Source organism: Canis lupus, chromosome 37 (assembly GCF_011100685.1).
Source record: "Canis lupus familiaris isolate Mischka breed German Shepherd chromosome 37, alternate assembly UU_Cfam_GSD_1.0, whole genome shotgun sequence".
Lineage (NCBI taxonomy): Eukaryota > Metazoa > Chordata > Mammalia > Carnivora > Canidae > Canis > Canis lupus.
The window spans coordinates 21711179-21783267 of NC_049258.1; the positions used below are offsets into that span (position 1 = coordinate 21711179).

The 72089-nt window shown below is 37.5% G+C and overlaps 1 long non-coding RNA gene across 1 annotated transcript; it reads right to left on the minus strand.

The window, feature by feature from the left end:
- Nucleotides 1-3409: 3409 nt before the first annotated feature.
- LOC119867954 lies at nucleotides 3410-33641 on the minus strand. Its single transcript, XR_005385366.1, has 3 exons — nucleotides 33630-33641; nucleotides 25200-25297; nucleotides 3410-3511 (listed from the first exon to the last, which is right to left on the minus strand). It is a non-coding gene; the product is annotated as an uncharacterized LOC119867954 (long non-coding RNA).
- Nucleotides 33642-72089: the final 38448 nt, after the last annotated feature.

Below are 72089 nucleotides of genomic sequence, written 5' to 3' on the forward strand. Positions count from 1 at the left end.
GCTACATTCAATTAGATTTAAGCATCAGCTGTAGCATTTGCCTGCGTACACTTTCATTTTTCATAACGTAAGGCTGGGCTGACTTGAGGATCAGACAGGAAGCTTAAAAAAAAACAAAAAAAAAACCAGCAGTGAGAGTGTGATAGGAAAAAATATTTTCCTGACCCTGCATCCATACACAATACTAATGACAATCTATAATTATTGAGTGCCTGGCTCTGTTGGCTGGCCCTGAGCTGGGCACCAAACCCATAGTATCCTGTTCAAGCCACACAGCAAAGCCTGCCAAGGAGGGGTTCTTATTCTGGCTGCTTTGCTAATGAGGAAACCAGAACACAGAGAGGTTAAGTGATTGGCCCAAAGTCATAGGTTAGCTAAGTGGCAACACAAGGATTTTGTATTATAAATATATGCAAATATACGTGAAAATCAGGAAATCATATGTAAAAAAAAAATCAATAGTCCATTTGCACACTGCCCAGACTCAACAGTTTTCAAGATTTTGCATAATCCTTCAACCATTTTTTTTCTTCCCCTGAGTATCTCAAAAATTTTATGTATTTTAGAGAGAGAGAGTATGAGCAAGGGGAGGGGCAGAGGAAGGGGGGTGCAGAGAGAGAGAGAGAGAGAGAGAGAATCTCAAGCTGAGTGTGGAGCCCCATTCAGAGCTCTATCTCATGACCCTGAGATAATGACCTGAGCTGAAATCAAGAGTCAGATGCTTAGCCAACTAAGCCACCCAGGCTTCCCTTGAGTATTTTAAACCCAAACATCAAGCATCATATCACTCCAGCTCTATATCTCCTTAAAAAAGAGGAATAGTTTCTTACCAACCATGCTATATTACCAAAGCCTAATAAAATTAAGAATTCCTTAGCACCATCTAATATTCATCTTAAAATTTCTCAGATTTTCTAAGATATGAGGGATGGGGGTATTTGCATGATCCAAATCACCCATAACCTTGCATTTAGATGTTATGCCCCCTAAGTTCAAAATGGGGCTCTAACCCTGCCAACTGACAGCTGTGAACTCTGACAGAGTCGCGAGTTTGTCATTAGAGGGTTTGTGCTGGGAAAAATTACGCTTTTAAAGCAAGTAAAACTCCCTCCCGACACTGAGCAGGGTGAGCAGTGGGCAAGAGGTTTTCTACCAAATGACCTCAGAGGGGCAATAAAGAGCCTCAGAGCAAGAACTGTTGTGCACACCAGCTCTCAGAGGACACCACCTTTTATATGTGTGTAAGCTTTCTTTGGAGAGTGAGAGCAAACTGTGATTTTTCTTCCCCTTGAGACAATCATGCTGCCTAACACAGTAAAACTGAACAATATTTTATAAATTGTCATCATCTGCATTGTTGAAGGAAGGAATAGTCAACCACTAAGAAAAGGTCAGCATGGAGTCCCCACATATACATATACGCATCCCCACTCCGCCAACCTTTTCTTAAAACAAGATCAGATTTTTCTTGCTTTCCAGTTTCCTGTGTGTCCAGTTTTCTTCTCCCTGTGTCCTTCCCAAAGGGTTGTTTACAGTTCATTTCCGGTTCAAGTTTCATGGGAGGGTACTTCAAAGCATAACAGAGAAAGCTACGAACGGTGATTGGAGGCCTGGGTTTGCTGTTGTTTGAGGACTTCCCACGTTGAGACTTTTACTCTTTTGAAGAAAGGAACCCTCATGATTTTGAAAGACCAGTGCTGTGTCTGAGCCAGCAACCTCACTTATACCTTCTTAGCACATTTGTAATGGGGTTTATACCTTGAATTGGAGTGACAGTCTTATCAGAGAGCCGCAAATTGTGTGTGTGATGTGAATACCTGATTCTTCTTGACCAAACTTAACCCATCCAGAAGGCACATTGTTCTTTTAATGAACAGTGATATCATGCCCCTTGTAGAGTAAGAATTAAGTGAGTTGAGTTAAAGCAATTCCTGTTAAGTGCTCAAAATTTGTTTTACGCTTCAAATATCCTCAGTTGTGGCCAGGATTTGATGGCTTTCTTTTTAAGTTTTGACAGCCTTGAACTCAGGTTCTTTGAAGCCCAAACCTCAACTTAATCCTAATACTTGCATTACAGCTTGGCTTTGAGTAGGAGCACTTTTAGAAAGCTATATTTTAAGAATTGAGTTGTAAATCTTTCCAAATGAATAAATTCTTCTTAGGGGAGAATTTGGATAGAAAGTTTAGCTACCATTTCTTGAGCCCTTTCTGTTGTCAGATACCTGTATTGGCTACTTGACATGAGACGATGATTTACGTTCATTCATTCAATGATCCCTATTAACCACCACGAAATTATATACTGGTATTTCCATTTTCCAGACTGGAATGCTGAGATTCAGAGATGTTTTATGATTTTTTTTTCTCCAGTTCATATAATTAGAAACCAGGTATTGTAAGAATTGAATAGAATACTACCCATAAAAAAGCTTAGAAAAGAAGACGGCACATAACAAGAGCCTATTTTGGTTAGTTATCCTTACCAGGACTGGTGGTAACATAAGAGAGACTTCATGAATAAAGTAACCTGGATTTAGATCTTGTAGCTTGAGCAGCAGTTAGGCAAACATTTAGGGGACGATACTGCAGCATAGAAAAAATGACCAGCCTATTTGGACTGTGACAAGCAGTCAGATGTAATGTGACCATGAGGCTGGAGATAGAAGGATACAGTGAAAGATGTGTCCAGGAAGGAAACCCAATTGTTAGGCCCTCGAAGATCACGCTACGAAAATTGGATTTGGTTTTTCTTGATACTGTGGATTTCTTTACATCAAAAAAGAAGATGAGATAGCCATCTTCGTGTCTTAGAGTAACAATTCTTAGGATGGATTATGGTGTGGAGAGAAAGGGGCAAGGAACTAATGAGAGGCAATTACAAGCGTCCAGGAAGGAATAATGAGGATTTGATCCTGTAGTGGTGGAAATCAAACAGATCCTTTGGGCAAAAGGACTTCATGGAGGGTCCAGTGGAGATTCAAGAATTAAAATAGTCCATGTTTCTCATTCAGGTGATTAGAAGGATATTGATGCTAAATAACAACTGCCAAAAATGTGGAATTTACACGTTCCTTGGAGGTGTTAGCACATAATCTCATTTTAGGAGATGTCAGCCATCAGAAGGTACTGGTAATAGCAGGCATTTAGGATCAACCTCAGATATGCTTATCTCTAGGACAGCTCATTTTCTGCTTTGCCAGTGCTGCTCTCATCTAGGTTTGAGTAACTGCCATTAGAATAGCCAAAGTTCTCCACTGGTCTTATATGTCCCATCACAGTTTTCTTATCACAGTTTTCTTAAAATGAAAGTGAAAGGTTAGAATGGCAAGAGTCACAGAATCATTCTCCAGTTTGTGACAAATACTACTCCTATCATAGTCCATAGTGAAGCAATTTATTTTCATATTGTGGTACAAATTGTTTAAAACTTTCTAACACCTCTCTCCACACATGCCCCTTCAGAATATGAAGACGGTGGTTTCATTTTCATATTGAATTTCATCAGGAGATTCTGGAAATTCAAAACAAGGGATGAATTTAGCCCTCCACCGTGGCCTTCTCTGCTTGTTTACACACACACACACACACACACACACACAGAGGACGTAGAACTAAATGACAAGTTAGGTCCTCGGAAAGACTTTTGATTGGAGATTTCCAAGGATGTCCACCCTGCTCCCATTACAGTTTTCTTTGCCTTTGTTTGTTTTTTGGTTTCATGCCCTTTTTAATTAATCACAACATTGGGTCAGCCAGACCCATTAACTGCATTTCTCATTTAGACCTTTCAGAGATGCAGTTGCAGATGCAATTTAATTTGTTGACCCATGATCGATAGCAATTAATAGCATCTCCTTAATCTTGTTGAAAAGTTGGTCTCTGGCTTCCAGTAGCTACCATCTCAAGGGAAAGGTATCCACACATGCAGGTGATTTAGTTCCTAGGTGATAGTTGCCCTCAACCACCTACTTTTCTTGTGACTTAGGAGGCATTTCAGAAGGCTCCACTCTCTAGGGCATTTTTTCAATTATCATAAGAAAGTTCATCTGGGCTCTAAGATGCCTCTGTTGCAAGTTCATCATGCAAAAGTTATGGACCAGGAACTCTGACAAAAACACTATATGGCACTGTTTAAATTCAGAAGAGATTTGACTTTTTAAAGTGTATTATGTTAATAAGGTAGGTTTATCAAGTTTCCTGGGACTCCTCCATGCTGTCTTGTGGCTAACTCAATCACTGCAATTCAGTCGTTTCCTTTTATCAATTATAGTAATTAAAGAGTCTGTTCATTTGTTCAATAAGCAATGTTTCAACTAGGGAACTAGACACTGGTTAAAACTAAAGGCTTTTTTTTTCCCCAGCTTTAAGAGCTCATGGTCTGATGAGGCAAAGAACAAGGCAATTCCATAGTAACAGAGAGGAATGTGCTATGCTCTAGGTATGAATAGGTACACTGGGAATATTGGCAAAAGGCCAATATTCATCAGGGGCCTGTGGGAAGGCTTCCTGGGAGATGGAGCTTGTAACATGAGTTTTAAAAGAGGAATAGACTAGATGAAGAATGAGGGGGGAATCCCTGAGTGGGTCAGTGGTTTGGTGCCTGCCTTCAGCCTAGGGCGTGATCAGCCCAGTCCTGGGGTCAAGACCCCTGTGGGGCTCCCTGCATGGAGCCTGCTTCTCCCTCTGCCTGTGTCTCTGCCTGTGTGTGTGTGTGTGTGTGTGTGTGTGTGTGTGTGTCTCATGAATAAATAAATAAAATCTTAAAAAAAAAAAAAAAAAGAATGAGGGAAGGAGCCAATACGCTCTTGGATTATATAACATGAAGTTTCTACTGACAACTTCAACCACGTAACTGTCCCATTTTGTTGATGAGGAAATCCATCCAAATCGTAAATACGTGCCTGGTGCCAAATCAAGAGTTTTGCACAAATAAAAAAGGCGACAATGGGCCACCTTCATATCATGAAGGAATCACTTATTTGTCCCGATGTCATCATCCCTCTTTCTCTATAGTCAATTTGCTGGCCAGTGGAATTCCCTCTCCTCTATCCAATTTTGGGTACCCAGTACACTGCAGTTTATCAAAACTCATTCTTCCATCTTAGCAGGAATTTGGGTAATGCCATCCTTCAATGATGTTTGTATCTTTAGCCTCATTTGTTGACTTTTCTTCCTTGGTGCCAGTTTCAACTGTGGCAACGGAAGCCTATGGCCCCAGGGAAAGCATCAGGAAACAAGCAAGGGATGTATTTTTGAGCAAGAATCCCTTTCCAAATATTTAGAAATGACAACAGGAGGATGGACACGTGCTCTGTAAACTATAAGACTAGACTTGAAACCAAGGGTCAAAAAGTGTCCCGTGTTACAATCTTATAAACTGATAATGAAAAGATGTTAGGCATCATCTTGCAGAGAAGAGTTAAGGTTAATGGGTATATAAATATAAGGCATAGGATTTGTAAATTGCAAGTATAAAATGTCTAAGGTGCATATGCGTGTATATGTGTGTGTACGTGTAAATAGCCACAGGTCTATGTATCTATAGAAGTGCAAAGGCTAGAGGCGTTACGCTGGACTGATGGCCGTGTCACAGAGGTCACATACTTGCTACGCCTCCATAGAGCTAGGACACTCTGCTCCCACTTTTGTACCTAACAAATGCAGGCTTGTTTAGCTTAGAGTAATTCTTACCCCACCTTTGCCTTACTGTGAAACATTTCATTAGTTCTGCTTGTTCATAGATTTAATTTTCCATCCCTAATCATTTGTGGCTCATGTGGTCCATCGATTTCAGAGAAAAGCTGAACATGAGCGAAGGAGAGCTGCAGGGGGGAATGAAAATAAGCTGTCATGGAGCCTAAGATCATTGCAGTGGCCATGAGATATATATAGGTACAAAACAAGAAAACAGGATTTCTTATTAAATGTGCAAAATATTAACATAACATATGGTTGGGGGTTTTGTTTGCTTTTGTTTGGGGGTTTTTCCCCCCTTTTTTTACAAATAGATAATCATTTCTGTTTAAGAGGCCTCATCTTCCAGTTATCTGCTCTGTTTACTAATCTGATGTGGCCCTGCAGGGCACCACTCCTATAAGCTGAACAGAGAAGGACTGCCCTGGACATCCAGGCATCCCTGAGGATACTTGCATGCAGCTAGAGGAGAATGTTCTCTGAGCCACTTCACTTGTTTACATAAGACACGGTCTTATCCCTCAGGTTGGGCTTGTTACCTTCTGTTCTTGAGAGAACCCAGCAATGTTCTGAGTTTCTTACCACTCAACTGCCTGTTTCTCAGCCTGTCAAGTACTCTGCTCTCAGGAATGTTAACTTTAATTGCTTGAGTTCGCTTCAGAAACCCACTTGTATCTTCCAATTCATGAGCTATTGAACAGCTCTATAAGACATACTTTGGCTATAAATAGTAGTAAGAGAGGCCCAGAACCACTCATGAGTGAGAGCAGAGACAACCAGTGTTCCATTTCCCACCTCCTTCTACCCAGCAGAGTGCTTTTCAGCAGCAGCCAGGCCAGTGTCTACCAAGACTCCAGAGTCAGCATCCTATAATAGCTTCATTGGAACACTAGGACTGGGGCTTTTTGTTTTTGTTTTTTTAACGACCTTCAGCTATCCTCCAATAAGCAGGGAAACCAGGGTCACAGCGGCAAAACTGTGAAATGATACATTTGAAAAGCATAAAGTAACTTAAGAAATAGGAGAGGTACACAGAATTATGATATTTCACAATACCAATGTAGCGTGCAATGATCCATTTCCCTTCTTTGCACTTGCCAAAGTAAAACCAGAACATACATCTGTAATCACATATTCCAGCCCATTGATTTGCTCTCATAGAAAATGGAAGGCTAGTCATCAAACTCACATGCCTATTGAAATGATGTCAACTCCGAAAAATATTCTTTGTTTACCATAAAATCTACATTTCAGTACATATAAATCCACTGTATGTAGCCTGGGTATAGAGCACCATACAGTTTTCTTCAGCTGTCTCCTGGAGAATAAAAGGGCATATTGGAAATGCATCATGCATGCAATGAAATACAACCTAGAAACATGTTCTCTAACCCTCTGCACCGGCACAAAGTGAGATACAGATTTTTTTTTTAATTTATTTATGATAGTCACACAGAGAGAGAGAGGCAGAGACATAGACAGAGAGAGAAGCAGGGTCCATGCACCAGGAGCCCGACGTGGGACTTGATCCCGGGTCTCCAGGATCACACCCTGGGCCAAAGGCAGGCACCAAACTGCTGCGCCACCCAGGGATCCCGAGATACAGATTTTTAAAACTGCTTGGTTAGCTTGAGCAATTGCATACTTAGCATAATCAGACCTAAGGTTGAACTAAATAAACTGGTCCAAAGTAATTTTCTTGGGATACCTGATTTATGGCTACTGAGCCGAATCAAAGAAACTGGATCATTGTAAAGGCCCATTTCTTAATGGCTCTGTAGATATTGCCAGAGTCACGATTACAAGGGCGAATGCTTGCTTTCTTTACTCGTTGTTAAGTGAACAAAAACAAAAACCTTTTATTGACTTACATTGAATATAAATAAAAGCATACACATCATAACACTTATAACACGGGATGTATAGCGTGTGTCACTGGCACTCCAGAAGCCTTCCTGTGACACTTTCTAGTCTATACGCCCTCATCACCATCAAACATAACACCACCAACAATATTCTCAAACAGCAAAATTCACTTTTGCTGGTTCTGAAGCTGTGTTTATCAAATCATAAACTATCTTTTGGGCCTGGTATCTTTCATTCAACATTTTGTTTGTGGAATTCATCCAATTTGTTGCATCTATTTATCTTATGAAAAGATTTTGATTTTATGGATCGAACTACACCCTTAGGAGAACTTTATTTCCTAGGAGACACATAATTATTCAGATTAAAAATCTAAAATCTCACCCAAAGATCAGAGATGAGAAAGAAACGGAAAAATCTATATAAACTTGTGATTTTTTTTTCCTATTATAGTGATCTAATAATATACATTACTTTAGGAATTTACTGGACCCCTACACTGGGAACTGCTTCTATGTAGAGGGAAATGTTAAAGAGCTCCAGCAGTGACACTAAGTTTCTATTTTTGAAGAAGAGGGCTTGTCCTTTACTGTAGTGTTTCATCACTTCTAGCGGAATTTGTCATTTATCACCTTCTGCCTTCACTCTTCAGTAAAGCCTTACACTAGCCTAGAAAGAGAAGCAAGCCTCCCTGACAGGTGAGCTCAGAAAGGTCAGATTTGAAATTGAGAAGGAAAAAGCATTATGACATCCAGGGCGGGGTCACTGGAGAATAGGAATGTTAACACATTTCCTGAGGAGGACAGCTCATCCTAGCAGGAACTGTGAGCTCTGTAACCTCTGCCTGGGAAAACTGGACCAATACACCATTCTCTACTCCCTCCTCTGGCTACCTCTTTTCCGCCCCTCACTTCTCAGCCTACATGCCATTCTTAGGGAACACCAACTTCACACTCTGAGTTAGGTCCCTTAAGATGTTCTCTTTTTTGGAAAATCCATGACTATAAGTTAATTATTCTTTGGTTGTTCCTTCTACCAGACTATATATTGATAAGACACTTACAGTGTACCTGGTGCTTAGCAGATGTTCATTGAATATTTCTTGAATGAGTGGATTAATAAAAGGACAAAATTAAATATTGCAGGAATTCACAAAATACAAAATCAATTTTACTACTAAAGCTTTGAATTTGTTTCCTCCTTTTTGGTGTTCTTATTTCAGGAGGGATATGTAAGTCTCTCTAAAAAAAAAAAAAAAAATCTTGAGGGTCACTATAAATCCATTTTTTTCTGAACACAAAGTCTTTTCCTCATTCCTAGGAATATATGCATTATAGATTTTTTAAATAAGAGGCCCAACAGCTCAATTTTGGCACCAAACCCACCAAATAAATGGAAGTTCAATATAACAAACATATTTGCTTAGAAATAAGCATATTACCCCATCTCAGACAAGTGGATCAATGTAGATGATCAAAATGGCATTTTTAAAGACTTGTAACATGCATACCCTTCTGCTCACATCTAGCTGATTTATTTAAGATGTAATTTGGGAGAGAGAAGAGATAGTTAAAGTGTTGTATTTTTATGTTTCTTATGTCAACCTCCTGTGTTGTTTTGTTTTTTCCAGAGAAATTAGATGCTTGGCTTTTTCTCTACTTCCAAGATTCTTAGACTGTGAGGAAATATACTAAAATGACCAACAGAACATGTTAATACCCCTCTATTAATATTCTCATGTGGAAAAAAATGTTTGGGCTTTCTTCAAAAGTAATACAGATGGCCACATGATGGGTCCAATCTTTGCAGTTATAGATGATTGATTTAAAATGGATTTTTACTAGATGTTATTACATATGATAGCAATAGTCCTATAATCCTGGCAGTGCAATGGGTTTCTAGAAACTTTTAGCTAATGTCTTAAAAAGTTTAAGCTGAAACCTTGTGTGTATCCTTTAGGACTTAAAAAAAGAAAACCTCTTAAAATCTGTTTTCAAACTATAAGTGATACAGAAAATATCTTAATTAAGAATTCTTCTGAGATTTTTTTTTTCAACAGACTACCCAATTCTCCAAAGCTCTCGGCCAAAGGAAAGGAAATTCTGCTTAAAATGTATTAATTTAACTCAAAGACAATTTAAGAAACATTTTTAATCATTTACCAAGTGGAAGGTATTTGGCTTCATGTTGAAGGCACTAAGATGAAAACAAAGTAGTCTTTTTATTAAAACTTTATAGCCGAGTGAGGTAGAGACATGTGCAAAACTGTCAATAAAATTTTAATATGTAGAGGTTTGCAGAGGGTGTGATGGAGCATAAAAGAGGATTAATTACTTCAAATTGGATTTCAGAAAAGGCTTTCTGGAGAAAGGATGCTGCACCCGAGTCTTGAAAGAGGAACCAGGGCTGAATGGGGGTAGAGATAAGAGCAGGCTGTTGCCTCCTGAGGAAAGACCATGAATAAAGACACTGCAAGTATGGAGGGCAAATCCTAGTACAGTCAGAATTAGAAGGAAAGCTAATAAGGCAGGGGTAGGCCAAGTCAGGAAAGGATCTGTGCTCCCTGTTAAGTTAAACTTCAGTCTGTAGATGTTAAGAAACTAAGAGATTAAAGAGTGGGAGCTACATGGACCAATGTGCATGGTAGAGAGAGGATTCCGGCTCTGGCTACCCCATGAAAATGCATCTGGGAAAAGTGATTCTATACCGGACTAGGTGAGAGCTGCCCTCAAAAGAAGACAGTGAGAGTCTTTACCAGAACACTGCTTATAGGAATAAAAGAAGTGGGCTATGTGAGCTCAGTTTAGGCAATAAAATAATGAGGACTTAATTGAATATGGGAGCTGAGAGGATGGAGCAGTATAGCCCAAGCGAGACCTAAAACACAAGGCTCCCTTGTAGAGGTTGAGTGTGTGGCACCACAAGTTAAACTTTTAGACATGTTGAGTTGTGGGTGACAGGACAATTTCTAAGGAACTTTTTCCCAGCAGTCCATTGGATATAGAAGTTTGAAACTCAAGGCCAAACCTAAGATAGTGATATAGGCCAGAGAGTTTAAAGAATATAGAGGATAGTTAAAATCAGGAAGCAGGTAAGACTGTACAAGGGAAAACTGTAGAGATGGGAAAATACCCATTACAATGCAGAGAAACAAGCCAAATGAAGACACATGGGGACAATGATCAGGAGCAGAGAAATCTGTATAGGCGTACATTTTTCTGTATTGTATTCATGCTAAGGCCCTCACTCTGTGTTTCCAATGGTCCAAGTATACATTAAATCTTGTCCACTTACATTTTAGAGAAACAAGGCCAAGGGCCAATGATGGATTAATGTTGAGCAAACTTTAAGTGGCCTGAATGAAAATTGATTCTCTGTTATCTCAGAGAGATTCAACAGAATGCTTTGGTGTTACCTAGCCATGTAGATAAATACATATAGTGCTGGATAGAGGGCATGTGAGTAATCTATTCTCATATAAATAATTCTTACCTATACGTGCTGAAATGCTCATTTCTCAGTCCATTAGGTTCAATTTAATGCATACAGAACATGTCTAGGATCGATAGGACTTTGATGGTTTCATTTTTAATTTCACTCAGATGAAAAATTCTGAGTACTGCTCGCTAGTTCTAGCACTTACGCGGCATCGGCTACAGCCCCACAGGAAGCATGAGGCCAAGGTTAAAGCTCTTCTAAGTCAAGGTGCTACGATACCCAAAGAACCAATTTTCATTGTATTGCATGTCTTCTGGTATTTTATTGGCATGCCCAGAATCTGAGAGCAGAAGGGGTGCACTGGGACTAATTTCGGTTGCAGATGTATAACTCTTGGCATTAAATTTTCCTTAACTTTCACAAAATACAAGGTTACTGCTTTAGCTTATTAGTCTTTAGCTAATTTTGTATCATGTACAAAAAAACAAAGGTAAGAATGCTGTTTTCCTCAAAATACAAAAGACAACAGTGTAATGAGAGAGTGTGGGTCCTGGTTTTCTACTGAATTAGCAAGTATGTGCTAAAGGAAAAATAACTCTAACCACCTTTTCTTATGACTAAAGTAGTGGTTGCTTGTGGACAAAGGTGATGCCCCTCTGGCCAAGTGGTATTCCCTTAAACTGTTTGTTCCTAAAGAGGAGTTTGCATATCCCCAGCCATGTTCATATCCTCATTTATAAAATGGCAGATGAGGATCAGGACAAGGGCTGGGGTAACCAAGGGTATAGTATATGAGCCCTCATCCTGGCAGCAGCCCAACTATAATCCAGAAAATATCTTCCTGGCAAAAACTCTCCTATATCATTCTATTAGCCTGCGTGCCTTAAACCCACCCTTTGCTGACACATCATCCCTGGTGATCCCTGCATTGGCCTGGCCCGGTAACTTGCTGAAAGATACTTCATCTTAATTTTGTATTTGTGTAGTACTTTGTATTTTCAATGTATTTTCAAATATGCTATTTTAGGTCCTCAGCAAACACTGTAATGCCAGAGCAGCTGCCACTGTTGCATACTGCAGAAACTGAAGCACCAGCAAGTGGAACGGCTTGCACAGAATTACAGAATTAATAAGTGGTGGAACTGGTCTAGAAGCCGAGGTTTCAGATTTCTGGGCAAGCTTTATCTTCACTCTACCCCAGTCATCCGGTAAAAATAAATAAAATGAAATCACTGAGGTCTGACTCAGGCGAGGAATAGTGCCTAGTGTCATAGAATCCAAGGATTTTTCTTCATGCTTCTTAACTGGCTGGAACAGACAATGGCACAAAATAAACTTTGTCTTTGACATTCCTACTCCTTTTCCCAGGCCTTTGTTTCTCTCACCTTCTAGATCTGGGTTTTGGGGAAGAATCCTGACAAGAATCATTCCCATCTCTTCCTACCACACAAATCCCCCCCTCTAGTCCCTCACAAGATAGAAAAATGTGGCCTCCTCTCTGAAGATTTTCCTTATCTCCCCTGGAATCATTGATTATTCCCTCCTCCAAGCTACCAGAGTATAACTTTGTTAATACAAATGTCACTCCTTACATTACTGTCACTCATTGCATTAGGTCTTAATATTTCATTCTACCCATTTTTTCCACTGGGCTGTGAGTTCCCAAATGACAACTACCTATAGGTCATCTTTGTGTCTTCCACAAAATACCGCCAAGAGTCTCTGGCATGTAAAAGATGTTCAGACAGTGTTGGGTCCGTGGACCTGAGAACTGTTAGCTTAAAGTGTTGGTGATCATGTTCCTGCTCCCCTCACAGTAACAGATGAATATGAATGTAAAGAGATATTTTCAAAGAGAGGCCAATTCTTACTACAAAGTAATGAATCTCTCATGATGTAATAATCAGACACTACGTCTGGAGGGGAGGAATTTAGGGACAGCAGAGTCTTCCTACTGTTTCTTAAGTCATATCACATAGGTAACTTCTATGACCAATTCAAATTACTTCCAATCAACAAATACTTAAAGTCGACATCTGACATTCATCAGGAATACTTCCAGACTCCTCTACATATTCTTGAATTCCCGATTTCAGAGCATTTTGCTAAAGTTCTTTATTTTCTCCTGAACTATTCTATTGAAGATCATCTGTTCCCTTTATACGTCCAAGCCAGAAGTTTACCACTTTTTAAATTTTTATTAGATCATGTCTCTTAGTTCACCTCTCTTCTACACATAAAAAAAAAATTAGTTGTGAGCACTTGATGATGGTATACAATAAAGGTCACTTGATAAAGAACAGAGAACCACAAAGTCACCATGAGATGTGCATGCTGGGAGCAGCAAAATTTCAGGGCCCTCTGGAGGTCACTTGGGAAAATTCAAAACCACAAATGTTAAATCTGCAAATGCCAGGGGCTTAATGGATAATGAGTACCTATTACATGCAAAACATTGTGGTGAGCGCTACAGAGAATTCAATATGCATAATTGCTCCTGTCCTAACCATTCTACTAATTAATCCAGTACCTCTATCTCTGTTGTGTTACCATTTGAGCTTATGTTTTTATTTAATAGAAGTTCCTAAAGAAATCGCCTAAAGGCTTCCAATCAAGATGGTGCCTTGAATTAAAGCTTCAACCTTATCCGTGACACACAGAGTACTGAGACACACAGAGTACTTTTTAAAATTTCTTTAAAAAAATATTTAAAACATCGACATCTTTAAAAATATGTAAATATACAAAAGAGCTGGACAGAGAACAGAAACAGCAGTAAGTAGGGGCTATAAGCACTAGATCAACCAGATTCTGAACTATTTACAGTACATATCATAGCTGCTATAATAAAATACTACAATCTGGGTAGCTTCAACTATAGGAATTTATTTCTCAGTCTGGGAAGTTTAAGATCAAGATGCCAATAGATTCAGTTCCTGGTGAAGGCCCACTTCCTGGCTTGCATATGGCCAGCTTCTTGCATGCACCTATGCATGCTCATAAGGCCTTTCCTCAGTGCATGCCCTACCCTCATGACTACATCTGAGCCTCATTACCTCTCAAAGGCCCCATTTACAAACATGATCAAACTGAGAGTCAGGGTGTCAACATATTTGGGGGAAAGAGGAGAAAAGAACCCACAATAACACTTTTTTTTTTTAATGGAGAGTTTAAGCTGGAAAAAGCAGTTGAGATTTTGATTCATATAGGATGTGGAAAATTGCCAGACTAATTGCATTAAATAAAAGATCTGACCTAAGATATGAAAAAACATTTAAAAAGAAACTGAAAAAGCCACGCAAATTCCCAGGACATTGGTTTATGTGAAGCAATATACTTAGATTGGGGGGGAGGAGGGTATGACGAAGAAGCAGAAACAGCCAAGCCGGTAGGACTTCAGTTAAAGTAACCCAAAGATCACAGTTGAGTTGTACAGATTTTTCTCCAATATTACCACGGGACATCAGAATGAAAACTGGCTTTAGATAAGGAGAAGCCACAGTCTGTGTAGAGCTCTGTACAAAAGCACAGACAGGACAGAATGAGCACAGAGAACATGAAAAGGGATTGTCACTCAAGATAAAATTACAAACTAAAATTTCAAGTAATAACAGAGTCAAGGGACAAAAATCCAGTTTTAGGATTGTCAAAAATGACTTTAAAGTAGGTATATTTTAAATCTTCAAAGAAATGAAGAAAGGAATAATTTTCACAAAATAGCAACACAAATTATAAAACTAAAGCAGTCCGAGATGAAGCAAGACTGAATAGATAAGAAAAAAGAACAATTATAATTTTCAGAAATAAAAAAATAGCTAAAAACTTGCTAAAATAAAAATTACAATATAGGTTATAAATGATTCCCTTGATACAGATAAAGTGAGAAGTAATTAATTTGAAGGCAGTATAAAAAGTGTTCAGTCAGAATGAAGCACAGAGAAATAAAGAAATAAAATATAAAACAAAAGCTAAGGTATCATAATGATGACAGTGATAATGATGTTGTTAAACTGCTTAGCAAAAATATATAAAATAAAAACTGGAATCAAAAACCAAGCTTTCAAAGTAGCAGGGGGAAAAAAAGAAGGTGGGAAATAAATATCAATGCACATCACGACAATAAGAGCCATAAATAAGGTGGGGAAAAGAAAAAGCAAAAACAACATGGTAACAGAAAACAACAGAGATAAAGTTCAAATAAACCAGCAATAGCAATAACTATAAATGGATTAAAATCATCCAATAAAAGACCATCAAATCCGATACTTTTCATTTCAGCATTAATGTATTTTTGAGAGAAACATCTAATATAGAATACTGAAAGGTTAAAGGAATAAGGTATATAAAATCAAAATTCTATTTATTTATAATAATATTAAGATGTTATCTGCCACTTTCGTTGTATTGAAATGTATGCTAATATTACAGTAATACTAGTGGGTAAACTGCTAAAACAAAAGCATTGATACTAAACTGTATGAGTTGGCATTTTCTGTTTTAATATCATCCACTTGCAGAAAACAACCTTCCCAGAAAGCCAATGTTGCTCCATGAAGGGGTGGCATTAATTTTATTAAATCTCAACCAATGTATATGTACCCTTTTAGTATTCAGTGTGATAAAATGAGAAGTGTATATAAAGCACTTTCTGCTGCAGACTGAGAAACTCAAGTTATTTTGAGGAAATTAATATTTTTTTGAATTCTAAAATAAATTACCACTTTTTTTCATAGAACACCAGTTTTACTTGAAAAAATGAGTAATAGACAAATTATGGCTATCAACGTTTGGTTTTGGCACACATTTTTTTCAAAACATGAGGTAATAAATCTGTCACTTTAAGGAAAACTGACAATTAACATTTATTGCCAGTTGATAAAATTTAAGCTTTCAAGTGAAAATGAGAATTTTGGAAAACTTATAACCGTGACCATGAGTTTGATAGTGTCCCAATATTTATAGACTGTCCCAGTGAGACAGGTGGCTATATTAAGGAGTGTGTAGTTTTCCTTTTGATGGTGTTTAATGAAATTTGTCATGTGGAATATCTATATGACTCAGTAAACCAATATTTTCCAAATATAATGTATACTGATTTAAAAAATCAAGTTAAAAGATCTACGCAGAACGCAAAATAATCTAATGGATATTAGCATAACAGAGCAAAAATAGTTTATCGATAGGATTTCAGATTTCGCCCCACCACTGTTAGTTTTGGTGTACGACCAAAGAAAAATGTCAATAATTACCATCTACCATTCCTACCGCTCAACATTCCATTAGATTTCCCAGTCAATTAAAAGATAATTTTAAAAGGACATGATTTGTACAAAGGCATAATTGTCATCATTTGCAGGTGATATAATTATCTACACTAGAAAATTCAAGAAGATACCAACTGCAAAAAAGTAATAGAGTTTTGCAACAGGAACAATAGGCAAAAATTAACCGCATCCCTATCTACACTTACACTCAAGTAGGAAATGTAATCGACAATGTACACTCACAATCAAAAGCTATAGGATACCTAAGCATAACACTAACATGTCTTGCATGCCATTGACCAAGGACTTAAAAAAAACTTAAAAACATATACCATGTTCATAAAGCGAATATAATAAAAAGAAAACATCCTCCCAACTATCCACAACTTCAATAAAGTAATTATCAAAATCTCATAAACATTTTATGAAATGTAAGTGGATTCTCAAACTCATATCAAAGAAAAAGTCTAAAATTTTAAGGTACAATTTATAGCAATGGCAAAGGAAAAAAAGGTATACAAGGAGAGATATAGCAACCAATCTACGTGAATATTATGAGGGAAATCTTAAAATTTTTTTAAAAAAAGAAGACTTAAATATACAAAGAAATATGCTATTTACTCAAAAAGGAAAACTCAATATATAAAGATGTCAGTTGTTCTCCATATTAACATGTCAATTCAGTGAAATTCCGATGAAAATCCTGGCAGAAGATTTTGGGAGACCTGATAAACTGACGCTAGATATGTTTATGCAATAATAGCAAATATATAATAGCCTTTTCTATGAGTCGGGCACTTTTCTAAAAACTTCACACAAAATTCTTTAATGTCCATAATAACCATATCTACAAGGTAGAGACTACTTCATCCCTATTTTACAGATGAGAAAGCTGAAACACAAAGAGATTAAAATCTTATACAAGGTCAGACAAATAGAAGAAAGATTCCTGTCCAGCTGGTCTCCTGGCTCTTAAGCACTATCCCATGAGGCTAAGGTTGCCGAAATAACTTTGTGGGAGAACAAGATGGAATACGGGGAGGTATCTTTATCACTCTAGCTTGGCATAGGATGGTACTTATGTATAAATATGGAAGTAGATCAATGAAACAAACTGAAGAAACTATAAACAGCCTACACATATGATCTATGAGAAAGAAGACAATTTGGACCAATGAAAAATGAAAGCCAAATCAAACATATTATCAGAGCAAATGAAATAAAACCCCTACTTCGGTCCATAAACAATCAATTCCAAGAGGATTAAATGTTAAAATAGAAGCGAAAACCTTAACAGGTTTAAAATAAAATGTTATAAACTTGAGGTAGGAAATCATTTTAAACACACAGAGCAAAAACCACAAATTAAGAATCATAAACTCCATTAAACTTAACTTCTATGCAATGATATACACTATTAAAACAAGGGAAAAGACAGGGCAAGTTGGGAGAAAATACTTGTCATTCAAAACCAACAAATAATTAGCATCTAAAATATATAATAAACTCTTACTGATGAATCACTGATCTCTACCTCTGAAACTAATAATATATTAATTGGATTTAAATTTAAAATTAATAATTAATAAGGGGCTCCTGAGTGGTTCAGTTGGTTAATCAACTTCCTTCAGCTCAGGTCATAATCCCAAAATCCTGGGATTGAGCCTAGAGTCGGGCTCCTAGTCAGCGAGGAGTCTGTTTCTCCCTCTCCCTCTGCTGCTCCACCTGCTTGTGTTCCCTCACACTCTCTCTCTCAAATAAATAAAATCTTTAAAAAATAATAAAATAAAATAAATAATATAAAATATATAAGCCCTTATAAATAAAAAATAAATAGCCTAAGAGAAAAGTAGTCAGAAGCACAGCAGGAATTTCATATGATAAGAAACACAAATGGTGAAAAAACAGAGAAAGATGCTCATTCTAACTGGTAATCAGAGAAATCTAAATATGACCAGCGGTGTGCGGAAGGAAACCAGTTTGACCCATCATGCCAGAGCTAATTTTATCCATCCCTCCCCAGGTCCACATTGTCAACATTCAGTAAGGTCATGTTAGTAACTTGAAGCTGGCTATGGTGGCAATATCCATGCTAAGCAAATGGACAAATACTGCAAATTAGAACTTTTTTGTCTATTGCCAATTTACCAGCATACAGACTTATTATTTTAAACCTATCAGATGAACAAGTTTAAAATATAACAATACCAAGTGTTCTTAACAAGGAAGTAAAGTAATGGGAATTCTCCTACTCTGCTGATAGATTTGCAAAGTAATTTAACTACTTGAGAGAACAATTAGGCAGTATTTGTAAAATTGAAAGCATATTTATCTTATGACCCAGCAATTCCATTCCTAGTTGAATAGAGAAACTCTTACATTTTTGTGCAAGGAGACATGCATAAGTATGTTCACAGCAATATTGATCGCCATGGCCAGAAAAATCAGATGGATATCTTCAATATCCATCAAAAGGGGAATACATAAATAAACCACGATGTATTTATACAATAGCATACTATGTATCAGTGAAAATGAGTGAACTAGAAAAGCTAAATCTCACAAATGTATTAAGTGCAAAAAGCAAATTGTAGAATACATAAAGTATAATAGATTTCACGAATATTTTTTTAAATACAGAAACAATGCTATATATTCCCTATGGCTATATATGTATATGTATACATGCATAGTATTTTTATATACACATATATGACATTTTTAATTACATCAGATTGTTGGGGCACCTGAATGGCTCAGTCAGTTAAACATCTGACTCTCAATTTGGGCTCAGGTCATGATCTCAGGGTCGTGAGAGCAAGCCCCACAGCAGGCTCCAAGCACAGTGTGCAGTCTGTTTGAGATTCTCTCTCACCCTCTCCCTCTACCCCTCCTACTGCTCACACACGAAAGAAAGAGAAAGAAAGAGAGAAAAAGAAAGAAAGAAAGAAAGAAAGAAAGAAAGAAAGAAAGAAAGAAAGAAAGAAAGAAAGAAAGAAAGAAAGAAAGAAAGAAAGAAAGAAAAAGAAAGAAAGAAAAAAGAAAATCTTTTAAAAATTTTATCAGATTGCTAAAAACTTAAAATATGATAATACCAAAGATATGGGGAAACACTAATTTTCATATGCTGTGAGAGTATGATTTGGTATCACTCACTTAGAGGTCAGTTTGACAATATTTAGTGAAAATAGAGAAGTGCCTATCCTGAACCTATAAATTTGGTTTTTAGGTGTATTAATTGAAAGAAAACTCTTACAAACACATGTACAAAAAAATACTCAATGACGTCCATTGCAACATTACTCTGTGCAAAATTATTTTTACTAGATAATACAGTGAAAATATGGCTTGAATATAAGCCAAATTAATGGCTGTGTTTGCCTTGGAGGAGGAGTTAGAGAATGACCAAAAATGGGATATAAGAGAAATATCTGTAATGACTTATTTCTTGAAGAAAAAAATCTGAAGGAAATGTAACAACATGTGTTAAATTTGGATGGCAGCTAAATGGGTGTTCTATAAGCATTTTTGTTTGTGCCCTTTTAAAATTTATATGTAAATATTTTTTCATTTCTAAGAGAAGTGATATATTTATCCCTTAGCTTCCTAAAGTTGTTTTTTTGGAAGAGGAAAACCCACGAAACTTGGAATCAAACACCCAGATTATAAGCTATGCTCTTCTACTAGATAACTATATGTTCATGGACAAGTCTTCCAAGTTTTACATCGAAATGTGATAACTTCCTCACCGAGGATGGTTAAATATTACATCCTGAGCTACCGGGCCCTGGATACTGGCCAACTGTGCATATTAGTTTGCTAGGACTGCCGTAGTACCACCAACCACATGGCTTCAGCAACAAATGCATTGTCTTGTAGCTCTGGGGACTACAAGCCCAAGCTCAAGGAGTCGAGGATTTGCTCCTTCTAAGGGCTGTGAGGGAAAGATCTGGGCCAGACCTCTCTTCTTGGTTTGTGAACGGCTGTTCTGTCCCTACATCTCTTCGCTGTCTTACCCCTGTGCATGTCTATTCCAATCTACACCTTCTTTAAAAAAAAAAAAAAAAAAAAGATTTTATTTATTTATTCATGAGAGACACGGAGAGAGAGAGGCAGAGACACAGGCAGAGGGAGAAGCAGGCCCCATGCAGGGAGCCCGACATGAGACTCGATCCCAGGACTCCAGGATCATGACCTGGGCTGAGGCAGGCGCTTAACTGCTGAGCCACCCAGGGATCCCCCTACACCTTCTTTTTTAAGATTTTATTTATTTGAGAGAGAGCATGAGCGGGGGTGGGAGGGGAGAAGGAGAAGCATACTCCCCACTGATCGTGGAGCCCAAAGCCAGGCTTGATCCCACAACCCTGGGATCATGACATCATGACCTGAGCCAAAGGCAGATGCTGACTGAGCTACCTAGGTGCTCCCAGTCTACCCCTTCTTATAAGCACACCAGTCATACTGGATTCAGACTCACCCTAATCACCTCACTTTAACTTGATTACCTCTGTAAAGACTCAATTTCCAAGTAAGGTCACGTTGTGAGGTGCTGGGCAGTAGGACTTCATATGAATTTTGGGAGGACACAATTCATCCCATAACATCTCTCACATAGTTGAGTCTTAAAACACATATAAAGAAGGAAAATGTTTTAAGAATATAAAGCTCATCCCCAACTAAAAGTGACTTAATTTATTGATATTAATTCTCTGGTCAAATATTAGGAGGTAGGACTGATGAGTGGCAGAATGAGGTTTTTCATTTCAGCTCCTTCCTTTTCAGATGCAAAGGACACCTGTGCTGGTGAGCTCTGTGGCCAAACAAAATGCTGGACCTGCCAGCTTCTCATGTGTCATGCACACCAGTGTGCTGGCAGGGGGAGGAGGCACAGAGGATAATGCTAGTAATGCCAAGATCCGACGTTTGATTCCCATCAGAGCTAATTAGTTTCACTCATCCCTGCACGTAGCTGGCCACTTTGCTGCTGCCTGCTGACCCACAGAACAACTGAGGCCAATCAAAAACAGGGCACTGGCTGTTCAAAAAGCCTTGACGTCTATTCTGAGTCCCAGAATTTGTAACCTAAGAGCAGAAAAAAGGCAATGGGAGGCTACCTTTATTCCAGTTCAAATGACACTTCTCATGTAATTTTAGACCTTGGTGACCAGATGATTAACACTGTGCAAAAAAAAAAAAAAATTCACAGAATGGAACGGTTTATACAAATCAATCAATGGGAATGGCAAACTCAGATAAAATGACCTCAAGATGCCATCACCTGGGTTAACAACACTCTTCTTGTGTGACCACTTCTCTACCTAAGTAAAATAGTATCATATTAAAATAATTACAAATAAATTTAAACTGAATAATCTTCGCTTACAAATATTTTATTTCCATTTATCAACCATTACAGCTTTTTCCTCTGTAAAAGACTGTGCATTCTACAGAATAAGCTACTGTAAACTTTACCTCCAAAAAAGCCTATTATATCTCTCTTGCTTATTTGTTTAGGTCAAATCTTGATTGTAAATTAAAACAAGGGCCTTCACATTCAGACAAGACACCAATAAAGTTCCCAGTTTCTCATGGAAGTGGAAGCATTCCAAAATTCGACATTTTTCTTCTTTACAGTGAGAAAGTCTTATCTTCCTCCTGCCTCAGGTACTCTAAGCCTTAGAAATGATGTGGGTTATAATATAGAGAAATCAGATAGGAACACAATACACTGGCTTCTTCAATACATAGGTACAGTTTGAGAGGACATTATTTGTATTTGTCCCCTTGTTGATATCCTCAGAATGAAGACCACAGAGCATGTGTATGAGAGTACTCCTTTGATTGCAAGTAACAGAAACCCACTCCAATCCAACAAAACCTGGGATTTTTGACCCCTTGTAATCTCAAAGTCTACTTCAAGCACAACTGGACCCAAGTGCTCAAACTTCAGGCATCTGTTCCTTTTCATTTCTCAGGTCGATTTTCTTAAGATAGGTTCTCCTCAAATAATGACACAAAGCTCTAATAGGAGCTCTCAGATCACATCCAACCATTTAGTAACACCAGAAACAAAAGATAGGACTTCTTTTTTCCAAAATTTCCAGCAGGAATCCCAAGTTGCATTATTATCTGCCTATCCCTGAAGCAATCAGGGTATCTAAGCAGATGCTGAGCTCTCATCTGTGTGTCTGATCCATGTACCCACCCCCAGAGCTAGGAGAGGGATCCAACTCCAGCCCAATCGTACAGATAGAAGTGGGGGAGGACTGGTACCCCTAAAGGAAAATTGGTTACCAGAGGGGAAATGGCAAGCAAAACCAATAGATACCCATTGTTGAAGTCTTAAGTTGTTATTTCAGAAAAAAATGCTTAGTCAAAAAGAGGGTGGCGTCAAAGCATGCCAAGCTCAATTCAAACTCATCATCATAACTGGAAAAATTAATTACAAATCCATTTCCTACTGCTAGAGGGTCAACACTACATTGTCATATGGACACATAATTATGATAAGTCATAGTGATTTATCATTTGAAAGCAGCTCAGTTGATATGAGAAAACAGCAAATGAAGAGGGACACTGAAAGGCTATTAAATTCATTCCCCAGCCACTAATAAAAATCATACCTAAGCCTTCAATTTTTGAAGACCCACAGAAACAAGGTGCTATCATAATCATTCCATTAGTTAAATTATTTAGAAAAATGATACAGGTTTCCTCTCTAGCCCTCTCCATGCAAGGGAATACCTCCATCTGCACATGTCATTAATTAATTTTTTGTAACAATTAGTTTCAACGCTCCTGTGAGGAATGCTAATCTTTCGCCAGGGTAAAATGAGGCACTCGGATAAAAATGACGCTACTGGGAGGCATGAATTTCCAGCCCTGATAACGAGTTTTGGATCAAAAATGTTCCCTCACCCCAAGGTCTATTCACATGGAGTTCAAAAGGCTATAAAAGAGAAGAGGACCTCACTAGGTGGGCTCTTGCAGCTGCCAATTAGGACAACTCTCGTGTTTTAAACATGGTCCCTTGGATTATCTGTTTAGTGGTAGAGTCAGCCACAAGAACCAGGCATTTTTTACTCCTGTTGTAATACTCTATCAAAATTAATGACAGTGTCACACTGTACTTAATGTAAATTAATTCTATGTTTGTCCAAACAACCCAATACGATTTGTTTAAGTTTCCTGGGTAGCCAGGTTTTTGAATGCATTATCTGGAAGATGGAAAAGATGTTCCTCCACAGAGGGTTTTCAGGTTTTTTAAAATCAGAAATTAAATAAATAAAGGGCTCACCATATGTGCAGCCTGGGACATTGCTTGCAGCATTTAGCAGGGTCAGATTATCAAGTTTCATTATTTGATACATTTTTCAGGCTTGCAACAGAGTCGCAAAGAATTGATGGGAACAGCAAATTCATTTTAAAATGGGTTTATCGCTTCATCAGGTATTCATTTAAGCAGAATCCACAGCATAACTGGATCTCTTTGGCCCTATGTGACATGTTTTTCCAAATGGAATGATAATAAGTATAGAGATATAATATGTAGTTAAAGACTTCCCATCTCCATGAGGCACCCAGATATTCAAAGAAAGAAATTACTTTCATTCTCAAGCCACTGCTCACTAGAGGATCCATGGCCAGCTTTTTTAGAGCCCTGCTAAAGACAAATCTAGAGACGCCACAATCCTTTTGGTTTGAGGCTAATAGCTATGTTATAGAGAAACCATCATAAGGGATTTAGTTTCTGGTGAGAAAAAAATAAACTGAGCATTAAATATTATAATACATTTTCTTAGAGCTACTAAACCAGATAAAATAGGAAAAGAACATGAAATTAGTTGAGAAAATAAAATTAGGATACCAAAAAAATGTCTTTAAGAAACTTCAAGCTATTTTAGATTTCTAGAGCATCATAAATTATGCAGGCAAGATGCACACCAATCCAAAGTCTACAAAATCCAACTTTTAGTCTCAGCTAGAGATCGTTAATTTGCTGAGTTCTTGTAGAACGTCTCCCATTTAATGAACTCCATCATGTTCCCCACCCCAAAATTCACTTCAATATATTGTTGATTTTCCAAATACATATTGACATTATATTTTGAAAATATAAAAAGCTACAGGTGATGTAGTGGTATGCAAAATTGTTTTATATCACAAAGGCTTCTTAGTTAATAGACTTCATGTTATCATCTGGAATACCATGCACACAATAATGTGTAAAAGGTCACCTTTTTTTTTTTTTTTTTTTTTTTTTTTTTTTAAGATTTTACTTATTGAGAGACACATGAGAGACACAGAGAGAAAGAGAGGCAGAGACACGGGCAGAGGGAGAAGCAGGCTCCATGCAGGAGGCCTGATGCGGGACTCGATCCCGGGACTCCAGCATCACGCCCTGGGCGAAAGGCAGGCGCTAAACCGCTGAGCCACCTAGGGATCCCCAAAGGTCACCCTTATTACTGATAATGCTATTTTGTAGATCTGCTTAGATCTACTACTTAAGTTTACTAAGAATCCTGCCCCACAGTCTAGACTCCTGGTTGTCAACCTTGACTGCACGTTAGATTCACCTCGAGAACTTATAAAACACACCATGACCAGGCCAATTAAATCAGAAGATTCACTAAGGATTGGCCCCAGGTATCGGTATTTTTAAAAATTACCTACGTGCTTCCAGTGTGCAGCCAAAGAGCCAATGGTTTAGAGCAGTGGTTCTCTAAGTAGGGTGCCTGATGCAGTCTCAGCATCACCTGGGATTTTGTCAGAAATGCAAATCAGGTCCCAATCCAGATCTACTGAATCAGAAAACCTGTGGGAACTAGCAGTGGAGCAGATGGTCCAGGAGACACTGATGAATGCTGAACCACTGATCTAAAATTTGAAACAGCTCATCCAGAGAAAAATTTGGATCCGCAGAGCAAACACACTTACGGAGGACGGCCACCTCTGATTGGTCCATAGTGGAAAGTGCAGAAAGCCAGGGGTGGATCCAGGTTTCGAAGAGTGTGAAGTCAATACAATTTCAAGACCTTTTTCAAGAAACACAAGAAACACAAAATTAGGTACAAAGTAAATATCCATTTAGAATCAGAGAAATCACAATTTTTTTAAATTCATGCAAATGAGTATCACATACTATAACACAATGCTTTGGTTAATTTATTTCCTGAGATTCACCTTTAACATTCTTTTCCGACATTTCACATAATTTTCTTTCATTGCCTTTTCATAACAAAAATTGTATAATATTTCCTACAGGAGTAAAAATAATGATTCATTCTTTCCTCTAGCATGAGGATTTCTTTTTCCTTTCCTTTTTTTTCTTTTTTTCTTCTTGAGCTTAGAAAAGATATCTTAGAGGTGGTGGTTGTTGAATCTGGGAAGACCTCTATCAAAGAAAACCTCTATTTGAGGGCATTGTAGGTATTTCATCACAGCAACTAACCTTAAATACTCTTTGAAGAGTCTCTAACCAAAGTCCTAGAAGTAGTCTCTGTGGATGAGGAGAGTAATGCTTTATTCACTTATGCTAAATCTACCTTGTACAGACTTTTGATAAATTAACTTCCTCAAGCAACCCACCACCTAGGTAACTCATTCTATTTCTGCAAGGAAGAAGAGGAGAAGGTACAGAGAGCTAGGAGCGTTTAGGAAAAATTCCTCCTGATGAAAACATAATGAAGAGAATCTTTGTTCCCTGAAAGAGAAGGGCAGGTTTTAGGGTTATCTACACATGGAGAAATATGTGCAGTCAAGTGAGGTCACATGACCAGATTTCTCTTCTATTTCTCTAAAAAGTGTGATGCTTTAGCTTCTGAAACTGGGAAGTCCCAGCAGGGTCTAGTCTAATTTTATAGATATCAAAGTAAAGCCAAGATGTATACTGATGGTGTTGATGCCAAAGGCTGCTCATTACCTTTGTGAGGTTTGTTCAAAAATACAGTACTGAAGACCTTAACCAGACATATCTTGGGTGAGAATTATTTGGACATAGTTCAAAATGGGCATTTAATTTGGTTTGTTCTCAAGTCACCAAATAAGCAGAACATGGGAAGTATGAAGGACAAAGATGCAAACACTGATACAAAGTAATAAATAGCATGGTCTCCCTCGCCTCCTCCTTGGGGTGCAGCTGAGGAGAACAAACCATCACCCAAGAGGAGCTCGAGTTGTGGGATTGCTGCCTTTTATACCCCCAGCCACTTCAACACTCAGACACACCTGGTTTAATATATAAAAACAATAATTCTGGGATCCCTGGGTGGCGCAGCGGTTTGGCGCTTGCCTTTGGCCCAGGGCGCGATCCTGGAGACCCGGGATCGAATCCCACATCGGGCTCCTGGTGCATGGAGCCTGCTTCTCCCTCTGCCTGTGTCTCTGCCTCTCTTTCTCTCTGTGTGACTATCATAAATAAATAAAAACTTAAAAAAAAAAAAAAACAATAATTCTGCCCCTAAGGGAATACATGTCCAGGTTTTAGTTCTTAACATTCCAACCAGGCTAGCACAAAGACAATCTCTCATTACATGCACCTACTTTATGGACTCAGGAGCTTTCCATATTAATCCACATGTGGGCTGAGGGCTGTGGACACAGCAAGTGTCCAACAAATATTTGTAAGATGAACGAATAGATAAGCTTAATGCTTGCATGATGATAGGATAGAATGGGATAAGTACATACATGAGAAATTTAAAAAGTGTACCTGATACAGTGTTTTCTTTTAATCTGATGGTTTAATAAATAGCTGCCTAAATGAACACCTGTTTACAAGGAGTCTTTTATCAGTATTTGTCTGCTTTTAGGGAAAAAAAAAAACTAAAAAACGAAAGAACTAACTCATTGGGGAACTCAAGAATGGCTTAATGAAGTAGGTGGTATTTTGGATGGGTCTTAAAAGATGGAATTTGACAGATGACATGTTTTAGAAAGCTATTCCAGATGGAGGCAGCCTCATTAACAAAAGATACAAAAGTAAGAAAGCATGTGGCATGTCTGGAGAAGAGCAGTAATACAGTTTAACTGAAATGCAGGATGCCTGAAGGGGAGAAAACTGCACTGAAAGTTTGGGTCTGGAGTGTCAATCTGAAGAGCTGGGATTTCTACCACAGAGAGTTTTTTAATGTTGATGAAAGTTAAAAGTGACATATCAGAACTGTCCTTTAAGAAGATGTATCTGCCATGTGAAGATGTAGCAAGAACTAAAGAGCATGACTACAGATCCATAAGATCAGCTAGGATGTTAAAGTAACAATCCAAGTACGAAGGCATGAATCTTAACTAGGATCCTAGCTCTGGAAATAGAAAGGAGGAGATGAATGTGCAGAACAAGATAGGGGAAGCTTCTGCCCAACGTCTCAAGTGGAAGAATTAGTAAGTAGGGGTAAATGGGACAACAGAATATGGAGAAGGGGTCATCTAAGGAAGCTCTGAAGTTTAAAACCTAGAATTGTCATAGTAAATTTGCTGGGAAAATACTATGTAATTTCCAAGGGCTGATCCTGGAGACAGGCCAAGAGACTGGATGACCAGGTCTGGACCTTAGAAGTCACCTCCAGACCTAAGCCTAAACTCCACGAAGACAGGAACTATGTTTTCATCATCATTAAATACTCGGCACATAATCTGGTACCTAGGATGAGTATTTATTTAAGAAATATTTGCTTCATAAAAGAATGAAGATTATCGTGAGAATCAACGATAGATTATATGAACAAAGATTATAGTATAGAATCAACAGAAAAGCCCATGAATGTGTAAATTAGGGAAAAGATTCAAATACAGAATCTTAAATAATAAATTATAGTTTGCAAGAGGAAGAAAACCACCTTGGGCCAGCAGCAGTCCTAGACAGTGTTGAGATATAGCAATAATAATTCCCAACACTAAGATGGAGTAGGGTATAACTCACATGCTTAGAGTTCACTGGAAGAGAGGAAAGAATTTGTACCTAGGATATTCATGGACCCTGGAGCAAAATTTGCAATATTAGAAGTTGCTACTGTTTTTTAAAGAGTTATGATCAAAAAGGTATGGGGAAAGTTGAGTCTCCCACGGTACTTATTCTGAGTGATCACACGTTCTGGATAATCTGGAGGTAGGAGAGGTTAGGATATGTTAACATCTTGATGCCAGAATGACCTTTTTATAAGACTATTAAGCCCCAGTTTAAAACCTTCCAATGGTTTCCCATTTACTTGGGAAAAATCCAAACTCCCTAACATCATCCACATAGCCCTACAATATCTGTTCTCTGTCCCTCTCTCATTTTGTGCCTCCATGTCCTATAGCCTACCATCTTCAGTCACCCAAATAGGCTCTGCTCCCTCCAATTTTTCGGACTGGAACACCATCCTTTCAACCACCACCTCTTTCCCCTAACCGTTTGCTTTATGTAGTTAGTATTTACTCATTCTTCAATCTCAGTTCAAACATCATTTCTGTGGGGAAGACTTTCTCATCTCCTTGAGTTCAGGTTCTCATATATATATTAAGTATTTTTGCTAAATCTCAGATATTGTTCTAAGTGTTTACATGAGTTGAAGGCAATGGAATGTGATATAAAAAGCATGGACTTGGGGACTGACAACCCGTGTTCAAACCTCAACTTTACCATTTAGTAAATGTGTAGACTGGAATAAATCAATGAATTCCGGTACCCAAGCTTCCCCATCAATAAAATAGAAAAAACAGAGTTGTATGATGATTTATTAATGGAGAACCAGAGAGAATGATTAACCTGACCAAGGTCTGAAAGCTATAAGTAACAGGCCTGGGAACCAAACCCAGCAATCTGAATCTGCTATTAACTACCAAATAAGAGAATAATTGTATACAGTTGACCCTAGGTCAATGTGGGAGTTAGGATTCTGACCCCACACACAAATTTTGACTCCCCAAAAATGTAGCTACTAATAGCTTACTATTGACCAGAAGCCTCAATGATAACATAGTTGATTAATGTATATTTTGTGTGTTTTATATATATTATGTACTCTATTCTTATCATAAAGCTAGAGAAAATAGTACTACATTCCTCCTCACATCCTACCCTGCTCTTACCTTTCCTCAAAGTGATAAGTAGGCCATTAGACCTGGACCCATGAGAAAATATCCCAAGAAGTAAAATCAGGCCAAGATTTTCTTTTTTCACTAATGCCAGAGTCAAAACTAGAAGAGTACGAGCAACAAGTGGATTGGAGTGAACTGGTGACAGATACTGCTGCACTTGTGCCTTTAGTGGAATGCCACTTCACTAACCAATTTCAAATGTCACTCCTTCGCACGTACATACCAATATGCTTTAATATTTATCACTTAATAAACATGTGAAAGATGGCACAAAATCTGTGTCCAATGATCCTTGATGACAAAGCATTAGTGACCTAATCCTTTTCCAGACATAATGGTATTTTGCTCCAGTAGCATAGTGCTGTATCTCATATGAAACAAATAAGGCACTCATGCATAAAATTAATACAGCAAGCTTTCTAGGCAGTGATAAATTTGGAAGCAGGCCCACAGAATCATTTCATCCCTCTCGAAGGCAGATTTCCTATAAAACCTTGAGTCACCTACATCTTGACTTGTAAGTCTCTTCTGAAAATTATGTCATCATCTCTCATGAAACCCAATAGGGCGTGTGCAGTCAAGGTAGAAATAAAGGGGACAATGAAGCTGTTGAGGAGATGCTTAGAAATATGACCACTTCATTTTATGTGGAAAGGCAATTGATCTCTAAGCATTGAGAGTTTTCAACTTGCCCTTTGCTATTAAGTTATCCTCACCACACTGCTTTTTTCGGTTCACTTGTGTATAAATGGGTCTTGAATTCTCTTGTTTTATGTAGGGGTAGCTGAAGGTGATTTTACGCCTTGGCAACCTTTGATAAGCAGCAGTATCAAGAGTATCATCACGAAAAAACAGGATTTTCTGGATTTTGCCAGGAATCACTAGAAAGTACCTCTGCTTCTGAAAGCATCAACCTCATAAGGACATTCACAAGCAAACCCTATGTGTCCTCATAAACATGTCTTAGTCACCCAAACAGTGAACCCTACTACTGACATTTGAAACAAGTATTTGAAAGCAGATTTTGAAACCTGAAAGTTGAACAATATTACATCAAAAAATTCCCATGTATAGATTTTGAAGAAGAGGGAAGGGCTGCATGGATGCCCTTAGATCTTCCTAAGGAAGAAAATGAAAAAATGTGGTTATTAGGGAACACATTGTTGATTTGCAGTATGAATCATACTATGCAGGGGTAGCACCTGAGAAAAATAAGGGATTCTGGTTAAAATTATATAACTGTACCACTGATGGTTGGTTTTACTTGGCCAGACTCCAAACATTTTCAGTTCTGAACTTCAGATATCTGCTTTGGCATGTTTTTAATTCTCATTGAGACTCGGTTGCAAAAGGGAGTTTTGAGAATGCATGTGTCTCATGAAGCTACTGTATACTCAGTAAATTATACATGCAACTGTGTTTGATGAATGCATTTTAACCTTGTTGGTGTTTGCTGTTTCTGGTGTCATTTTGAAGAAGAAAATGAAAAACAAACATCGCCTTCTAAGGTTCTGTCTCCAAAGTGGAACTGGCTAACGTTCCCTTTTTACTCCTGTCAGGTAGGGGTCCTGAATCACAACAGAGTAGTTTACATATTAAATTGACAACACAAGTCTCCACCGAAAACAAAAAGCAAGCTAAAACACACCCCTGGGGAATCTGAGGTGCAGAAATGTGATCTTGTTTTTGTATAACCAAAACATTAATATTTATAGTAAGTTAGGTGTACTTGCTTCACAAGCAACTCTTCTCCCTAGGGTGTTCTCACAGCACTGACAATCCCCCCTAATTCTGATTGCATCCTTGCGTTGAAGTCCAGACACCAGGATGTGAGTCTTTTCTTGCAGGTTCTTCCTTTTCCTTACAGGTCAGGAAGATCCCCACTCATCCTTCAATTCAAATGCATTCCTTGTTCCATAGTTACACAGGGATTTCCCTTCCTCCACCCTTTTTTCTCTATATCCCCCATCCTAATGTTATGCTGAAATACATCACTTCCAATAGTAACAGTCCTGCATCCCTAAATTATGAGAGCTTAGGTTAATTATTAACTGAAAAATAATATTTAAATGTACGTGTAAAGTCCCCCACAAAAACAAAAACAAACCACACAACCCACCAGAAGAGAAACTGTATTCCATCCTGCCATGATCAGATTCCCATTATCATGAGCGTAACTTTGCACCTATGACTTCTGTTCTAGTGGTACATGTCTTTGGAAATTTGGAGAAAATATTGTAACTAGTGATAAATAATATAGGATGCATTGTTCAAAATGGTAGCTTTTTATGTGTTGTACTACTTGTGTTAACTTACAAAGCATTTCAATGATAATTAAGATTACCCTATTGTGTACACTATAAATAAATCATTCTAAAAAGCTACACATACACATTGGAGCTGCTACAGCACATACTGAATCATTTTAGGATTATGAGAGATTCAGTTCCTCAACCCCTGTTTTGGCTTTGTCAGGGAAGATCAGATCTCTGTGCAAAATGGAAACAAGGATTTTCTGTGGAGGAAAAAAATGCTTTTTTAGCTCATTCAAAAGCTGTCTAATGGGAATCCTTGCTAGAACATATGTAAGCTTGCTTAAATCTACAGCATTCTTTTCTCTCCCTAATAAATACATCTTAAGGTAGGTGTACAAAAATAATTCTCAACGTTGGAAAAATAAGTTTTCATCTGCTTAAAACCCTAATGCACTAGAATGTTAAACCTGAAATATTTTAAAGTTCGTGTTGCCCACCTCAATCATTTTAAAAACGAGGAAGTGAAGCCCCATAGAGAGAAGTGATTTGCAAAAATAACACACACGCACATACGGGCTCTCACACACAAAGTATAATTGTAAAGGATTCCAGTATGATAAAATGTCATATTGGAAATATGTTAAAAGTAATGCATTGAATCCTCATATCCATCTCCTATCTATATTATTAGTAAATGTTTTAAAATATGAACTCAAAACAGCAAAAAAAAAAATCAGAAAGGAGGCAGCCTGTACATGAGATATTTCACAGATTTCTAGAATGCAAAGCCAGATGAAGAAAGGATTATTAATAGAATAAGGCGGAGGGAGCCACACGCTCAGGGTTAACATATGTGGTCCATAGCACAAGGCACAAGAAGTCTCAAAGTGTTGAAAGTCCAGCAGACCCAGAGAAAACCTAGCCCAGCCTGTAGGGGAGAGACAGGTGGCTTTACAAGGAAGGGTTTTGGAATAAAAGGTGTCAATAAAATGCAGGTTTTGAGAAGAATGGATGGCAGTGTATATGACAAGGAAGATATATATAGCACAGGATGAAAACAAAGCTAATTTGAAATAATGGGGGAGGGGGAAACACTAGCCAATAGAATATAATCATAATTAGCAGTCGGCCCTATCCCAAAACAAGATATTTTAGAACTGTTCAGATAATTCAATTTAACAAAGACTTATTGAGCATTTTCCAAAGACAAAGAACAGCTAAAGTTACCAGTTGAACAAGAAAAAGGTCTTATCCTCCAGGGGTTTATGTCTGGTGAGAGAAACAAATATATACACGCCTAGTTATAATGGAAGGCATAGTAATACACATTCTACAGAAATGGTGCAAACAGTTTACTGTTGTAGCTGAAAAAGAGGTGATTCAGATTGTCAAAGCCAGAAAGATTTTTTTTTCATTAGATGTTAGCCTTAAAAGACAAGTAGGACTTGATAATTAAGTAATGATGGCAAGAAAGCCTTTTGTGAAGAGATAATAGGAGGAGCTGAGCCATACATGCCAGGAAGAAACACTCATGTTTGGGAATAATGAGTGGATCGGTAAGCGTGAGCCATGGAGAATGCATTTGCCAAATCGTGTGAAAGCCTGGAATCCCAGAGAAAGAAATTTAAGTGACATTGAGCCATTGAATATATATGGTAGAGGAAAAAGTAATCATATTTTTAAAATCAATCTAATAAAGGTAGGATTCACATCCAGTAAAATGTACCTATTTTAAGGGAAGAGTTTGATAAGCATTGACAAATGTACATACTTGCGTAACCACCGTTCTAATTAAGATATAGCGCATTTTCATTACCCCAAAAGTCCCCTCAAGACTTTTCCCAGCTAGTCTCTCCATTCTCCACCCAGGCAACTATTTGATCTGATTTCTATCACTACAGATAAGTTCTCTCTGTTCTGCAAATTTATATAAATAGAATTATACAGTATGTAGTCTGGCTTTGTGCCTGGCTTGATTCACTCAGCATAATGTTTCCTGAGCTTCATTTTGCCTTGCTGCTCCTTGCCCACATACCTCAAAAGGAAACTCCTCCACCAGAACTTGCCCAGATCCTGTATTCAGCCTCTGTTCCACCTCTTCTATTGTTGTGTAATAAAGCATCCCAAAACCTAATGGCTTCAAACAACAATAAGCATTTTTTTTTCCCTTATGAATCAGTCATTTGGGCAGAACCTGATGGGAACAGCTCATCTATGCTCCACACAGCATGAGTGGGGTTGGAGTATTTACTTCCAAGATGACTTACTCACATCATAGGCCAGTTAGTGTGGTCTTCTTTTTAATATATATTTTTTTATTTATTTATTCATGACATAGAGAGAGAGAGACAGACACATAGGCAGAGGGAGAAGCAGGCTCCATGCAGGGAGCCCAACATGGGACTCGATCCTGGGTCTCCAGGATCCCGCCCTGGGTTGAAGGCAGGAGCTAAACTGCTGAACCACTGGGGCTGCTCTAGTGCTGCCTTCTGACTGAGAGCTGGCCTAGGGCTGTCAACTGGACACCTGAGTTTCTCTCCTATGTGGCCTCTCCATAAGGCTGCTTGGGCTTCCTCTCAGCATGGCAACCAGATGCCAAGAGCTGCTTTCAAGATACGGGAAGTAGATGTTGCTAATTTTTTAAGGCCTGTTCTCAGATACTGGCACATCACCACTTTCACTGCATTCTGTTCATGAGGCAGTAACAGAATTTAACCAGGATCAAGGGGCAGACAGATGGACTCTCATCTCTTGAGGAAGAAAGTACTAAAGAATCTGCAGATATTTTCGACCAACATACCTCCCCAGTCAGGAAAGAGGTCTTTTTAATTAAACATTCACTCAACAGAAAAGGAGACTTGCGCTAGTCATCTACACAAATTAGCCTAGTCTTCTCAGACATTTGATGAAAATAAATGCAGGAGAGGGAATGACCAAGATGAATAAACAGAATAACAGTGAGGAAAACAGAACTGATACAAATAATTGGAAATACCTTGTTTCCATTCTAATTAATATGTAATTATCCCCAAAGATAATAGAATATGATATCTATAAAATAAGCACAGGTTGCTACTTTAAAAAAAAAAAGAATCTGAGAACAAGAATGGATTCCTGGAAATTACATACATATATGTAATTACCAAAATATAAAATTCACTAGAGAGATTAAATCTAAGAATGGATATGGCTGAAGACCAAGTTAGACATCTGAAAGATAACACAAAAATAAATCACTCGGAATTTAAAGCTAGAAGACAAAATGATGAAGCAGAGGAAAATTAAAGCACACAGAAGCTAGATCCAGAAGGCACAACATCTGTCTCCTAGGCGTTCCATAAGGATAATACAGAAAATTAAAGCAAAGAGATGAGCAAAGCAAAGAAAAAATTTCCCTAAAAGTTACACACATTTCAGATTGAAAAGTCATCTAATGTCAAGAAGAGTGAATGACAAAAGTCTCCAACTTAGCCATTTTTGGATAAAATTTCTCAAGTGCAAGATGAAAAAGTGAGCTCTGAAAGCCTGGAGCCTGCAAGGAGGGCAAATTTGATAGTAAAAAGAATCTGGTGAAGGTCAACCCTAACAACATGGAACTCTGAAAAAGAAGTAATGACTTCAAATGTCTGAGGAAAAATGATTTAAACTTATAATTTTATGGTAGCCTAACTACCAAGCAAATATGTAGACAAAAAGAATTACATTTTCAGATATGTGAGGACTCAGAAAACTTAAACTCCAAGATCCTTTCTGAAAACAGTGCTTAACACTATATTCCCGCAAAAATGAAGAAAGAAATCCAAGAAAAAGAAATGGAGCCTAAGAAATAGTAAAACCATCCCAAGAGTACAATGAGATGATATCCCAGGAGTATAGCAGTAAAGCAGGTCAGATTATAATAACAAGTGAGAAGTCCCTAGGAAGAATGATTCAATCACATTTCTTAAAGAATGCAGAAAATCTTAAGGGTTTCATAAAAAAAAAGAAAACAATGCATTTAGAAATTCTGGGAAGAAAAAAAAAAAGCTCTATAATAAAGTCATGGTCCGAATAGGAAGCTACCTATTGAGTAAAAGAAAAAAGAATCCATTTCATCTTAACATGGAAAAGATTCTCCTTCAAATATCATGGTTTTAGTGACATAGCATTGTATTTCCTGCTTCTCTGGATCCAATCAGGAACTTCTTGCTTTAATTCTGCAACAAATAAAACTCACATAATCATAATGCATTATGTAATATCTCTTGTTTTAAGTTGTATAATTAACTTATGGACAAATGGATCCAAAATCCTAGAACGAGTATTTCTCAAATATATATATTTATAGCTTTCTCTCAAATATATATATATTTATATATCCATGCATATGCAAATGACACATACATACATTTATAAATCTATGTCCTAATACTTATCTCTATAAAAAAAAAAATCAAAAAAAAAAAATCAATGAGAGCTGACCCAAAGGAGTGAAAAAGAGGGGCAGAGAGTATAGGCATGCTAAGTTCCTAATTGTGCATCAATAAATAGTGCTAAAAATTAATGATTCCAAAGCCAGAAGTTTAGGCATATAATTACAGTTCTAGAGTAATAAGTAATTAGAACTAGGAAGTACTTTATAGTACTTTAAAGTAATACTTTAAAAATCCAGAAGTTAATAAAAGATAGCATATTTACCCTAAATTCCTCAGTTTTCCTAGTGGTTGGTATAAAGATGATACTTATGGTAATTAGGTCAAAAAATTTATCAGCATGCCATTTAGCATTATTGAACTAACTTTTTGAGGAAGGAGTGGGATGGGAGCCTTTCCACATCCTATTGCTCCCCAGGAAGGGACATGGCCTTTTTTAAAAAGCAGCTCCCCTGAGCTGAAGGTAAATCCCTCCTGCTGAGCAGCTGGCACTGAACTCCTCCATCCTGGATTAGGATCTGGAGGCTGCAATACAGCATCCACTGCAGTGAGCAGTCGTGTTTGTTAACAACAATTCATTTAAATGGGATTCAATAATTGGGGTTTTGTTCTATGGGGATTTTCTATATTGCTTGATAATTATGAGGTAGTTCTTTCTCGTTTGTATTAAAAATATTAATGTTAGAAATAGCATAGAAATAATTTCAAATAATTATTTCCAACATGAATATCTTTTTGTAATGCTCTCTTACAACCATATGCAATTAGGACATATTTGCTCAAATCTTCCTGAACATAAGACCTATTCTTTTTATGCAAAATGAAGCTTTAAAATGTGTGAACATCTCATCTCTCCTAATTACAAATTCTCTGTTAAATTTATTCTATATCTATTTTGTATCATGAAAAGATAATTGTAGATATTCAATTCTATCACTTCATCTATAGGTTACAGCAAAAATTTATTAATTCTGTTTTTACTGAATTAGATTTATAATCATTGTAACAGAGTATGGGTTGACATTCATTTTCATTCTATGATTTTTTATTTTATTTTTTTTAAGATTTTATTTATTTATTCATGAGAGACACAGAGAGAGAGAGGCAGAGACACCGGCAGAGGGAGAAGCAGGCTCCGTGCAGGGATCCCGATGTGGGACTCGATCCTGGGTCTCCAGGATCACGCCCTGGGCCAAAGGCAGGTGCTAAACTGCTGAGCCACCCAGGGATCCCCTCATTCTATGATTTTTTAAAATAATACTTTTAGAGTTTTTACAAATTACACAGATTCAAAAAATGCTCAACAATTATAGGAAAGTATAAAGAATAAAGCAATCACTTAAAGTCACACCTCTCAGAAATAACCAGTGCTACCGTCACTCTAGATAGCTCTCTGGACAAGTGGACAGTTGGATAGATGAATGATAAATAATCTGTATTATAAATTTGTATAATGGGAAAACATTTGTATAAATGGGATTACATGTACATACTACTTTATGTAATCTTTTCTTTATAGAATAACTATGTATCAAATTTTAAAAATATTCATGACAATCATCATCTAGCCCCTTAAAATATCTCATTAAAAATCACCGTGCTGTGATCTAGTCTTTTTCCGGTTTAAGCAACCCAAATAAAATTAATTCTAAGTTTTTTGTTTTGTTTTCATAATAAAGACCCTGCTAATATAAACATTTACAATGTGTCATACGCTATGTTAAGCACTTTTACCAGGGTCATCTCATTCAATGCTTCCAGTACACTCATAAAAATTTGATTCTGAATAGAGAAGGTAAGCCAAGCATCTAAGGTCACACAGCTAAATATGGAACTGGATCCGAACCTAGGCATTTGGATTCCAGAATCTATACTCTCAAGCACTAGCCTATACACAATCTATAATCCCCTCATTAAAATAACTCCACACAAGACTAAGAAATTAAACACATTTTTCCTCATTTGAATTTACAGTGTCTTCAACTGATGACAATCCATTGGGTTATTTATTATAAATAATATAATGTATCTGGTTAAACTTTTCTACATCTACTCTGTATCATGAAAAGATATTAGTACATATTCAATTCTATCACTTCACCTATAGGTTACAGCAAAATTTTGTTAATTCTGTTTCTACAAAATTAGATTTATAATTACTGTAACAGAGTATGGGTTGACATTCATTTTCATTCTATGATTTTTTTAAATTAATACCTTTATAGTTTTTACAAATTACACATATTCATAAAATGCTCAACAATTTTTTTAATATGTTTAAATAAAAATATTTTAAAATAAATATTGCAAAAGTATCTTTGGGTTATTAATTATTTATTCAGTGAATAATTAAGAATCTACTAGATACCAGGCAGTGTGCTAGCACAAAGAATATTAAAAAAGGAAAATGAAAGGAATGTTTATATGAAGGATTTTATCATAAAACTACAAAGTAATGGCCAAAGCAGTGACTGCTTATATATTTTATGGGGTTCATATTTACTGACTAGAAATGAATTGTGGTTTATTTCTTACCTGTCCCTTTTTATATACACAATATGCAAATTTGCATTTTCTCATAAAACTGAGAACATACTTCAATTTCCATTCTGTAGTCTGCTTATTTTTTTCACATATTACAGATGAGCATTCCCATATCAATAAGTATTATTTTTTAAAAAAATAATTCTTAGTACCTCTTTGGATGTAATTTTAATCGGCACATTCCAGCATATGGTTGAACTATAAAATATTTTAATTATTCCCCAATTGTTTAATGTTTGTGCTGTTAATTTTTTATTATACAACAGTATCTTTAATAAACCTCAGGAAGATCCTACAGCAAGCAGAAATAAAATGACTCAACTTCTTCAATTATTCAAGACAAGAAAGAGGGTGAACATGTAAGTACAGAGAGTCTCTGATACTAAGAATCCCAAGTTCATCTCTTAAACATGGTTTTCAAGGGGTGCCTGGGTGGTGCAGTCAGTTAAGCATTAACTCTTGGGTTCATCTCAGGTACCGATCTCAGGGTCATGAGATCGAGCCCTGCATTAGGCCCCTTGCTCTGTGCAGAGTCTACTTAAGACTCCTCACTCCCTCTACCCTTTCCATTATCCCCCCTGCACTCACACTTGCTCACGTCCTCTCCCCTCCTCAGTAAATAAATCTTAAAAATAAATAAAATATTGTTTTCAAGCTTAAATAGTGTTCTATTTCTTATCCTTATGTGAAGTGACAATTTCATTTTCCTCTTAAATCTTGTCCCTGTTCGTAAATAAGTAAATCTCTTTCCTGTTCAAGTATTGTTTTTTTTTCCCCCCTGTTTTCTGGTTATTTTTCCTGTGTAAGGGTCACCTTTGACACTGAAAATAGCCAATTAGAGAATATCTGCATTTCTGGGAAATGCAACTCTTATTCTTTCTTGTTTTACTGTCTCTTGTTTTCCAATTAACATAAGATTTATACAGCACCAGTCTGTATCCAATGGCCCAGCTGAAGAGTCACCATCATCACTGAATAAAATTCCAGGCTTTGGTTTAGAAAATTCAAGCACTTCCAGCTGAGGTCCAATTCTCTTAAAGTGACACAATATTAATGGCTTTGGAAGTTTTCTTTCCCTTAACAGAGGGAAATAGTTCAGTGGCTTAATTTTTCATGCCTTCATGAATTTAAAAATAAATAAATAAATAGAATTATCCAAAGGCAATAAATTATTCATCATGTTGCTTAGTTTTAAATCCCTGGTTAATTTTTTTCTATCATTTCCACATATACTTTTTCCTGTTCCATAATACTTCAGATACCAGTTAATAAATACGTGTGCTTGCGTGTTGATCACTGGATTTAATCGCATGAATGTTTATCAAATCCAAGGGACTAATTATAATAAGCTTTCCACTGCATCGAGGAGCATTTTGCCGGGAATTAAATATTAAAAATGCAAAAGATATCTCTATGCAAGACATAAACTGATATATTCTCACAAGAAGAGTATAAGCTGAAAGAAAATTGGCAAAAGAAAGTAAAATATATTCTAATTGGCTTTCTTGAATCCATTTTGATTTTCCTTCTTAATAGAGTTGGAGGGGAAGCCATCTAAAGCAGTTTGCACAAAAAGACCAGAAACCAATCATCCCATATAAGACACTAAAAATGCCTCTGGAATTCCATCTAGTACATGTTGGGGTTACTCGTTATAGTTATGAACATTTGGGTCAATAAGTGGTAACCAATGCTTAAATACAGAGTATGACTTATTGTGTATGCAAATGCATCTCTCATGGGCCAGCTAATCCAGTACAAGGCTTCTAAGGCTTTTACTGTTATAAATTTAAAACTGATGGTGGGATGGACACCAGCATCGTGAGTCTTGTTTGAAGCCAGCATGTGTTTAAAGGATGCAAATTGCTCCATGGCATAACAAGATTATGGCTAAAAAGACTCTAAAGTTGAGGGAACACTTGTATTTGACATTGGACTTTTTTTTTCTTTTTTCTTTAGAATATCTATATGCATTTTTGCTGATTATTAGCACTGGGAATAAGTCTCAGAGACCATTTTGCCCAGTGGTTTTTAAGCTGTATTTCCTGGAGCCCTAAGAAATGCCCACAGGAGTGGCATGGAGAACACGGAATATGAGGAGGAAGCTAAGCAGTCCTTTCCTATATTTTTTACCAAAGTTGCTCAGTTTCTGTCTTATCAACTGGGGGGAAACCTAGAATTTCCTTTGAGACACAAGAAATAAAATTCTTTGATTCCTACTCCCTCATTTTACATAGAAAACTAAGTACCAGACAGATTGTTTACCCACACTGCAATTGTCTGTGGTAAAATCAGATGTGCTCTCCAACCCTTTCACCTGGCCCAGCACCATAAGAAAAAAAAAAAAAAAAAAGAAAGAAAAGGATGATACCACTTAGATATTCTCAAGAGTCTACTATGGATTGAAAGTTTCTAAAAGTCAGGTTATTTTTGGCCTCTTTCTTTCCATAATTTGCTGAATACAACTGGAAAGTCAAGAGCAGAGAATATGATCAGAAAGGAAAGATTTTATTTCAGTGATCCAAATTTCCTTCTCTATAGGAATCTCTATTAGGTCTGTGACTTTAAATTATTAAACTTCCTTATGCCTTAATGTCTCCATTTTTAAAATGAGGATAGTGTGATCCAATATATTACAACAACAGTGCAAAACCATTTCACATCTATCAGACCAGCAAAGATAAAAATCTGATGATATCAGGTGTTGTTGAAAAATGGGGAGGTAAGAACATCCAACCATACTCAGGGGAGGATAATTTGGTTTAATCTTCCAAAACACTTTAGCAAAATCTAATAAAACTGACAACATAGTATTTGATAAGCCAGAGATACTATTTCTAGTTAGATGTACCTAAATATCTTAGAGAAGAACCGTAGGAGGATCCTTCTTGTAGTATTATTTCTTAAAGAAGAAAAAGGGGAAAGACGTCCATCAACAGAGGAATAGAAATAGTAAGTTTTCCAGTTGCCCGTTGAAGGACTTTGGAAATCACTCTTCTGTTCAAAGAAGTTGAAAGCCATACAGACTAAAAAATCAATAACTCTTCTTGGTTATCTAAGAAGAGAGGAGGACACAGAGCAAATTTCAATCCCTAAGAGTGGAGAGACAAACAGGCAAATACAATGAGTTAGGGCTTACCAAAGTAGAGACTCTCAAAGAGGAGAATCCACCAGGGAAACCAGCTCTGAGAAGAAAATGCTGAACAGCAATTGATGAATTTCTGAAGGCTCAATGCAGACAAGTCATAAGGAAATCCAGTCATAGTGGGGCTCCCACAATATTGTGAGATTTACCTCCAGGAGTGTGAGAAATTTACACAGTCAATACCCAGTAAATATTAGAGAAACATCCCCTCAGACTTCTGGCAGGGGAAGAGGACCCATTTTGCAATCTATCAGGACAGTCTTCTTCCTAATAACACCTGCCCTCAGGGGAAACTAGTTAACCTGAGACTAACATGCTGGGATTTTATCACTGCCTAAATGACCTGGTGGAAAGAAAATACCCAACCCCAGCTGGATCTAGCCTTCCCACTAAGAAGGGGTGGAAAGAGGAAGACCAGAAACATTTGTGAAGTTTGTGGTCTGGAAGCATAGGCTCACTAAAGGATTGAAACCCAATCATAGGACTGTAGAACACTTCCCTTACCCTCACACCTCACCACCACATCACTAAAGGCTTATTTACCCAGTATATCATGTCCAGCCATCAGGAAAAAATTACAGGGCATACCAAAAGGCAAAAAACTTAATAAGAAGAGACAAAGTAAGCATCAAAATCAGACATGGCAGGGATGTTGGAATTATCACACCAGAAATGTAAAACAGCTGTCATTAAAAACTAAGGGTTCTAATGGGTAAAATAGACAACATGCAAGAACAGAGGAGTGACACAAGCAGAGAAATGGAAATCCTAACAAGGAGCTAAAAAGAAATACTAGAGATAAAAAAACAAAAACAAAAACGCCCCACTGTAACAAAAATGAAGAATACCTTTGATGGGCTTATTAGTAGACTGGATACAGCTGAGGAAAGAATCTCTGAGCTAGAGGATATATAACAGACTATTTGAAAACTGAAAAACAAAGACAACAAAGATTGAAAATATTTGAAAACTGAAAAACAAAGACAACAAAGATTGAAAACTTTAGAATATCCAAGGACTGTGGAACAGCTGGAAAATATATCATACATGTAATGGGAATACTAGAAGGAGAAAAAAAGAAAGAAGCAGAAGAAATATTTGAAGCAAAAATGGAGAATTTCCCCCAAATTAATGTCAGACACCAAAACATAAATTCAGGAAACTCACAGAATAGCATGTAGGATAAATGCAAAAAGAAAACAAAACAAAAAGCAATAACATAGGCATATCATTTCAAACCACAGAAAACCAAAGATTAGAAAATAACCTGAATGAAACCAGAAAGGGGGGGGGGAACCCTTACCTATAGAAGAACAAAAAATTATACCTAGCTTCTCAAAAATCATGCAAGTATAGAATAGGATGAAATATTTAAAATATTGAGAGAAAAAAACCACAAATCCAAAATCCTGTAGCCTGTGAAATTATCTTTCAAAAGCGAAAGAGAAATAAAACCTTTCTCAAACAAAAATTAAGGGAATTGTTGCCAGGAGACCTGCTTTGCAAGAAATATTAAAAGCTCTTTAGAGAGAAGAAAGTAATATAAGTCAAAAACTTAAATCTGCCTAAATAAGAAAGACTAGTGAAGAAGGAATAAAGATTTTTATTTTTCTTATTCTTAATTGATCTAACCGATAAGTTTGTTCAAAAGATAACATCAATAATGTATTTAATTATGTATATTCGTATATATGTATATGCCATGTATGTTCATATATATGTGAAATGGGTGTCACATCAGCAATGATACAGGGATGAGGAGGATGAATTATAAGGAATTCACACTACATATAAACTGGCATAGAGTTATTAGCTATAAATGAATATCGCAAACTCTAAGGCAACCACTAAAAAATGTAAAACCAAAAGTATAACTGATATGCTAAGAAAGGGAAGAAAACCCATCATTATTTGTATGATGAAATATTATAAGGCAGTTAAAATACATAAACTGTAACTCTGTGCACCAATATGCATATGAAAGTGACCATGGGCAAATTACTTAATCTTTTTGTCCCTCAGTTTCTTCATCAAAAAATGTTAAAAATAGTAAACGGTCTCATAGGGTTGTTGTGGAAATTAAATGAGTGGAGATATGTAAAGTGCTTAAAACAGCCTGGTACATAATGAGTTCTTAAGAAGTGTTTGATCCTGCTACAATATGCCTGAAAACAATATTGCATAAGAAAAGCAAGTAGCAGAAGTACACCAAGAATCATTCAGTCTTTCTATATTCTGGGCAGATATTAATCCTCAGGATTTCGAATGAAAAATTCAAATCTTAGGAATTCCTTCAAAGCATGATTTATTTTGTTTTTCATAAAACTTTTTTTTACAAGTTTTTAAAATAATAAGGATCCACAAAAATAACAGGGAGTCAGTTTTATGTGATAGGGTTATGTTAAATATTTTAGAGATATCTTATGAAAAATAGCAATAATAATAAGCATATTATTATTAACTCTTTTCAAGTGACACAAATATATTTTAATGATATATAAAGTAATCTCTACTTTATATAGGTATCAGATCATAGAAAATATATTAAAAGGCAGCATGCCCACATTAATTAAGATACCACATGTAGAAAAATTGCTTTCATTTTCTATTAACACTAGCCAAATTCTAAAGGTATGTACAAGACATGGTCTTCAAGTTGGATGTTAAGATACATAATGCAAAATGTGAACAAATTTCCTTTGCTTAAAAATATTTATGTGTTTTGCAGTAAACTATAATTTACAATGAACATTCAAACATTGGGAAATGTCAAGGAGCATTATTGGGTAGTATTCAGGTAACATAATGTTTGAATCTCCTAGCAAAGTGAGAGCACTACACAGACTCAGGGGCCGAAATTGCCAGTTAAAGGACTTATTGTGCTTCTCAAACTTGTTGTTTCTTGGGACATCACTCCTAAGATTTGTCTAAAGTATATAGTGCATATAATCTTGTAAATATTCCTCTTACGTGTAAGAATGACTCACCCTTAGCAGCAGACAGAGCCATGAGCATACACTCGTATATGGCCACCGTCACAAGCAAGACTATCCAAGCAGACGGTGACCATATACCTTACTGACCTGGTATCTGAAGGTAGTAAGTGTAACCTTCAACTCCACTTGTCAGTATTTCTGCTTTCGACCTGACATGAATGGATTCCTTCCAATCGGCAATGTCTCTGTGTTGATCACCAAGCTTTAATTACTGCAAGATAATTATATTTTCCCATTTTCCCAGTCTCTCAACTGATTTTTCTCAAGATGTGGGATTTGAAAAAATATACAAATGTCGCAAGAAACATTAAGAAGGGATTCCCACATAGAAACCATAATATACACTATAAAAGGTGGATTCTAGAAATACCCTATTCCTGACTGTGATTTTAGCTAAGAAGTGGTGGGGTGATGAGTATATAAAGACAAATAAAAGGAGCTCAAATTGTATCTGCAACGTGCTATTTCTTTTATGAAAAACTCAAAGCAAAAATGATAAAATTATGCCATTCATTCTAGTGGAGGGTATGTGTGTGTTTGATAAATTATTTTACTTCCCTGGGTTTTTTAAATGCTTCCAAAGGAATTGTTAATGCTGATTTCTGGGCCTTCCTGCAAGAGATTCTGCTTCCTTGGGTACTGGATAGAGACTAGGAATCTTCATCTTTACTAGAGGATGATGGAGCAGATTGCACTACACCAAACTTGGGCGAATGATGACCAAGTCCAGAGAAACCCACATGCCAACTGGAAGTACCAGTAAAAAATCCTAAATAGTGGCCAAGCAGGATTTGCAAATTACATCCAAGGGCCAGAGGAGCAAATCGCAGCAGCAGGAACAGCTGGGTGCCTTTGCCTCCCAATCCTCATGACAGAGCGCCACGTGGATGCCTTTCACAGCTGAGGTAGATTGAAGGTGCCTTGTCTCTGCTAGCTCCCACCCACCAGTAGGCACTGGTTTCAATAAAAACACAGCGGGGTGGGAGGTGAAAAAAAAAGGCAGAAGACAAAGCTCTATACTAAAGGGATAATATTTTAAGAATTTCTAAAGTCCTGGGATATCTGGATGGCTCAGTGGTTGAGCGTCTGCCTTGGGCTTAGGGCGTGATCCCAGGATCCTGGGATTGAGTCTCACATCAGCTCCCTGCAGGGAGCCTGCTTCTCCCTCTGCCTGTGTCTCTGCCTCTCCCTCTGTGTGTGTCTCTCATGAATAAATAAATAAAATCTTAAAAAAAAAATTCCAAATTCCTTTATGAAAAGGACAATTTCAAGCCACATTTGTACATTTAACTTTCTTTAATGTACTTAAAAGGCACCATCTGACCTCACTGTGTTTCTTCTAAGTCTTTTCATAGCACTTTATGCTTTCTGATTGCTTTGCAATCATGAACCAGTTAATGATTAAATTACTAGTTTCAAACCCTCATTAGAAAGCAGTAATATCAACGCCCTTGTTTCTCTTGATGGCTTGATTTTTAAAAATTTTAACTCAGTACCATTAGTTAGTCCGTATGCTAATATTTGAGAAATATTTATGCCATGAGAAATTTATGTATGTTTTATGCTACTTCAAAGTGCAACAAGAAGCAAGTTTTAGGGCTTATGATGATTAAGAGAAAATGAATCCATTCCCCTGAATTCTAAAACCAATGTGTGTTCTCTCTTCATCCTCTTTATAGAAAAATGGGCTTTTAATTTAAGGGAAAAAAGTGGGGGGGCATAGCCACCTGGAGTTCTGTGTTCAAGTTCTTAGAAAAATCCTGGTTTCTGCACCAATCCTTTGACTTTCAACAACTGAGCCTCTGCAAGCTTGGCAAACTTGACTTAAGCTTCTGACTTGGGCACCCAGACTTTTCTCTTTCCTCCCATCTCATAGCTGATGCCAAACTGAAGGAGTCATCTCCGGCCCAAATGCTACTGACAAGGCTCATTGTCATCCTGGTCAAAGCAACACCAGCGTGGACATTATTTGAATATTTATCCAAATGCCATGGAGTGAGTGGGATGCCATCTGTACAGGGTGTTTCACAGACTGTTGCTGTGACTTCGGCATTTAAACCACACCACAAGCTGCTATTATGACATAATAGGGCTATACCAGTGATATATGCAAACTTACCATTATAAAAAAATAAAACCTTTTTTTTCAAACTGTTTCATGATTCCAGGTGATAAAGATATCTATCTACCTAAGAGTACCTGGAATATGCCCTTCCCACTTTCCACTTAAACTCAGTGTTTACAAGTAACACTTACAGTTCAAATTATTGGATAGCCCTGTGTCAGAATCCGAGCAGTCTCTGCCCTAACTCTAAGGCCTGTGGACTGAAGAAAATCACTCCAGGCTTGGCCTCATGAATCACAAGAGCATGTCAATTTCCCTTGCTCTCTGTTCCCTGACTCTAGAGCTCTACAGTGTGTGCCAACCAAAACCCTGGGCAACCACCCGTCACCTGCATGAGACTATGGTTATTCAAGACAAACAAAGCACTATATGCATGACTCTGTCCTCACCCTCATCTTTGTGCATCAGAAGACAGTGCATTCTAGAGTGCAACCAGGAAGCCGCAAATGTGGTTGTGAAAGGTCAGTGAGGACAGCCTTGGACATAGCCACCGTGACTATTTACAAGAAAAGTGCTCTACATGGAGGTGGAGAAAGGGAAAGGCTGCTAGCAGCCCTCACTAGAAAATACTATTATTTAGCCTATTGTTATGAAATATTTAAGAAAAAAAGAAATCAGTAGGAAAAGATGGACTGCATAAAGCAGAATTAAAGTGCCCACATGTATTATTGCTTTAATTTTCATCACAACCACAGGAGTTAAGCATTGTGAGCTGGAAAAGTTCATTTTTCTTCTAAAGTACAGTGGGATCTAGTTCCCAAGCATTTTGGAATCATTGATTAAGCTAGCACATATTTACTGCCTACATGGTCCTGTAGCAAATACCAAGCCAGATCAGAGACAGATGGTATGCGTATCACTACAAGTCAAGCTCCCTGAAATCACAAATGATCAAAAGGCAAGTGACAAAGACATAAGTAACCTAAGAGAAGGGAAAATAAAGTGTTATGACCATGCAGACGAGGAAAGAGGGTACTTCAAGGGGAGGGAATTATGAACTTTGAGCTTCCTACCAGGAATAAGTAGATGTGAAGAAGAGCATACCAAGCCAAGGCATTGACAAAAGCCATGCCAGGATCAAATAAGGAATAAAGATTAAAATTAAGAGATAGAGCGAGGGCATAGATATGGAGGGCCTTGAATGCTCAACTAAGGAGTACTTCTTAGAGGAAAAAAAAACCTACAGATGTTTTCCACATAGAAAGGCACTGGTGATTCTTGAAGTATAGAGTTGAAGTATCAGAGCTATGCTTCAAGAGTCAATAGAAAATAGACTCTAAATTGGATGGGAAGGGATGATTGAAGGAAAGTAGAGGGGAAAAAGCCTATTGAAATAGCCCAAATGAGATTTAAGAAAGCCTGATTTGGCATTATGTTTTACAGACTAGGAAACTGAAGGACCCAGAAATTAAGTAACATATCAAAGTCCCACAAGTGGTTAGTGAAAGAGTCATGATCCATGTCTGAGAAATCTAGTTCCAGAGTCCATACTCTTAACCATTGTGCTGTAGGACTTCTCAGTATTAAGACTTTTCAATAATATACTGTCCTTGCCAGCCATTCCTAAAGTGAAGGGCGTAACCATAGCATGACATGACATTTAATAAACAAATACTTAAAGTACAAATAAAAGTAAAAATAAAAATATGAGCAACCTAAAAATTCTATGATAGGCAATAATTTGGGCATCAATTATGAAATACATATAGAGAGAGAGACAACATGGACAGTAAAATGTTTGAAAGAATATTTACTGGTATAGAAATAGTTTCTATGAAACTATTATGTGTTAAGTGAAAAAATCAGATTACCAACCTACATTTCTATGTGCTTAGAATAAACATGAGAATGATTTATGCAAAAATATGTGCAGTTTTTCTTATTTATCTTGAAGGGAAGTTTGGAATTATTTTTATTATCTTTATTTTTCTGCATTTTATGATTTTTCTGCTTCCTTCTATAATAAAACTGGACCATCTTCTAGTGCTAAATAATTAATTTGCCCAGCTTTTTCACCTCTTGTACATATTTCTCAGGTAGACAGAGCCTCACAGCTTCATGTTTAGTTTCTTTAACAGATTTGAGCACTAAGCAAGTATCAGACCCTGTGTTAAGCACTAGAGTTACAACTGTGAATAACACAAATAGAGAATCATGAACCTCACAGCCTAGTAGAGAACAGGATATTGAGCAAGTAAATTAAAATGTGGTAGGATAGCCATGAGTATAAAGAAGGACTGGCTAAGGAAGGAGGTTTAGAATGAAAACTAGGTGTTAAGTGTAGTGGTAAAATTATCCCCGGATGAGCATTCATGAAGAGAAGAAGTAGTATGGAGGTGGTGAAAAAAGATAAGGATTCTGGGAAGACAATGGAGATCCTAGCCAGTGTACGTGGTGAAGCATCTTGGAGACACCTTAATGATGGTAACATTTGTCCTGAAGGCAATGGGGAGCCACTGTTGTCCTGTAGAGGCTGGTCTGCAGAAGGTCAAGAGAGGTTGCTAGGGGACGAGTTGGGAGGTTTTTCTAGAAAGGTTGGTGACTTGAACCAGGAGAGCATAAATAGTTAAAGAGAAAAGCAGAATAATCAGGAGTATTTAAGAAGTAGAATCAGCAGGACTTGAATGGATAAGGTTGGTTGGTGGGGGTAAGTAAACTGTCGAGATGATTCCCTGATGTCTAACTTGATCAACCGGATAGACAGGTAATTTACGGAGATAGAAGTCACTAGAAGAGGAAGAGGCTGGCAAAGAATGAAACACAAACTTTACCTCTAAAATCTAAACTCACTTAAAATTCTGAAGTAATGTCTACACTTCCTAATGAAAAGTTAAACTGGCAGAATGAGTAACTGATCTACAGCATAATTTTCAGGGACCTGGGGATGACTGATTAGCTTAGCTTTCATAAGACCATTAGGAAGACATCTAGTCCTCCTGACAGTTGGAATTTGAAAAGAAATACAAAATTCCAACCACTTAAATAAACAATGACTTAAGCAAAGCATAGCATCATTTTATCAACCAGAGAGCCATCCAGACAGACAGGTGCCTCTTTCTGGATGGGTTCTACCTGGAATCTGGAGGTATGCATCCTAACTCAATGACAATTGCATGGTGCACCACGTGCTTTCCAGAGCATGGTAACAATGCCATTGCTTCAAGATGGAATCTGTTTTTATTTTCTTAGGAGTTTGAAAGATAGTGTTTTCAAGTCATTTTATGATGCTTTTTTCAAAATCAACATTTTTGTGATCTCATTGACTTAGGGGTTCTTCATCAGCACCATTCAGGGATGCCAATGACTGATTCGATACCTAGATAGTACCTCATAATTACCAAACACGCAAATCAGGAAGACCATATGGGTGAGAGCAAAGCTTGGAAAATTAAAATGCCTACAGGGGTAAGGCAAGCTATTTGGTGATTAAAGTAGGCTGGATATAGGGGGAAAAAAACTTGCAAGCAATGCTAAATGATAATATATTGCTGCAGAATTGGTAAACATTAAGGAGTGGTGGGACTAGAGCATTATGGAGTGTCCATGCCCTATCCAAAAAAAAAAAAGTGTATCAGCTGATTATTGCCATGCAGGAATATGGACCTGGAGTTTCCAGCTCTTTTTTGTTTTATCTTACATTTTTATGTGAGCCTCTTGGTTCATACATATTATCAATTTATTCAACTTTGAAAATGTATAAGCCAAATACAACAATCCTATCATAGGCTATCAAATTGTAACTGTGATAGGGAAAAAAGCAACTTTGCCAGTATTTCTCAGTCACACCTTGGTTAAAAGAGGTAGTCACTTCTGATTTTGAATATTCTTACTATCTGGCATTCTCATATAGAAAGAAGTCATGAATTCTTTGCCCACCTGCCCCTGATAGAAGGAGATGCTGGACAAACTAAAACTTTGGAGCATATTATGTTGTAAGACAAGAGGCAGAAAAATACCTGTGGCATTGTCAATTTCTGTAGATGAATTCCAAGTGAACCAAATCCATTTTTCAAATTATTTTTCAATATTTGTTAGGCAATAGCTCAAGACAAGACAAAATACAAAATGTGGTCCCTGCCCAGGGGGCATGAAGTCTACACAAGGAAGACAAAACATTCCAGAAATAAAAGCGCCAGCTGAGAAGGAGACATAATTAATGAAATAGTGCCAAGATTGTTGTCTTGCTGCAATTACCAGGTGTTTTCTGATACTTCAACACAGACTGATGACTCATGGTGAAGGGGACAGACCAGGGACTCACACACTTTGAGTTCTACTTGGAACTGAAATGGAGTGTGAAACTCTCATATGCTGCAGTGACTCGTTCTGTCAACAAAATGCAGCAAGTAAAACTAACTGATTTGCAAAGCACTGTAATAGTCTCTAATGATAGTCATTCTGCAATTACACAATTGCCTTGACCCTTACAGGAAATTAATAGCATTAAAGTGACTTACCTCTTCCAGATTCACCCCAATTTATTTTCTTAAAGGACTTCATTATTGTTGTCTAACTTTTTAAAAAGACTTTAATAAAGGATTAGGGGAAATAAATGTGAAACATACACTGTAATCAACAGAATATGACCCCAATTTTGTTTTTACGAAAAGTATGTAGGCAAAGAAAAAGCCTGATAAGAAAGAAACCAAGATGCACGGATTATCTTTGGGTGGTTGGTATCTCAGGTGATTGACAATGTAACAGCAAGCAAAAACCAACCATGTTTTCTCTGTATTGCTTCTAGGAATCCACTCTATGAGTTTGGAATTTCATAGAGTTCCCATAATTTTTTCTAGTAACTCTTAAATAACAGAGGAACAGTTTCTTGCTCTGGACAAAATGTCCAGTCCAGCCTAAGAATCACACAACTCCAGTCAGGTGTAATATTAAAACTCCAAATTCTTATCCAACATTCTCTCTATATATAATGACCAGTAATTCTTATCTTACTTTAGCTCAAATCCTGCATGATGGAAAAGGATTGGCAGCCCAGCTTCTTCTCTCTTTGCATCCTCCACAACCTGGCTGCTGAAGTGGGTGACTTGAAAGTGGGCTGAGAGTGAAGGGTGAGGAGATGTAAAGGTACAGAGAAGGTTTTTTCCCAATGACTTACCTGTAATCAGGTGATGAGGCCCTCTGGAAATGGCAGCCCAGAACTGACTCTTTCTTTCATAGAGATCTTTGCAAATTCCTCAGATATTCATCCCTGAGTACCTCTGACTATAGCTCTCTCTCAAATCCTCAAAATTTCTCCTCCAACCCATTTCTGACACGGCCATGGCCCTGAACTTCGAGCACTCCACAACTGGGTTGGAGTCATATTGTCCTTTCAGATGGAGTCTGGATAATCTATTTCAATATAATCCCAAGCTACTCCTTTCAATGTGGTCTGGTCTCCAAGAAAGAAACATCTTCATCCCACTGTCAAAGGAAGTGCAGCTCGCTCCCAGTGTCTCTGGTCAGTCTTAGAATTTCTCTGGGAAATAATCAGGCCCCAGTTCTGAGCTCACCAAATTCCAGGGGATGACTGTCAAGTCCTCCACATAAGTTTTCTGATGCCCCTGGTCTCACTTAGCTACAGTGAAGAAAAAGCAACTCAGTTCTTCTATGCTGTCGACATGAAAGATCACTCTGGATTAACGCTGCTGACTGATTCCTCCAACTCCTAGTAGGTCCATATCTCACTTTGGACTGTAGGGTATGAAACCTTTTGGGGTTTTTGTTTTTGTTTTAAGATTTTATTTATTTATCCATGAGAGACACACACAAAGAGAGAAAGGCAGAGACACAGGCAGAGGGAGGAGAAGCAGGCTCCATGCAGGGAGCCCAACATGGGACTTGATCCCAGGTCTCCAGGATCACACCCTGGGCCGAAGGCAGGTGCCAAACCTCTGAGCCACCCAGGCGTCCCAAACCTTTTGAATTGTTCTTAGCCTTACAAGATTCTGCTGAAACTCAATGATAAAAAAAAAAAACAAGGGGGGGGGGGAGTACTGTTTTACGTATTGTTGCATTATTTTCTTTTGCACATTTCCTCCTTTTTCAACTTTCCTACATTATTTCATATTAGTTCTTTGACTATAAGAAAAAAAGAAGTATTTTTTCTTAAGAATATCCAGTCCTAACTCTGTGGAAACAGTTTGGCAGCAGTTGCATATATCCATTCAACAAAAATTTTAAATATTATTTTTCATTAAAATCATAGAATCTTTAAATTTGTAACTATAGAAATACAAGCTTCTTTTAAAATTTTACTACATGTACAGCCAGAACAAACCATCCCTATGTCACCATGCCTACATCAATGCCATTCTTCCTCTCTCCCCATTAATATGTCCTGTAGTAATATAAAAGAGCCATGGTGATAAAGTCAAAGGCTAAGGAAAGATTATAAGGCTACTCAGAAAATGTTTCCAAGAATAGCATATCACTAGTGAAATCATCATTATCCAGAGACTTAATCACAGCTCTTCAGTTTAGAAATTCAACATAATTAGAGAGGGCCAGAATTTATTGGATGTGGAATAACCAAACAAAATCATCTAAGAGTGGCATATATGATATAGATGTAATGGGTCCAAATCTCAGATCATAAACCTAGTTGTTCAAGAAATGTTGCTTTCTTTATTCTTTCCTACCTTCTACTTTGAAACTTTATGTTGCTGAGTGGAGAAATTTTATATTGGTCATTTCGTGGTCATCTGTGGATTTTAGGATTCCTTTATTGATTCAGGCTATCCACACAGGGTGGGGGTGGATGGCTGATACAACTCTGGGGAAAGGCAATCTGGTCTTCCACTATCCTTGATAAAACATTCCGCTCCCCAGAAACAAAAACAAAAACACCTTCCCTGCCTCTTTCTCAGCAAGCTCCCACCCACCACCTCAAGCACTCACAGGTTGTCATTAATAGAAGTTGGCAGCTACCCCAATGGAATCACTCTAAAAAATAGCCTAGAGCCAACCTGTGTAAGAAAAAAAAAAGTATAAACAAATAAATCAGAGGGGCAAGAGGCAGAGCAGAAAAAGTAGGGAAAATGTGATAAGAAGTTTAAAATTTATTCCACTGCCTGTGATTTCAAAAGCCATGATAAACTACTTTACTATTTTCTAGCTTTGGAATCATCCATGTGGATTTAGGGGCTAGCACCAAGAAAGAGCTCATAATCCCCCAAAAAGACAGTGCAGTGTTAACTATGGGCAACTCATCTTCAAGAAAATAACTGAGCTAGTAGAGGGTGATTTAATAAATTATAGCACTAAATGGTACTTCTGTGGCCTGGGGAAGTTAATTCTTTTTTTTTTTTTAAGTTCAATAGGCAGCCACCATATAGCTACCCTGGTGGAATCTAACCCAGAAAAATGTTGGGTCCAATTCTTTACCAGCACATACTTATTACAAGCCTACAATGGAAAACAGAGTCAGTTCAGAGACAGAATGTGTTTATGGCTGGGCTCCCAGAGAGCACAAATAACCACAATACACTTGAAAGGTAGCAAGTGCCCAAGAGAAGAAAAGATGGAGTGTTATGGGATCTGAGAGGAAGGTATAGTATTTCAAGAAACAGAATTGGGAACAGCTTCCTAGGGGTTTGAGTTGAATCCTAAATGACAAGGATATGGATGTGTAGAGGGGATGAAGAAGGGCAGTGTAGGGCACTGGCATGAGTAGAGGTAAAAAGCAGGACAGGAAAGGATTGTAGAAGGAAGAATAAGTTTGGAAAGATAGGCTGGGGAACAGACAAGGAGGCGTTGAAAAGCCACTTAAAGACTTCGGAGGATTTTTTTGTGTTTGTTTTTTAATTTATTTTGTTTTCATATGCTAGGGATGCATAGGCACTTGTGATTATTGAGAAAGGGACTGCAAATATTAGAGCTGTGTTTGAGAAAACAATTAAAACGAGATTGTAAAAAAGATTTGGGGGTGGGACTGGAGACAGTGAAAAACCAGAGTCTATCAATATGGTCCCATAACATCCTCAGAAAGCTTCACCTGGGACTAGGTCACCCTGTTTCTTTGCCAATCCCAGAATCCACCATTTACTACAAGGGCACATCCCCAGAGGTAAGCACATTTAACTTATGGAAACTCCTCCAGATACATGTAGATATAGGGAACATGAGTCACTAGATTGGTAGATTTACAGATAGAGAAATATATATGGCCAGGTAAACTTTTCACTTGGAATGATCCTTTCATCCATTCATTATCTGAAATAAATTCTTATGCTCTTTGTTATCTTGAAATTTTGTCGTTGTTGCTCTTATATCTCACAGGGGCATCTCAAGGTTAAAATTTACACCGAAACTGTTTAGCTATCTCTTGGACCACATTACTGTCCTTATTTAATTAGTTATAATATGTATATAGGACATTTGCTGCAAGGGAGCTGGCAGGCTTGTCAACCTCCAGGAAGTAGGTAGGAGCTACTTTTAATCTCAGGGCTCAGATTCATAAATGCAGGCATCAAGCAGTTCATAATGAGCTCAAGGTCACCTGGTCCATGAGACACAGGTCCAGACATCAAAGTCTGGATTCTGTAGGCTGAAACTTTTACATAAGGATGGAAATCTCTTCACAGAATGCTTAGTCGCACAGATCTGGACCCAAGAGCCTAGTTCCACCTCTTCAGTTTACAAACACTGAAGCCAAAGCTGTTGAGAGGTTTTATGGCTTGTGTGGGTCATGTGGTCAGTTAATGACTGATCTAGATAGTTCTTTCCATTGTTTTAAAACTGGAAAGAGTACAGAAGTTCCCTCATACTGGGGAGAAGAGGTATTAAGGGATGCTCTTCGAAATTTAAAAAAAAAAAAAAAGTTAATTAAAAACAAACCCTTATTAAGTCAAAAATTAAAGTTCATTAAAATGAAGAAAGATAGCCTATTTTGACTTGATGAAAATGACTTAATGGTGAATTTTGTTTTTTTTTTAAACTCAGTGTCTATTACTTCAATGAGTTTTTAAATTAAGTTATTAAGTCAATACATGTTTTATGATTTTTAATTAGCTTCACTTTTTAAACATTGCATCAAGCTTTGCTACACATTAGAAACAGACTCTGTCAATGTGCCAAAGGATTCTAAAGTTTTTAAAGTGTAGGGGCATTTGGGGCGATTGTGTGTATAGGGGTTTGAAAAGTCATACTTGAAAATATTACCAATGGATGGTAGGATTTCAGATCATTTGTATTTACCTTTTTCTTATCTGTGCTTGCTTATATTCTCAGTTTTCTTTTTTTTTTTTTATTCTCGGTTTTCTACCATAAATATATATTTCTTATACAATGCAAAAACGATCTTGCCAGTGTAAACAGTTATTTCTTGTATTTGAAAAGCAAGCTATTTGCTGGTCGTGGTAGATACTGTGTGTGGCTTCCCTGCTTAATAGCCATGCCAGCCTCTTTCAAGTACATCTGCCTACGGTGTAGGGTTTGGAAAGCTGAACATCGTATTTTTAGAGTCCTCTGCAGCCAGGGGTCCAGATGAGACTTAAGTTCTGCTAATCAGATGCCCTCAGATGAGGCTAGAACTTGAAAGTGAGGTGAATTGGGGGAGAGGCAGGTTGTGGGGTACAGATGGAGGCCAATCACAGAAGCCATGTGTTTCTGCGCTGTGTTCTCTCCAGCCTCCTGCCTCAGCAGGCTCTTGCAGCAGTTGTAGCAACTGCACTGGTGACAAGGGAGACAGTATGATTCTGGGACCAGGAACCGTTCCTGGGAATTTCACTTACCACCTGTTCCTTTGGCTTTTGCAATAATAATTTTTCTGATAATCTCTCATACATAGTAAAAACCCCATTCTGCTTAAAACCAGCTACGATAGTTCTATTGCTTGTAATTGAGCATTAACCCACGGTCACGTTCAAAATGTTCTTATATACCCTCTTTCCAATTCTTAACTTGACTCTTGCTTTTCTTCCTTTTGCAGTTACGACAATGATATCTGCCTGTTGCAAAAAAAAAAAAAGAAAAAAAAGAAAAAAAGGAAAAGGAATCAATGCAAAAGTTATACACTGAAAAAATGAAAATCTGTCCTCATGCTTCCCGCCCCTCAGCTTATATACCAAAGCAAACCACTGTTAAATAGTTTATTTCACATCCTTCCAGATATTTTTTATGCCTATATAAAGTGAACACACAGAGAGGTGGGATTTTTTTTTTCATTTTTACAAAAATGACATGAAACCACATATACATAAATCCTGCAACTTTTCAAAAAATCTTTTTATGTTTGAGCTACCTGGTTCTTTTGAACTACTACTTATTATTCTATACTGTGGAGAAACCAAAATATATTTCAACTCTCTATGAATGGACATGTTAATGTTTATAAACAATGTTATAATAATCATCCTTTATTAGATATCTTTATGTGTACATTTTAATATTTCTCAAGATAAATTCTCAAATATAAATGTAAAACGTTTAAATGTTAAAAGATTGCATTTAACTATGTTTTTAAAGAATAAAGTCTGTTTTGCCTATTACTGTATCACTGCTGCTCAGAGCAGCATCTGCCATGTAGAAGGCACTAAATAAATATGTGTGAAATGAATGCCAAGTGACTGATTGAAAATAGATTAGGAAATGCATTAATGCAATTCACCACATGAACGGATTAAAGGAGAGAAAAAATAAATACATATGCAACCATTGTGATGGATGTCCCCACAAGTCAGGTAATACTCCACATCCATTCCTGATTTTTAAAAAAAACTATTCATCACAAAATAGAAGAAATATCATTAACCTGATAAAGGGACTTATCAGAAACCAACAGCAAAATATATTTCTAAATATTTATAAAAGAAAAGATAGTTATCACCTTCAAGGACTCAATTATGAATAAAAATAAGCTCACAGGCCTGAGATAGGAAAGGCAGCAAAAATATTAAAATGAGATATAAAATATTAAAGACCTATATGCTTCCACAAAGAAATGCAAAGCAGGTCTAATCAAAAAGCAAAATCATCACTCACACAAGTGCATGGAGTTTACTCTGAGGGAGTTCATCATACTGGGGCAGACTGGGTGGCGCAAATTTTAATATCTAAGAAACTACATGGTCAGACAAGAAAACATACTAAGGGAGCAGTGAGTAGCCTGCAGCTGTTCAACTTCCTTTCCAATACTCCTGGTCTCATCAGCAGAGACAAAACCTATTTCTTTCTTTTCCCTAATGCTCTGCTCTATCAGTTCTAAGTGCTTCTAATCCTCTAATTATGGTCATTTGTAGGATACGGACAGGCCAAAAACAAGACTCCTTTTAACTTGAAGAAACTCTAGAATGTAAATTCAAATTACAGAAAACCATCAAGTGTCCTCAAACTTGGAACATTACATAGCCATTTATTTTTAAAAAAAAACGATTTTATTTATTTATTTGAGAGAGAAAGAGAGAGAGAGAGCACACACAGGAGTGGAGGGGAAAGGGCAGAGGGAGAGGGAGTAGCAGTAGTGGAGTGAGCGGAGAGTCCACCCCCAGGGCTGAATCCCAGGACACTGATATCATGATCTGAGCCAAAGGAAGACACTTACCCGACTGAGCCGCCCAGGTGCCCTAATTATATAACCATTTTAAAACATATGCAATTTTATATATTCTTATAGGAGAAAAAAAGTAACCTAAGCTGCATTAAATGAAAATCTAGGGTGCAGGTGTGTATTACCTGATTATATATGCAAACATTTTTCTTTCCTTCTAACAACTTTACTGAGATATAATATACATAAGTTTACCTATTTAAATTGTACGCTTCTGCTATTTAAGTGTATTTACAAAGTTGTACACCTATCACCATAATCTTATTATAGAATCTTTTCATTATCCCAAAATGTAAGTCTGCACCCGTTAATACTCGCTCACAATTCTCTCTCACCCAGACACAGGTAGACACTAAACTACTTTCTGTTTCTATAGATCTGCCTCTTCTGAACATCTGATATTAATGACATCATATGATCTGTGCTCTTATGTGACTGGTTTCTTTCACTTAGGGTGTTTTCAGGGTTCATCCAGGCCTACCATATATCAGCACCACGTTTCCTTTTATGGCCCAATAATGTTCTATTGTATGGATATATTACATTCTATTTATCCAGCTGTCTGTTGATGGACGTCTGGATTTTTTCTACTTTCTGGTTGTTACAGATAAATATTCTATGAGCGTTAGTGTACAGGTTTTTGTGTAGACATATGTTTTTATTTCCCTTGAGTATATATCTAGAAGTAGAATTACTGGGTCATATGGTAACTCTATGTTTAACATTTTGCGGACCTGTCAGACTGCTTTCCAAAGTGGTTGCATTTTACGATCCCACCGGCACACATGAGTGTTCCAATTTCTCCACATCCTCACCAATATTTGCTCCTTTTATTCCCATCCTACTGAGTGTGAGGTGACGTCTCATTTCGGTCTTAATTGCATTTTCCTAATGACTAGGAAAGTTGAGCTTCTTTTCATGTGCTTATGAGCCACCCACATATTTTCTCCAGAGAAATGTCAGCTCAGATTCTTTGCCCATTTTTCAGTTGGGTCCTCTGACTTCTATTACTTGTGGTCATATATTCATATATTTTGAATACATGTCTCTAATCAGATACATGAACCGTAAATACCTTCTCCCATTCTGCAGGCCATCTTTTCACTACCTTGATGATGTCCTTTGAACCACAAAAGTCGTTCATTTTAAAGCACAATCTATCTCTTTTATGACTTCCACTTTAGATGTCATATCTAAGAGATTGTTGCCAAACGCAAAGTTTTGTATACATTTTCTAAAGCACATAAAAACCCCTATGTAAGCATGTGTTTTTTTCTTTTCTAAAGATTCACAAAAATGTTAGTAGTGGTTAACTTTGTGAAGAAGGATAAGGGGAAGGAGAGAGAATTTTATGTTTTACATTATTCATGTGTATGGTGGAAATTATTTATTTATTTTTTAAATATGAGAAATTAGTCTTTTTTAAAATTTTTTTAAGATTTTATTTATTTATTCATAATAGACACAGAGAGAGAGAGAGAGAGAGAGAGAGAGAGGCAGAGACACTGGCAGAGCGAGAAGCAGGCTCCATGCAGGGAGCCCGACACGGTATTCAATCCTGGGTCTCCAGGATTGCGCCCTGGGCCAAGGGCAGGCACCAAACCGCTGCCACCACCCAGGGATCCCTGGTAGAAATATTTTATGATATTTATGTATCACTTCTATTTTAAAGACTTTTTTAAAAAATTGAGATTGAATACTAATAAATAGCAATTGACTACTGTTGGCACTTTAGAAGGACTAATAAATGACAATCCTGTTCTTCTGCCTAAATTCAGAACTGACTGAGATACAGATACAGTAATTAGATAAATGGAAGTCATAATGTCAACCTGATTTCTAATAAAGCAGTGGCTTACTGTAAGAACCAACTGTTAAAACATCCTGCCCCAACCTTCCCCCTGGTTTATACCATGAAACAGCCTACCTAAGTACAAGTTTGAGTCGGGGGTCCTGGATGGGTGGCTCAGTTGGTTAAGCATCCAACTCTTGATTTCAGCTCAGGTCATGATCTCAGGGTTGTGAGATGGAGCCCTGCATCATACTCCATGGATGCATGGAGCCAGCTTAAGATTATCTTTCTCTCTCTCCTTCTGCTCCTTCCCCAACTCTCTCTCTAAAACAAACAAACAAACAAACAAACAAACAGAGGCACCTGGGTGGCTCAGTGGTTGAGCATCTGCCTTTGGTTCAAATCGTGATCCCGGGGTCATGGGATAGAGTCCCACATCGGGCTCCCTGTAAGGGAGCCTGCTTCTTCCTCTCCCTGTGTCTCTAGTGAATAAATAAATAAAATCTCTTAAAAACAGAAGCAAAAAAACTGTGGCAAAGAGTTTGAATCTAAGAATGTATACACGTCATAAGGATCACTGCCTAGCACTCTTCAGGAGGAAAAATAGCAGCAAAAGAAAGCACCCTCCGTGCCTAAGAACTTTTTATATTAGTTTGACCTAATAGAAAGTTGTGAATTGATGCCTTTTATCTACCAAGTAGTTAGCTCATCCCACCCACATGGCAAAAATTAATGTTTGAGGTAAGAGGCTTCAATACTTAAGAAAAGCCCTCTCCATAAACTACAGAGAATCAGGAAAATAGGCATCTCTCTTTAACAATTACCATAAAATTTTAAGCTATGGTAGATAGAACTTTGTACCTTGATATTGTGTATCCTTATATCTTGCTCCTGATGATCTCATTATAAAATTGTTATGTACATGTAAGTAATTGGTAATTAGGTAGCAAACTGAGGACCTAAACCACTTTGGAAACCCCAAGGCATCTGCACAGGCATCACACTTCCTGTGGAGGAAGTTTTGGGAAAGAAGCTTAAGATTTCAGAAGACTTACACTCAAAAAACAAAAAGCAGAAAGCAGAAAAAGAGCATTTAAATTTTAGAGCACAAGAATAGAGCCGGGAGGAGAAGTCTTTTCAATCAATACAGGGGGTGAAAAATCAGCAGAACAGTTACTGACTATTCTCTGCTTACCGCCATGATGAGCACTGAGAGAGGCCAGAGCTTTCCAACCTACTTGCTACCATGTCTGTGCTCTGAAAGATTGATGCTCTCAGCCCTCAGGAAAGATGGACAGAGCATGGAGTCTTTAGAACTCATAGGTTGGCCACTTCCAGACAAATTAGGCTTCTTCATTTCTGTGGTGTGTCACTAGAGGATCAGGATTCATGGTGTTTGCCTTGACGTGAACAATGATGGGAAGCACTGTGACATTAAGATACAGTAAAGACTAAGGTTTTTGGAAACCTCACCATTGAGTAAGTGAGACATTTAAGCAAATAACTATAGTTACTAAAGTGCAATTTAGTAAGTGCTAATAAAAAATATGAACAGATGGCAGCCTCATTTAAGATCCCACAATAATAGTTTATCTTTGTTGAGAAATTACTATGTGTGAAACACTGTGGTAAGCAATTTACAAACATCTCCATTGTGCATAAGAACCCTCCTAGGTAGGTTCTATTATAATTTCCTTTTAAAGATGAAAAGATCAAGACACAGAAAGGTTAAGTAGCTCAGTTTCTATGTTCCTAAATATAGGAAGTAGGATGTGAACCCTGCTGCTTGAACCTGGAACCTATGTCCTTAAGCACTGGCATAGACAACTTGGACCATCTGGTCATGGTCAAGAGGTATTTAATTTTTTAAAATTTTATTTATTTATTCATGAGAGACACAGAGAGAGAGAGAGAGAGGCAGAGACACAGGCAGAGAGAGAAGCAGGCTCCATGCAGAGAGCCCAATGTGGGACTCGATCCCAGGTCTCCAGGCTCAAGCCCTGGGCTGAAGGTGGCGCTAAACCGCTGAGCCACCAGGGCTGCCCCAAAAGGTATTTAAATACAGTACTGAATGATGTCTTTCAAATGCCTTCTCACTGAATTCTTGGGACATCTGGTTTGAGTTGATCCGTGCTTAAAACCATCCACATGAATAAATAACACTATATTTTAAGGGTCTAAATAATGAATAAACAAGATAAAGTATCATATACATTTAAGTATATGGTTCACGGTTGAGCAGACTCACATCTTCATGAGGACAAGGCACGTACAGTGTCTTTCTCATTTTGGGTTCTTAGCACAGTATCTAGTGTAGATGAGGAATTCAATAATTCTTGTTGAAGAAATGAACAAATAAACAAATGAAAGAATAAATTAAAATAGTCGAGGGACACTCACAAAAAAATGACAACAGTACAGAGGAAACGACAACAGTACAGAGGAAAAATAAGGACATCTCATTATCCAAACAAAAATAGTAGTGCCTTCATGATCTCCAATGAAGACATATTTTTTATGTACCAGAAAGATGCTTAATACAATAGCTTTAAATACACAGTTTAACACAGTCAGTTTTGTTCAAATTAATTTCATGTTACAAAGAACCAAGAAGCATGGAGGGGACCACTGCTGAGGTCAAAAGTAAGTCCCTAACCAGACTGGAAGGACACGGACTTCAAGGCCTCTCTCCATCCCACCTTCTGGAGCGGCCACACCTCTGGACGCTTAACACCAGTTAGGCACCTCCACACAGGAGGCAGCAGCATGGAGCCACGGCCAAGGCCGTCCAAGGGTCAGGATTCTGCGTCCCTACCCAAGGAGGGCCCAGCCAAAAGGCACTGGAGCTCAGAACACAGGGAACTCTGCCACGGACAGGGTGGGGATGGCAGCCCTGGAGAACCAGCTCCACAGGCTGCTCTGGGTTCTAGTTTCTCCCTTACCCACTCACCCCCACCCCACAAGCTCAGTCTATGTTTATATACTCAACAAACACAACAAAGTAATGCAACATGATCCTAAGTGTTTACTGAGAAACTTATTAAAGAAAAGTCAAGCTTCCAGGAATATCCCTCAGCCAGCCAATAATTCAGGTCTGGCTAAGTTTCATTCCTACATACCCAGATTTTTTTTTTTTCCTCTCATTTTTTCTCTCTCTCATCCTAATTCCCTTTCTCTGGTCTCAGTTTTCCATTCCAGGAGAATGAAGGGCCCCATACACCATATGCTTAATCAGTACTATTGTAGAAAAGTCAATCCAGGCTCAGAACATAAAAACAAGACTTTGCTATTTATATGAATTGCCATGGAGGAAGTAAGAAGCAATGAAAGAAGGGATGGTGCTCCAGTTCCCTAACACTTCTACATGACAGGCTTTGGTTGATACTGAGCACAGATTTGCTTTGTGATCAGTATAGGAGGGGGGGGTGACATGACATTCAGTTAAGAAAAATGAGATCTCACGACATTCAATAGGAAAAGAAAGGCCAGGATACGTACAAAAGGACATTGCAGATTCTTAAAGAGGTCTCAATATCTGTCTAGGAGGATAAAATATTAAAGATCCCTGTTAGTTGAGAATTTTATCCTTTTGAAAATAAGACAAGAGTTTGTAGCTTGTAAATCCTATTTCTCTCTTCAATATGGAATAGGCTGTGAGTCTCATTTCTAAAGGGCAGCTTGTTCCTTTACCTCTCCCTAGAGGAGAAGATGTCAATGTGCACTACATTTGGAGCTGTTTCGTTCATGGTCTCAAGCTCCCCCCACTTTCCAGCCACAGGGGACTTATAATGTTTTAATGTGGTCAGAGAGTCGTTTCAAACTGTCATGACTGAACTAAGGTCCTATTAAAAAACTTTTTCTATATATTTAAACTGGCTCTTTAAATTAAAATTGTTAAGGAATTGCTTCTCTAAGAAGTCATTTTTTTTGCCATTTAGTAATGAAACATAATTGCACGAATCATGTTAATTTATAACAATGAAACAATAAAATATTGATGAAATAAAAAGCCCCAGACTTCAGACATGAAAACAGGCATTTAAATCAATTCTTCACACAGCACCGAAGCAATCTTTCTAAAACACTAACCAGTTTGCAGTTCTTGCTTAAAACCCTTCACTAGCTTCCTGTCATTTGTAAAATAAAGTTCAAACTCATTAGTATGATAAAATATTTCCTTCTGTAGTTAGTTGATTCTTGCTTTTTGCTCATATCCCACCATGCAGATGCCATCTCTTGTTTCATACTACGGCAATACTAAGCTGCTCACGGTTCTCCAAATATACCAAACTATTTTATGCCTCCTTGCTTGCATGTTTATCATTCTAATGGGATTCCCTTCTGCAATGTCCACCCAGTAAAATCCCATTCATCCTTCACAATCCAGCCCATATTTTACCTACTCCAAGAAATCCTTGTATTAGTGCTTCCCTGAATGTATCCATCACTCTTTCCTCTCTCTGCCAGATTGGCACTTCATCCATATTTCTATATTTCTGTTGTTTTATTTAACCACAATGTCTTGTATATTCTTTGGGAACAAACTAATTTTTGTGTCACAGGACATAGGAACTCTATTGATACAAGCACTCCATAAAAATTTCAAATTGGACGACAGTTTAGATTATTTGATAAAAATAATCAAATTCATAGACTCTCCAAAATGGAAGCAAACACTAGTACTTCAGTGTTATATAGCTCAGCCTTGATCCTCACAGTAATCTTGCAAAGTAAGCAAAATAAATAGTTTTACATCATCAACATGGAACAGCTAGTATGTGGAAATGCTAGAATCAGACTCTAAGACTTTTGACTCCTACATTGCCCAATGCTCTGCATGCTACCTACTTTGACAGCAAAAAATTCATTCTCAGAGACTGGTCATTCTGGTCAGGTAGCCTGATGAAAGGGATTCCCCTGGGATGAATCTCTAACTATACTGAGGAAATGAAGACAGAAAAGAGTATATACCATATGATACCATTTATATAAAATTCTAGAACAATGGGTCTCAGTCACAGTGAGTTTTGCCCCCTAAGGGACATTTGGCAGTGTCTGGTGATATGTCTGTTTGTTGTCATGGGGGTAAGGGTGCTACACACAGTTGGTGGATGGAGACAAGGGATGCTGATAAACTCCCTGCAATGCCCATGACAGTCTTCTACAACAAAGAATTATCTGGTCCCAAATATCCATAGCACTGAGGCTGAGGTCGAGGTCATCTGCTACAGAAAATGCAAACTAGTCTATAGTGACAGAAAGAAATTAGTAGTTGTTTAGGGAAGGGGGGGAAGTGGGGGCAAGCAAGAATCGGAGGAAGAGATTACAAAAGACTACCAGGGGTGATGGATACATTCACTATCTTGATTTTTTTTTTAAGATTTTATTTATTTATTCATGAGAGACAGAGAGAGAGAGAGGCAGAGACACAGGCAAAAGGAGAAGCAGGCTCCATGCAGGGAGCCTGATGTGGGACCCCATCCCAAGTCTGCAGGATCAGGTCCTGGACTGAAGGTGATGCTAAACCGCCGAGCCACCCGGGCTGCCCACTATCTTGATTTTAGTGATCATTTCATGTGCATAAACTCATGTTAGCAATAATGAGTTTGTACACTTAAACACTACTTATCTATTATGCCTCAATAAAGCTGTTCTTTAAAAAAGTTAAAAAGTTAAGTAATAGAACAACAATAAGAAAAAGTCTGTTCCTACATTGTACAGGTGTTGGTCCGTGTAACCAATCAAATACAGAAATTATGGAATGTCATTTTCAAGATTAATTATAAAAGTCATTCTGGCTTATATCATGGCCTCTCTCTCTCACTCTCTGTCTTTGATATGCACCCTGGAGTAAGCCAGCTGCCACATCATGTCCAGCATTACAGAGCGCCCCATGTGGTAAGAAACTGAGGCTGATGCCCAAGAGCCAGCAAGAAACTGAGGCCTGACTACAGCCGTGTGAGTGAGGATCCACCTGCCCCAGTCAAGCCTTCACATGATAACTACAACCTCATGAGAGATCCTGAGCCTGAACCACTCAGCTAAACGATTTCCTGAATTCCTGACCCTCAGAAACTGAGTGAGATAACAATAAATGTTTGTTGTTTCAAGCTGATAAGTTGTGGAATAATCTTTTATACAGTAATAGGTAACTACTATACCAACCTTCTCCTCCAAGATGAGAGTTAGGCATAAGCTGACATTCAGTATGTATGTCTTAGGATGCCCACACCCTAACATAGCAGTACCTTTAGAATGCCATCCTAGAGCCTACAAATGATCCAATATGTTCTTTGGACAATGGAAAGAAAGGAAAAGGATGTAGAGTGGTCAAGGGAGCAGATGTAATCTGATCTGGTCTCTCTGGGTCTATGTAAAGGAGCTGGAAAAAAGAAGGACATCTCTCTAATCCAAAACAATTACCTGAAGCTGCTTGGGAAGCACAACACGGAGATCTTAACAGAGGTCTTTCTTACCTGCCTGTTCCAGCAAACAGAGTAAGGGCTAGAATGTGATTCACAAATTAAGTAGAGACTTTGCAGCCAAACAATTCACTTAAAATCCGCACTATTAAACACACAGCTTTGGAGAGGAAAAAAGGCATTGTCTCCAGAAAACACTAATTAAAACATCACATGGCAGAAAAGCAAAAGCCCTCTTCCATTAATATTATGGTAGAAGAGGGGTTGATTAATAGTGTTTGTTTCTTTTTTTTTTTTTTTTTCAAAAAGTACAAAGAGGGGAAAAAAAATAAAATAGGGACCAAGGTTGTTTCAACTGGAGTGCTACCAAGGGCTGTTGATTAAAAAATAAACAATTATAATAACAAAACCACAAAAGCGATTCACAACCTTAGCTGCATAGAGGAATTACACAGAGGGCTTTAAAAAAACACTGATGCGCAGAACACACTCTAGATCTATTACTTCAGTATCTTTGAGGATGAGAAGCAGTCAGCCATGTTATTTTTAAAAGCTCCCTGGATGATCCCAATATGTAGCCACGTTTAAGAACCACTGAGCTGTAGGATGTGAGACATCCAAGAACACTGAAAGAGTGAGAAGAGAAAGAAAAACAAACCACTGGGATCCCTGGGTGGCGCAGCGGTTTGGCGCCTGCCTTTGGCCCAGGGCGGGATCCTGGAGACCCGGGATCGAATCCCACGTCGGGCTCCCGGTGCATGGAGCCTGCTTCTCCCTCTGCCTGTGTCTCTGCCTCTCTCTCTCTCTCTGTGACTATCATAAAAACAAAAACAAAAAAAAAAAAAAAAAGAAAAAGAAAAACAAACCACTGAGTTCAATGCATGGGGCCCACCCCTTTCAAAGGCTAGCCTCCATGCTCTAGCTGCCACTACTTACTTGACAACATAAACTCATCAAGCTATCTCAGTATTGTATTCCTCATTTTTCATAGCACCCAGCATGCTGTTAATATTCCATAAATACTAAATAATAACAATGGTTTGCTGTCAGATTTCTCTTTATAGTTGTCATTACAGCAGAGCTGGATGTCAGGCGAGAGATTTTGTTCAGCACGTTCCAATTATTTGGACATCACAGCACTGGTCAAATCATAGTCTACCACGGACCCCAGTCAGTGAAGGTTACACGTGGAATGTCAACAGAAGCAGGTCCTGGAATGTCACCTTATTTTTCCTACAGCCACGTGGCTCCATTGGCGTTCCAGAAAAATCTGGGTCTCTCTCATCCCTCATTTTGTAGCCATCCTATATTTCTCCCCATAGGTAAGATGTGCTGTGACCTGGACCCAAAATCCAGCAGACTGTCTCCCAGAGAACTGGCCCTATGGGTCTTCTCTCTCTTCACAAAACATTTCTACAATCACCTGCTTTCAACATTCTGGGTAGTTGTTATAAAGAAATGCTGAAGTATATTAAATCTGGGGAACCCTCCAGGTGTTGATAAGGAAAAAAACAATTAAGGATCAAAGCCTTAAGAAAATTACATTTTCAATGTCATAGTAAATGACCTTTAATTGTGAGTCGTTAAGAATTATTCCACATCCAGGCTCTCATGTGTCTATCTAGTATCTTTACATTACAAAATCCAAACTTCTGCTTTGTTTTAATAATGTCTTAAGCTTCCACTGGGAATTCCTTCAATACACAAAGATGTTAATTGGTGAGCAAGAAAAGTATTTGAAGGACTTCATGACCTACAATTATTCTTTGGGAGAGTCAGATTTTTGTTTTAACATATAAAGAATATTTGTGCCTCCTCTTCTTAGGGAAAACCTGTAGCCATAATTCTATCAGCATGTGGCTATCATATGTTTTAGAATTATGAACAGGAGTTTCCTCTGTCAGAGGTAGCATTCTAAGACAACTTAATGAGAAAGTAAAGCAAGACAAATGCAATTCTCTTCTGAATGCAAATACCTAATTCAATGAATTACACAGTAGACAAAAAATGAGGATAATGAAAACAAGATTCTGGATCTTCATTTATATGAGGAATTTTATTTATTTGTTTGCCTGCATGCATGCGCGTGCACACACACACACACACACACACACAGGCTCAAAGGTTGAAGCTTTCTTTTTTTTTCTAATTGAGAGACCAAAGAAGTTCAAGAATCCAATTTATTTTCTTAGTAAAAAGTACTTTTACCATAATAATGCCATACATTATTATACAGAGCCCACTGAGAAGAGGTAAGGGTGTATTACAAAGCAGTGTTAATGTTTGGGGGTAATTTGTGTGTATGAAGTTTTTTTATTATAATACTTTGGACCTAGGAGATGCAATTATTATATAGCAATAAAGGACAATTGCATTGAAGGCTTACTTGTTCATTACCTGGGTTTGGGGTACATTTTTATTGCTGCTTTGTGCAATTATATGATGGAACCGTGGCACATGAAAGCACAATGACATATATCCAAGGCTCTTGATTATAGCACTGTTTATAACTGTAAATAACTAGGAAAAAACTAAATATATATCAATAGGAAATATTTTAAATAAATGATGCTATGTCTTTTCAGTAAAATACTAAGCAGCTGTTAAAACAATGTGATAATTTATGAAATTCTCTTGAATTAATTAATTTTAATTCTCTTTAAATTCTCTTTATAGTTACATGAAAGTAAAAGGTGTGGTTTAGTATATATAATATCCAATCATTTGTGGGACTAAAGGAGGATTAGACATGTATATTTAACTCATATATGCATAGGCAAATAAGAAAAAATAATTATTATTATGGAGAAGAGGATTGAAAGAATAGGAATTAGGGGCAGAAAGAAATTTTTTACATTTTTGTTCTGTGCTGTATGTTATGTGTACTTTATTATTTTTAAAGATATTATTTATTTATTTATTTATTTATTTATGACAGAGAGAGAGAGCACAAGTGGGGAGAAGGGTCAGAAGGAGAGGGAGAAGCAGACTCTTTGCTGAGCAAGGAGCCCAATGTAGGGCCCCCCATCTCAGGACCCAGAGATCATGACCTGAGCCAAAGGCAGAGGCTTAACCAACTGAGCCTCCCAGGCACCACTGTGCTTTTCCTTAAAAGACTAACATACATAATGTGACATATATGTGCACACTCACTATTTTAACGTATTCCTGTACCTGGGATGGGGAGGGGTTAGTTAATATTTGAAGTTCCTTAGCATTTAAATAATTATTAATAATAGTTTTTAAAAGTGCTAATCAAAAAAATATATTTAAAAAAAACAGTGCTAATCAAAAGCTCATAGTCCATAAATAGGCTAATACAGTCACATCATTAGCCTTTTTTGATCAATAACAAAGGTCATATTAGTTTAAAAATAGATTATATTGATTTATTCATGAATTTAACAAATATTTACTGAGCAATTCTTTGAATACAAGTATTTGCAGCACTTTCTCTATATCAATGAACAAAAACAAATATCTGTATTCTTCTAGTGATCTAATACATTTTTTAAAGATTGTTTTCATTAATAAGATTAGTGGTTTTGACTTCTTTTTTCTAGGTATGATAGGTTAAATAGTCTGACTTTCCCCACAACACAGACAATTAAGTAATTGTCAGCAGACACTGAAAAACAGAGAGCCCAGGAAAAACAGGGAGTCCAGGGAAACAAAATGATTCCTACTTGTTGCCCTGATTTTCTGCCTAGAGACACCTTCCAGAAAGTAGTACAGAAATGGGGACCCCAAACAAACCACTGGTCTTGCTGATCACAGCTATGGAGGAATGAAATTTGCAGGAACTATGTTGAACTAAATTTCCAGTATATGCATACATTTCTATACCTTACTTTTCACCATGTTTAACAATGTATTATTGGAATTGCTACAGAGAGGCCTGCCGCCTTCTTTTTCAGGTCTTCGTAGTCTTTCGTTTTAACACATGTTCCAAAATATGTAATTTATTCCGTCTTGACAGATATTTAAATAACGAACTGGCTAGTCTCTGTTTGCCTTTCTCACAGATTATGCTCTGTTCTTAACCTGATGTTCTCTATCCACGGAGGCTGACCCTTAACCACTGGTGGTGCTTAGCCACTGGGTTTGAGTGTGTGGAAAGAAATCATGGTCTTATTTTCCACTCCTTTCCCCTCTGAACTGCATGTTCTGGAAGTGACTGAACTCTTCCATAAAGATTGTTCCCCATGGATGGCTCTTTTCGCCAAGCCTCTGCCCCTGTTCTGCTAACATTACCTTCCTCTGCCTAAGGGTGATGATGGCTTCATGCTGTTGCTAATCTGCTGCCTCACCATCCCTTGCTGTTCCCCCAAACCAGTCGTGGGCTAAGAAATGTTTGGTGTTTGGCAATTTCTGTGGGTATAAATACTTCCACAACAACTGATTTCAAGATACCAACTTGAAATCGTTATTTATTTATTTGAGAAAGTGGGAGAGAGAGAGCTCATGTACACCAGCAGCTGATGGGCAGTGGGGGCGGCAGGGCAGACGGACAAGCAGACCTCCACTGAATGCCCGATGTAGGGCTTGATCCCAGGACCCTAAGATCAGGGCCTGAGGTGAAGTCAAATACTTAGTACTATGTTGAACAATAGCGGTGGGAGTGGACATCCCTGTCATGTTCCTGACGTTGGAGGAAAAGCTCTCAGTTTTTTCCTATTGAGGATGCTATTAGCTGTGGGTCATATATGGCCTTTATGATGCTGAGGTATGTTCCTTCTATCCCTACTATGTGGAGGGCTTTTATCAAGAAGGAACACTATATTTTGTCAAATGTTTCATCTGCATCTGTTGAAAAGGATCATATGGTTCTTATTCTTTTTTTATTATTATTAATGTGATGTATCACACTGATTAATTTGCAGATGTTGAACCAATCTTGCAGCCCAGGAATAAATCCCACTTAGTCATGGTGAATAATCCTTTTAATGTACTATTGATCTGATCACCTAGTATCTTTTGAAAATTTTTGTATCCATAGTCATCAGGGATATTGGTCTGTAATTTTCCTTTTTAGTGGGGTTTTTGGTTTGGGGATGAAGGTAATGCTGGCCTCATAAAGTGAGTTTGGAAGTTTTACTTCCATTTCTATTTTTTTGAAACAGTTTCAGAAAGAATAGATATTAATTCTTCTTTAAATGTTTGGTTGAATTCCCCTGGGAAGCCATCTCACTCCAGACTCTTATTGTTGAGAGATTTTTGATTTCTGATTCAATTTCTTTCCTAGGTACGAAGTGGTTCAGATTTTCTATTTCTTTCTATTTCAGTTTTGGTAGTTTATATTTCTAGGAACTCATCCATTTTTTTTCCATATTGCCCAATATGTTGGCATATAATTGCTCATAGTATTCTCTTATCATTGTTTGTATTTCTCTGGTGCTGGTTGTGATCTCTCCCTTTCAGGTATGATTTTATTTATTTGGGTCCTTTCTCTTTTCTTTTTGATAAGTCTGCGTAAGTGTTTATCAATCTTGTTAATTTTTCAAAGAACAATCT